Here is a 72089-nt window from a genome sequence, read left to right as displayed (position 1 = left end):
TCACTGTGATTCTTCACTCAAGATAAATATTGAGTATAATTACTTTGTGTTTACATTTTGGTTTAAGTACACAGTTGTTTAACCCGCATTGAGCCTCGGTCTTAGGAAGTAACTTGAACAAAATCAAGTTTGCAGAGAAGACCAGTGTTTTGGACCTTCCTCATATAAAGAACAAGTTCAAATCATTTTTTATCAGTACCAATATATAGAATATATAAACACGGTCTCATAAATATCAGAGTATTATTTTACTAATTAAAAGTTTGTGAGCAACTTCAATATACCTAAAATGATTCAGAAATTTTAACTTTACAGTATTGTGACCAAAAAAATACTAAAAACCTAACCAAACACCGTTATTTCTCTCATTAGTTCTCTTTAGATTAACACTTATCGAATTTGAAAAATAATCAAATATATCATTAACTTTAATATGAGAACATAGTTAACTAGAGATATATAGTATTTGCCGTGGCCGAGCTGGCAATGGACCAATCACAGGAAATATATAATGTGTACTAGTGCATTTAGAATTCCATAACTGCTATAAGTCTATGGAATTGATGTCTGTCACAACTAGATTGTCAATAGCAGTCGCAGCACCAACACCTCTATTCAACTTGAGATCACATCCTTCATGTAGTGATTAGAATGTACAACTGAAAATCATTTAGTCTTAAGAATTAATTAAGAAATACATTTTCCAATAGCTGTTGCTAAGGGACGCGTTTACTCGGATAGTCTTTTTACTAGATTTTTATATACAAGTAACAAATTAATTTATACGCTTAACTCGTATTAAAAGTCCCGCAGCATAACGAAAAAGTGTTAAATTCAAGAAAGTCCGGATGAAGGCTGCGGCACTGAATTTATCATTACATAAAGAGACCCATTATTAACGAAACTCGCTCCAAGTTTTGAATTATAAAAGTTTAGGAGAGGTAATTAAGCTTCGTCGCTCACGGTTACTCTCCGTCGCTGACGAGAATCCAATATTTTTACTTGCCAGATACTTTAAAAGTATATTATAGCCGATAGTTTCTTCGGATTACATGAATTTTCGGCACTGTTGACAAATACGTGGGTAACACTGAAAATGTTTAGAACTGGCCAGTTAGAAATATTGCTAATGAAAACTTGTTTGAATTTCAATTTTAAAACTCTTTGATAACCTAGTGTAGTATATTCATTTGTCATATGTTTTTGTGAATTGACGGCAAATCTAAAACTCTTGTTACACGTGAAAATGAATCTAACGCAAGAAAATTCGGTCAATGATTTATTATGACTTTCGTTGTTGGCTTACTCAACAACAAAGCTATGATAGGCTGCGATTAGCATTTCTTAATGAAGCTCCATCTCGTGCCACTATTTATAATTGGTTTAACGAGTTTAAGCGTGGACGTAGCAATCTCAATGATGATTCGCGTGAGGGACGTCCTTTAACAGCGACTACTGATGTTATCTTACATCAGTGCTGTGCGACGCATGATAGAGGAAGATAAAGAGTGACCTATCAACAGATACGGGTAAACTTGGGCATTGGTATGAGTCAAGTTCAAAAAAATATAACACGTATATTTAGGCGTCAGGAAGCTATGTACCAGATGGATTCCCCATACTTGAATCGACGATCAGAAACACTGTCGCCTGGACTGATGTCGCCAAATGTTAGATAAGTTCAACGGCGGTCACTCAAATGCTGTATTTGACATAGTCACAGGTTATGAAAGCTGCATATATTGCTACGAACCTGAAACCAAAACGACAATCAGTTCAGTGGGTGTTTCCTTACGAGTTTCGGCCAACTAAGATAAAGAAAGGAAGAAGTATGAATGAGTATGAAAAAATATTGCCTCATTCTTTGGTCCGAAAGGTCATTTCGCGACAGTTGCGATAGAAGATGGAAGGACAGTTACTGCAGACTGGAATGTCGATCGCTCTTTGCCTGTTGTCTTGTAAAAAATTCGACAACAGCGCCCTCGAAGCAGGATCCTTCTTCACCACGACAATGCGTCAGCACACTCACCCAAACAGACCGTTGAATATTTGACTAAGGCAGGCGTCGAGTTAATGAGTCATCCGCCATACAGTCCTGACCTGGCACCCTAAAGATTTTCAGTGTATACCGGATATAATCCGTCGAAATATTGAAATAGCTGTCATTAATAATAATGTATTCGTAAGTTTATAAGTCCAGTTACAATTCTAATTATTAAATATTAATATTAATATTATATTATTCTAAATATTAGGTCAATTTTATGGTTATACTGTAAATATAACCATAAAATGAAAAAGGACATATGGAGCATTGCAATGGCCTATGCCTTTCCACAATTAACGCCAGCATGCTGTAAAGGCGCCCACGCACGCGCTTTACCAGAGATACAGCTCGCTAGCGCATCGTGGCGTAAAAACAGTCCACACCTGCAAAATGTCCTACCGCACACTACCGCACAGCAATAGCGAGGGAGCCCCTCGAACTGAACATGAAGGGTCCAGACCATTAAAATCATTTAACAAGTGCTTTAGTTAAGTATTGATAACGATTCAGTAGCTCATAATTATAATCATCTATAATAATTATAGACAAGTCATGTCACGTCTTCTATTTATGGATCTAATTTATGCCAGGTTCTTCACAATGTTCATCTTCATACGGGAAAGCGTTACTTGCGCAAAAAGAAAAAATCATTTCACAACGATATCATAATGTTTAGAGTCACACGCTTAAACTAGTTCATATTTAGCAGTAACTAATAATTTTCAATGCCGTAAATTATGTTCTTTTTATAATCAAGCGTAAGGCACGCAAGACCCTGAGGCAGGTAAATAACAAATACAAAAGGTCTTTTGTTGTAGTTTTTGTGTGTTATATAAGCAAAATAGCGACTCCCGTCCTTAAGAAAAATTTCTTTAAATCTCGGCCTGATGATCATTTTTAAATCACACAAAATATACTCTAAGTATTAAGGAAATTGTTAAATTATAATTTTGAAATGAGAACAATGGCCAATGAACCCTTGACATGACGTCACAATTATGCTGCTTCGCTGGCCTCGAGAGGATCATTCGTTCTTTGTACCACTTCAAACAGTTTGAACAATTTCATGTGTGTGATTTTTAAGAATTAACTGGCTGAATAAATTGATGGCACGAATTAGTTAAACCTGTATTAAAATCTAATAAAAATCTTAGAAACATACGTATATATTTTGCTACAGACACATACATAAAAAATACAATAAAACAGTATTTCCTGAGATTGGCTCTTAACTTAACAAACTCTTTAGCCTTATAATAGCCGGAAAATGGTGTGTCAATGGACTAATCATAATCAATGACAGATGGCTATGACAGATTGTCATAGCCATTAAGAAGTTAATTAAAATTATTAAACGGACTTTCAATTAAAACGGATACATTTAAAGTATTTTATACAAGCAAACTATAAAAGGTATCAAACAGAAAGGTATCTCCATCTTCGAGTAAGCCACGTAAATCCATCATGATGATTAATGTCACTTACAGCGTAATGATCGATTTTCAATATATCTCCGAAGAGATTGCTTGCCCCAACTGATAATCCGAAATGTAATATCGTTAATGTAGGGCCTCGGTGGAAATCATTATATTTTTATATATTCAACGAAATATATTTTACGTAGTAGAATGAATTTTAGAATTAAATAATAAACTATGCGCTTTATGAGTATTTGCTTCAGATTACAGTTTCTTTGGTCAAACATTTTAGGACACAAACTTGACACAATGCTTGAAACAAGTTGATTTTGTTTAACTTCTCAACACTGAACCTAAGGGGTTGTTACTTCCATATGTCAAAAACGTATTAGATTTGACATACGGGAGTAAGTCATTTGCACTAGATCATATTTTCGTGTTACCTTAACTCATTCACTCATCGTGGTATCGAAAAGTATCAATATAAATTATGCTATATAAATAGCGTGTTGCTTAAATGGCTGGCAAATGTTTTTGATGTTCACGAACTAAGAAAGCCTACGTGAGCAGAATTGTGCGACCTTGGCTTATATGAATTTATATTCAAACTGAATACAAAGGCATTATAATCTTAGTAGTTCGAGTCTGCAGTTTGTTTTCAAAGAATTAGGGGAAATATTTACTTTTCTACGACTTCAGGTACGTCTCAGAAGAGAGCTTTTTTGGCTTTATCATAAGAAAACAATTATTTAGGATTCTTGCGAAACGGGTGCGTAATGTTTATAATTGGAGTGCGTAGACCCCTGGTTCTACGGGTTACAAGTAAGAATCACAAGTGTTGGATGTACCGCGCGCACACAATAACTTAGTTCACAAGAGTTGCTTGCTTGCTTTATTATTAGTGTAGGATGTAGTTATATATTTTTTTTATTAAATTTACATATAAAAATCGAAAAGATTTTTAGTTTATTTTCTCATATAAATCCAAAGTATTTATTCCAAAATATTTCTCATGAAATAATCTTTTAAAAGTGATTTATGTTACGAGATTATATAAATTAAGTTATAACCGTGACCTATGTGACCTATAAACCCTTTTCATATCGTGTAAAGCAATACATGAATTAATTATTCGATGCTTACGAATCCAACTTCTTAGGAAGTATGTTCCGAAACTTAAGCAACAGAGAGGCGTCTGATCAAAGAGTAAACATGTGACGCTCGCCGGCAGCAGCATAGTTGTTTAGGGAAATTATAATATCCTATAAACAAGTATAAATCGCATTTATTATTCCCTTTTTATCATAGAAGATAACCCTATAGTGACTTAACATTAATATTCAATGACCTGATCAGAATCGGGACCTGAGACTGCACATGGTATGAAATTTAAATACTTTATATAGAGAATTGAACTTGTAAATCTCAGGATCGAACTCGCAAACCTAACCACGGCTCATATCCCGTTATAACGATCAATTTATCCGAAAACTATAATTAGGTCACTTATTTATAAAGGTTCACTTCAAGGTCACTTAAAAAATTATTTAAAATAGTAAGCTTTTTGTTTATGGTCAAATTTACAACTGATTCATGTTTTACTAGTGTTTAGCATTATTAGAAACTGACTTAATTTGGTAATACTTATTATTTTTTGAGTCAATCCTATTATATGCAATTTTCTCTTCCAATTCCATGTATGTGTCACTCGTTTGGTGCAACTGCCATTAGTAAACACTATATCTTTCGAATTACACTAAACGATTCCTAAAAAATATTTTATGAAGTCAGCATTCAAAACACGCATCATCTTGCTTGGCCAAGGCTTAATAAGGATCGAAAGAAACTTTGCTAGGGGCCATTAATCAACGGCAGTGATTGATGGACCGACCATTTTTATACAACTCGTCAACTAATGAATACTGAATGCCATCTCTCCCGGGAGTGAGATGTCAAGAATTTTCAGGGATTGGACAAATATTTAAAGAAGTAATGTTTTTTTATTTTTTTGGTTACGGGGTAAATGAACCTGAGGGAAATCGCATAAAGGGTAGCCATTGCAGCCCATGGACACCTAATTTAGTGGGTGTTTTGCCAGCCTTTGAGGGAGGAGTATGCTTTCTTTTTAAACAATTGGAGGGCGTATCATCCAGAGTACACCTGAAAGTCTTTCATTGGGAGTCGATTTTCATTTCACGAGTTTCATAGTTCGCAAAAGAAAATGCCTATCGAAGCGGACAGTGGAAGACCAGCCATCAACGGGTTACTAGGGTACTTATATAATACACCTTTATCTATGATATAATGAATTCGTAATGCAAAAACTGCCTCGTTGGTCTAGAGGCTACTGCAGATCAGGAGGAAGCGGGTACGAAACCCTGAGGGCTCCCTGCATTCTTTCTAAGAAAAAAGTACTGGTTACCTGAATGACCACGTAAAGCTGTCAGCCCTGCGCCGATCGTGTGAGATATCCGTAATTTACTCAAAAACTATATAATAAAACAAATATATTATGATCAGTTCTCACTAAAAACATAATAATACTAGTACGTATATTATATTAATGATTCGATGTAATCTGAGCATCTAATCTGAAAACAGAAAATATATAATCCCTCATTTATATTCTGAATGAGGTTTTATTTAGCAAAAAAATATAATCGCATTACGAGATGTATCTATAATCGGTAGAGGGTCGCTGGACTCATGAATGTTCAGATCCCGATTGATCTTTAGGATTTGTTAGGAGTATTACAGTATCTAAAGGACACGTTAAGCCTCGCTGAAGGTTTTATGGTGACAAGTTACAGGCCGATAGCTCACCTTTAATCCGCACAATGCTAAATCAAATGATGAACTATGATTGGGGGTTGTTGTTGTTTACTAGAATTGGACTAATGATATGCAAAAAAAGTCCAGAGATAAAATACATAATATTATGTTAATAAAACTTCACAGGTTTTATATAGATAATTATGTTAATGTAACATATACTTTCATCTTAGTATGAACAATTTTTTTGTACAAAAACTTTATAAATAAAACTTGTTAAGTATTTCTATTGTTCTCGAGGGAAAGCTTTCAAAAGTCTAGTTAAGCGAGCCACTGCTAATAAAATAGGAAATATTGTAATATGACACTCGAATAGAAAAATCCGTAAATAAATAAGGTATAAAGAAATAGATGCTTTATATTATAATGGACATTGTTACTGTTTCTTTATCAAAACAACAAGAAAATGGCAGTTAGTCGGTATATATATATACTTTTTTTGACAATGAAATGTAAGTAAACTTATATATATATATATATATATATATATATCATGTATTTACAATATTAAATGAGATGTACGCATATACCGTAGATATTTGATCTAGTTTATAACAAGTTTATACAATTAAACCATATAAATCATTCTTATAGAAACCCAAGCCAATTAATGCCTAATTTTGGATTGCCATACATATATTTTATATGATTTATAGTAATATTTTATTACTGATGTAATTTTCCAAGCAATAGTAACGATCAAATCCACCATATTGCCTATACGATTTAAATTTTGTAAATGTTTATTACATTTTTAAGCAAATAACGTTTGCCACCTACTACAACTTTGCTCAAATAACTTCGACAGTTTTGCACTTATCGAAATGACTCTCATTGAGCGATATTTCCACTTATTTTCCTCAAAATCTATGAAAACGTTTTAGTTTTAGAGCTAAAATGAAATTCTCTCTCTCTTTATTCGAATGAAACTTCGCGAGATTTATCAGATTGAGATAAAAAAAATCATACATTTTGCCATTTTGCGTCTGTAATAGATATACTAGAGGTAACTTATTTTAGTATAAAAGCATTTTAGTATAAAACATAGGTATTTTAGTTGTGATGGTTACGTTACGTTTTATATCAATTTCATTAATTGAAAACATATGTGCATCCTTTTATTCTCCATAACTCACTGATATATATTACATCATACCTTGACACCGTTATTTAGGTAAATAAGATCCATATGAAAATTAACAATAATTACAAAAACAGACAATACATATCCAATTCCACTATTACATACGTGATGGTCCTCTGCATCATCCACAACAATAAAAGTAGGTACCGCGGGAGTAGTAACAGAGCAGAAGTTTGATAAACTTAAAATATTTGAATAAACGCTTAATCCTGCTATCATATAGTTTAACATTATTTTAAATCAACCAATAGGCATTAATTAACTATACACAAAATGCCACGTACCACAAAAAAATCGTTTTTCGAAATTAAAATTTAACAAAATACAATATCACTAATGGATCATCGTGCGGTCATGAAACGTGATGTCGCTTACATCGTTCATTGTAATACGTTTAATTAAATTAATTCTCTAGTTTTTTTTAAACGAATTTTATTTGTACATATTTGCGATGTAGTAAAATGCCGATATTTACTTTATGAATACTGATTTAAACACATTTGTTGTACATACAATGATTTTACTTCTGTGTTACCACGTTGTAAGTAATTAGTTTATGGTTATGTAAGTGTTTGTTTTCTGTTCAAAGCTCATATTAGGCTGTGGAGGTTGCTTTATTTCTTTTAAAAACACGATCGTATTGGGTGATATTAATTTATCAATGATCTCGGTATGTAGGTAGGTATCAATTTGAGAAACCAAAAATCGTTTGAACGCACGACCAGGGCTGAGAATCGCACGCGTCACTATTACGTTAAGAATTAAATTAAGAACCTTGTTTAACTTAAAAGTTGAACGTTTAACGTAGCGAGCGCTGTGGAAATACTTTGCATAACATTTTTATCCCTAAGCAGTCATAAACCAGTATACTTTTACAGATTATTATCTTCGGTATACAATTTTAACCATAAATTCTTATGCATTTAACTTATTGATTTTGAAAACATAATTATAAACGCGATAGTAAATTTTTATTACAACGTCATATATTTACGTGTTTTAAAAATAAAGTAGCAAAATGAATGACTAGCTGATTTTAAAACGAAAAAAGTTCATTTCCGGCCATTTGTGTGGGCGACGTGCTAGCTCGAAGGCAATTTCGCTTTTCGACAGCAACGAATTTAGGCCCAATAAATATTACGTCAATCAAATTGGTCTTTGCAACCTCCATTATTTCATGTTAAATCAACTGTTAGACGGATTTTTTAGGATTTAATTTAGGTTCAACGGCTTGACCTATTTCACTAAAAACAGTAGATAATTATGAGATGAAATACTAATAATGTGAGAATTTGTTAAATCGTGGTCATAGATTGATCAAACAAAAGCACTGGTTTGTGCCTCAAACCTACTTTTGACCGATTTAATAATAAACAAATTTATACGGCGTTGACATATCGAATGACGTTCCGTTTCGCGGTTATTTAGAAGGGAAGGCTAAAGGCTTTGCCAAGCACCACCGCTATGTGGAACCAGCTGCCCATTGAAGTATTTTCGAACTAATTCGACTAAGGATCCTTCAAGAAAAGAGCGTACAAGGAGACACTGTCAGAAGGATCGCGAGTGCGTTTCTGGCCTCTTAAGAATGGTAACTAACTCACTAACTCATTATTCACATAACCCTAAATAGGTAAAAAAATATCAACCCGGAATAAGACAAGAGAGCAAGTAAATGCGACAATGTGTATAATGCAGACGTATTGTGGTAAATGAAGCAAGCGGCCCGCTATCAGCCATTCTTGACAATATAAACTTCCCTCACCCAAGAAGTTGTGTTATGCCGATAAATTATCCTGGACGGAACCAAATTAGTTTAGAATTAATTACTGTGCCCGGCTAACGTAGCGTTAACTAACACTATCTAATAATTTAACTATTCAGTTATCTAGCTAGAAACGAAAAAACCACAGCATTACTTAATTTTCTGTAGTTCTTTCGTTAATATATTAATAATAAGTTAATTTCTGTGCTAATATTAACTTTATTTAAAACAATGCTAATTATAAGTTATTATTCGTATCCTAATCGCAACATACGAAAACTACGATTTATCATTCAAAACCGAACTTTGGTTTTCGTACAAGTGGTTCAGAGAAATTTGATATTTTCTTACTGATAAATGATTTCACAAACGCACGTCGAAATCGTACCCAACAGGCTTTCACTCTCAGGCCCATAAGTCACATCGACGCTGGAATAAATTGGCCTCCCACGAGGCTATCTGGGATATCGGCAGGATAGGCATTTTTCTTTGTATAATACAATCGGTTGAAACCACACGTATTTGGGTCATTTGATCCTTGTGTTCCTCCAAATATTTATAGAGTATAAAACAAACGCCGTTTCTACGATAAGGTTTTATTTTAAATTTATTACATATGAATTTCTCATTACATATTATGCTGGAAATTGTTAAACCGTTTACCTAAGCCAAATCTACAAGCATGAATATTGTTAAACTAAGCAATGAATTCTTATGCGCATTAAAAATAGTCGCTTCGAGATGTTTGGGGGTTTAAATTACTAGATTACGCCGTGAACGAAATATCGCGTGCAAACCCTGATTTGTAATTTTTGTTATATTAAAAAGTATATGTCGACGTTTTTCTTGCATATTCCAAACCAATAATAAGAAAAGACATATGTTAATAAAGTTTATTAATTGACTTAAATTTGTCATGACATTGCTGTAATAAAATGTGCGAAAAACTTATCCATTCATTTATTTGATGTTTAAAGAATTTTCTTAATAATATACATGTTTTCTAGCTTAAATAGTATTAACATTTTAGATCTCGTTAGTCTATGGGCTTAAAGTTGCTAGTATCAATATTGCATTAGTCTGTTTGCCGTAATTAGAGAGGCTAATGTATTCTAAGTTCTGACGGAGAGCAAGTTACTTCTTAGAATTCTTGTACTTTGCTAAATAATTAGTCTCTGTTGCTACATCTTGACGGAGATACATTTGAAAGTAAGCAGGAGCTACCGAGTTTGTCATATTAACAAAGAACGTACATTCAATTGAATAGTTTGATTTTATTGTTTAATTTTCAACTCCGCCATTTTTCTAAACTAATTAAAAATACTTCGCATAAAAATATCCTCAGCTAGCGGAGCGTCTCGGCTACGATAACTTGTCTTCAATGTAAATAAATCTTGAACTATTTATTGAAAATTTTACGTAGGATTAAACTGCTTACCATCGATGATACAGACATTATTTCGCCTAGTAAATTGTTCTATAATCTCCCCATGTCACATTTCTTTGAAATGTGTAACTATATACGTGACATCGTAAAAAGAAAGGAGTAGTAAGATCTATGCATGTAGAGACCATAAGTTGTGTTTATTGTATAACTTTCCTTTAAATCACTCTGGCTATTGTATAAATTTTTATTTTTTACATACTTTAAAAGGTAAATTGTACAGACGAGGAGATTCGATATTATCTAAAACGGACAAAACTTAACGGTTCTGCGTTTCATTTAATTGTGACTGGCAAACAGCATCTCCAACACATGTAGATCATCATAAAACATCTGTTTATTTGACATTCTTACCAACTTGAAAAACACCTAATTTTGTAAGTTTTGTACAGGTATCGAAACACTATTTAAAGCATAGCATCACCAACATTGATCGTGTGACGGGGTAAATCGATGGAGGTCGTCGTTATGCAAATGTCGCCACAGATTGAACCTATCTCTCTTATTAAATAAGCCGTTTACTCGCAAAATACCGCATTTTGTTACGATGTTACCGGGTTTTGTTCCAAAAATATTAGGGAGTATTACTATATCCCTGTCGTTCTATTTAATTAAATCCATAAGCTTGGTAAAGTAGCTTGATTAATCAGTACCGGGAATGTTCCTGCAAAATCTTATTTTCTATTTGTTCTAAGAAGAAATATTCAACATCACTTAAATTTAATGTTTATTTAAACTAACGTCAATTGCAAAATACAGATACCTGATATGGTTATTCTTGACTCATGATATCAGCGAAGTTATGGATATAATAAAGAGGAGCGAATTTGAAAAAAAATATTGATAATTTGAAAAAAGAAAGCCGTAAGGTCGTATTTGGACTTGTAGGTGATTAGTACGTGTCGTCATGAAACAATAATTTGTTCTGAAAAGAACAGTTAATTGCGTTACCGTTAGGACAACTTTTTGCCGCGCCTCGATTTTATTGTCTACGCACCCTTCGCATCTTGGTACCACATGTTACCACTAGTGGCCAGGTAGGATAATTTTTGTATATAAATCTACAGTTTTTAAAAATTAAACAAATTCCACATTCCATCTTCACCTCTTCTCAACGAATTATTAGGAAGTTTTAATTTAACCAAATAAGGACCAATCAACATAAACCAAAACAACCCTAAAGTGGTGACCCCGAGAAGAACACCAAAAAAATTGAAGATGTCGAACACAGAAATTTCCGGTGCAGAGCGTCAAGTTTCATCACATCCGTCGAGCCAAGAAGTCTCCGGTATCTCACTGTCACTCCGTGTGCCACCTCCAGAACAACAACCAACCATCGACACCCTCATCGGTGAAATAAGAAGGTTGTTTTTGGAAGTCGCTGAGATACGAGCACAACCTCGCGACAACTACCGCAACAGTCGTTCTCGCCACCATTCACATTCACAATCACGCTCGCGGAACGCATCAACAAATCGAAACGAAAACCGACGAGAGTCGCAGATGGAAGATCGAAGCCGGAAAAAATCCCCAATGCCGTACTGCTATTACCATCATCGCTACGGTATGGACGCGAAGAAATGCACACCACCATGCAGTTTCAAGCCCATAAATCAGTCGGAAAACTAAAAGTAACGCTGGCCGCGGCGGGAACCGGCGTTACCGAATCATCACACCGCCTTTTCGTTACCGACAGGGTAACGAAACTTACCTTTTTGGTCGACACAGGAGCCAATATCTCCGTGCTACCAAAGACAAAAGGCTCACGTGAAAAACCACTGCCATTTCAACTCTACGCCGCCAACAACACGGTCATTCCAACATACGGAGAGAAGTCACTCCAACTTGATCTTAACCTCCGAAGACCATATACATGGAAATTCGTCGTAGCAGATGTGTCTAAGGCAATCCTGGGAGCAGATTTCTTGCAGTACCACCACCTCATTGTCGACGTAAAAAACAGAAGACTGATCGACGGGAAAACAAAACTGGTAACAAACGCACAACTCAGTACTGCAGACATACCTACAGTTCGTAGTATTGACATTGAGCAAAATTACCACAGCATACTAGAAGATTTCCCAGGCACAACCAGAATCACTTCAATGAAGCTTAGTCCCAAACATTCCGTTGAACACTTCATTGAAACAAATGGACCGCCCCTTCACTGCAAGCCACGCCCCATTGCACCGCATCGTTACGAAATGGTCAGGAAGGAATTCCAAAACATGATCGATCAAGGGTTATGCAGACCAAGCAAAAGCCCTTGGGCATCACCTCTTCACGTCGTGCCAAAGAAGAATGGAGACCTACGCGTGTGTGGCGATTACCGAAGGCTCAACGCCATAACCAAGCCCGATCGGTATCCCATACCACGCATACGTGACTTCACATACCAACTCGCAGGGAAGAAAATTTTCTCCACACTTGACCTCAATCGCGCGTACCAACAACTGCCAGTCAGCGAGCAAGATGTGGAGAAAACCGCCATCATCACACCTTTTGGTCTTTTCGAGTTTCCGCGCATGTGTCCTGGTCTAAAGAACGCCGGACAGACTTTCCAACGCTTTATTCACGAAGTACTGCGCGAACTCGACTTCGTATTTCCTTTCGTTGATGATCTACTCATAGCATCAATCGACGAGGAAGAGCACCGAAAACATCTACGCATCGTATTACAGCGACTAGAAGAATACGGCATCCACCATCAACCCATCAAAATGTGTTTTCGGCCAGCGAACTGTGAAATTCCTCGGTCACCAAGTCACAGCGGAAGGAATACAGCCACCCCAAGAGAAGGTACAAGCTATTACAGACTTTCCAAAACCACAAACCGTAGAAGAACTACGACGTTTTCTCGGTATGATAAACTTTTACCGTGAAAATATCAAAGATGCCGCCACCATACAAGCGCCTTTAAATACCTACCTGCACAACGTCAAGAAGCGTGACAAAACTAAGATCGACTGGACCACTGAATCAACGCAAGCTTATGAAGCATGTAAAGAGAGCATAAAAAACGCCGCTTTACTTGCTCATCCGTCTCACCAGGCGACACTTGCTATATTCAGCGACGCTAGCGACAAAACAGCTGGTGCCGCACTCAACCAATTTATCAACAACTCATGGCAACCACTCGGCTATTTCTCGAAGAAATTCACCGACGCACAGACTCGCTACAGTACCTACGATCGAGAGCTACTCGCCATCTACATGGCTGTCAAACATTTCCGCAAAATGTTCGAGGGACGAGAAATAATAATATTCACCGACCACAAGCCGCTAACTTTCGCTTACACAAAAACAAATACAAACAGCGAATCACCGAGACGCACCCGACAGCTACTTTATATCAGCGAATTTACCACTGATATACGACACGTTAGTGGATCTCAAAATGCAGCCGTAGATGCATTATCACGTGTCGAAGCAATCACCTGTCCATCGCCGATCGACTACAATCTACTTGCTGAAGCTCAAGAACGCGATAGCGATACCATTAAAGCACTCAGTCTACAGAGCAACTTATGTTTCAAGAAAGTCAACCTGCCCGTCTCAAATATCAAATTACAATGCGAAACTTCAACCTCACAGTTACGTCCGTACCTACCAGAAGAATACCGACGTACCGCATTCAACGCAGTACATAACGTTAGCCACCCTGGAATCAAGACTACGAGAAAATTAATTACGCAACGTTACTTTTGGCCCTCAATGAACGCAGACGTCGGCAAGTGGGCAAAAGTATGCCTACAGTGTCAGCGCGCCAAGATACAACGCCACACATCAAGTCAATTATCAATTTTTTCACCAACCGAACGATTCGAACACGTTCACATCGATATCGTTGGTCCGCTACCTACCGCGGCCAGCGGTCATCGATACCTCGTGACAATGATCGACAGAGCAACAAGATGGCCCGAAGCATACCCATTATGCGAAATATCAGCTGAAGACGTCGCCAAAGCGGTATACGAAGGTTGGATTTCCCGTTTCGGTTGTCCTGTAACAATAACAACGGACCAAGGACGCCAATTTGAAAGCAGAGTATTTGCATCTCTTTCTCGCTTACTAGGAATCGAAAAAACGCGTACAACTTCATACCACGCACAGTGTAACGGTATCATCGAACGATGGCACCGTGTCCTTAAAGCCGCATTAAAAGCAAGACTACAGACCGCAAGAAGCTGGATCAACGAGCTACCAACCGTCCTACTCGGATTACGCGCCGCTATGCGAAGTGACACCGGCGTAAGCGCCGCTCAGCTTACCTACGGTTGCAACATACGCTTACCCGGTGATTTGTTATCAACGACCCGCAATGACGTCATCATGGACTCTGGCTACATCGATCAGCTGCGCGACGCAATACGTAACCTGCAACCAATGCCGAGTCAACCACACAGCAACACAAAACCCATATTCGTTCACCGCGACCTGCAATCATGTGAATACGTATTCGTACGCATAGACGCCGTAAAGAAGCCATTACAAGCACCTTACGACGGACCCTATCGCGTGCTGAAACGAGACAGTAAGATATTCACGCTGCAGTTACCTAAGCGTGAAATGAATATCTCTATCGACAGACTCAAACCTGCCTACACTATCGCCGAGCAAGATGTGCCTACTGATACAACAACGAGTACCTGCAACAAGCAAAACACATCAAGTGCGAGCGAACTACATGAACCATCAAATAGCCTGAAACATCAAAATGACAACAACCTGAAACAACAAGACACTGGGAACACCTCAATACCTACAAGAACAACTCGCCGAGGCCGCGTTATACGCCTGCCGGTACGCTTCGCTAGAGGGGGAATCCTGTAGGTGATTAGTACGTGTCGTCATGAAACAATAATTTGTTCTGAAAAGAACAGTTAATTGCGTTACCGTTAGGACAACTTTTTGCCGCGCCTCGATTTTATTGTCTACGCACCCTTCGCATCTTGGTACCACATGTTACCACTAGTGGCCAGGTAGGATAATTTTTGTATATAAATCTACAGTTTTTAAAAATTAAACACATTCCACATTCCATCTTCACCTCTTCTCAACGAATTATTAGGAAGTTTTATTTTAACCAAATAAGGACCAATCAACATAAACCAAAACTACCCTAAAGACTCACTATTATTAACCCAAACATTATTTACATCAAGAACCAATATTAAACGTAACGATACCAACGTTAGACCCAAAAAAATGTGGGGAACGTCTGTGTCTGACAGAAAGCATATCACCCTCTTGTTTGTAAAATAAAAATGATTTAACAAAATTAATAAAGTTTTACAATATTTGGTCTTTTGGGTGATACTTGGATGATATCTTTAAGAGCTGCTTAAAGTGCGGCGCTAATGATAACATGACTGCATACGAGTAGTGTCCGCGGTGTTTTCAGCCCCGTCATAATCTCTATTTTGTAGTGGTCTCCCTTGTGCTATCGAAAAAATAGTCTACAGTGGCGAGGTATGGAAAAGGACAAAATATTTCCATCTACCTTCCTATGTAGTGTATAATGCACCTTAGGTTTTCATCGTAACTGTTATGCCTTTGAGGCCGCGGTAGAATGCGAGAGCGACCCCGGAGCCTCTCTAAAGTTAGGAACTACCCTAGGTGGTTTTAGTGGGTATTGCCTACCCCCATTCTCTGAATAGGTTCTGGTGTGGTTCCCACATATCTCTGCTACTTCCAGAGGTAGGGAATACACTAATGGATTTCCAACTCTAATATTAAAAAAGGCTAAGACGCATAAAGGGTATTACACATACGTATTATTATCAATAAGTAGAATCATTAATAATAAATAGAAGCAGGAATAGTTTCTAATAAACTAGTTTCAAATCCCTTAAGCCTTATCGAGGGGAGAACGGTTTTACAATTCAAATTCAACACCTACTAAGTTTTTGTGATACAACCGGAATCTGCATGAAACATTGATGGTTAAAAACAAGGCTTAAAATACATTCAATCTTAATTTCACTATAAAACCATTCTTAGACGTTAACTTTTATGTCTTAAAACTACAAATTTCAATTGATTTGATTTGTTTCTTTGTTGATTGCTCAAGCTGAACGAAAAATCACCAGCTTACGTGGTGAAACTATTTTATTGAGACAGAGAACCAAAAGACTTAAATTTAAAAATTTCTTTTTTAATTAAACTTTAGGTCTTAGTATTTAGATTGTGTCTCAACAATAGTAGTCTGCGAGAGACTACTAAATCAATTTGACAGCTAACCATTGGATATTATTATTAGTTTATTGAAAAACTGCTATATTAACGCCATCTATCACGTAGTTTATCTTTACAAAATTCCGCTGGATGTTTATGTTATTTAACAAAAAACTGTTTACACACAGAGCTAAGCATTTCTCACCGTAACAAGGTAAGCTGGTAGATCTTACTCTTGAGCTACTAGTGACTAGTACTAGTATGCACACTGAGATATTCTGTGAAGTAGTTTGCATAAACGGCTGGTCAATAACCCTTGACGGCAGAAATGTGAAATCTCTCGGCTCTCCAGACGCCAATTACAAGTTCACTGCTACTGCATTGTTTATTGAGAAACCTATTGTCTTTGTTACGCAATTTTTATACGTATTGCTCGGTGATACGATCTATATTCAAATGAAGCTTTATTAGACAAAATTTGCATTAGGTAAGGGTGAGTACCTATTTGCGATTTTATGGTATCTCATGATTCCATTATTTGGTAGGGTCAAGATTCTGTACCTGATTTATGATTGCATAGAGGGTTGAGTTAATTGCGAAAGAATTTGTAAGAAGTCAATATATATTTGATTATATTTTACAACTGTCTTCTAGTAATTTAAAATCATTATTAATACTGGTAAATTTTTTCCTGGTATTTAATGATGGAGAATAGCATAAATTGCTAGTGTATAGAATACCCGAGAAAAAGTTTATCCAGTCATAATCAAAGTTGGTATAGTTTTCAGTTAGTTAAGCCAATTGAATTAGTAATAACTGATAACTGATCCAGGATCGGTGTATTTACTAAGTCGCGTTGGGAATGGGCATGAAGTTTGGTACAATAATAGATAGACCCAGGACAAATTCTACCTTTGAACCCAGACTAAGCAGTATTATTTAATTTTAATAATAAAAATACCAATGTCATTCGAAATATTATGTTCATATATATTTATAAAACATTCAAACACTAAAAGGTAACTTTATTAAACAAGAGGTTGAAGAAAAAAATAAACTGTTTTATTTTATTTTTGTAATTCATTATAGAGATTCGGGGTGAGAGTCGGAGGACATAACCGCTAATTATGACTCCTGATGTCAAAACCTTTTTAATTGTCATATCGTAAAAAATCTGGGACTTTATAGACGTTGATAAGTATTAATAAAACAGACTTGCGAGTCTTATGTCCCGTATGCCGATTACAAACATTAGTTCTGTAGCACTTTCTTGCATAAGATATTTTATGACAAATTACTTTACTGCTGACGTCAAATACAAGGCGATAAACTTCGTACAACAAACATACAAAGTTGAATCCTGTACACTCAAAGCAAGTAATCAAAACGCTACGTTGCACAAATAAATCTGTACATGCAACTTGTTCAGTTTTTGAGCTGACATTTCGCGATGTTTCCTGAAAATATATACGTTTATGTCGGGATAAATTTTATGTGTTTGAAAAAAGTCATTGATAAACTTCCTTTCCAATTTTCGTTGATTTCTTTATTACGTTTTAAATATTAATTTATCAGCGATTGATCAATTATATAGATAATTTGTGTTCTAGTGTAATTGCGTCATTAAAACCTAATTCTTAGTTACCTAGAAGTCATAAATTATGAAACGACTGGAAACGTTTTATAATATTATGCATGCTATGTGTAAACATATAAATTATTGTACAATCATTGTTCTTACATATTATTGTACGAATAATCATTATACAAACATTCAAATAACAGTGGCCTAAAAACACACTAATTTAAAATTGTTTAAAATAATTTCATGCGAATTCAACTACAAGAAAGCTTATGTGACAAATGTATTAAGCGAGACAGTGCACTATATTTTTTTTAACTTTGGGGTAACATATGAAAAAGATTGTTGACGTATTTGTTATCACTGTGTAATATTGTAGACAAACATATAGCCTTTTTTATACGTTAGTGTTCAATAATATTAAACTGTCACCGTAAACACATAAATGAGATCTGCTTATCGTTTTGCGCTGCGATTCATTCCCGCGAGATTTGGATTGACCCAGATCACTTGATTGATGCCCCGGCGTCTCCGCTATCTGAACAATCATTTATAACGCTCTGCTTGGAAAAGGGGTTCCTGGATTCCATCATTATCAAGGGATATAGCTATGGTATTTCTCTAATAGAGTTTAATATAGCGGTATAAGGATTAAGGATTTGTAAATACATATTTGATAATACTGATAGTTATTGAGTGAAATATATATACATATAACGAGCCTTTCAATATGTTCAGGCGAATCTAAATTGAACGGGATTAAAAAATGTCTACTAAATTATTGCAAATTAACAGCTTAAAATTGATGACAAATATGTGAATAATTGTTATTAATAATTAGGAAAAAATATTTAAAAGGTTAATGTTAATGCGGAAGCTTTAATACGTATTCCTTTTTAAACGGATTAATTGTTTTTATAAAAACAACTACAATATTTTTCACTGCTTTCTATCCACGTAAGTTATCATATACACGTATGTCATCAAGTATATGGTAAATAAAAAAATAGTTCTCATAAACCAATAAAAAAATATGTATAACGTTATAATAATATACCATACTACTACGAATTTGATAAGGCGCGGAAACCGGTAAGATTAATATATAATGCTACGTGTCTACGAGTGTGCTACGAAACTCTACGAAGTCTTCTTTCAACTATTTTTATTTATAAAAGGCGCTATTCATAAGTACTAACATTATTTTTAAGCTTATAATTAATATTAATAAATGTTATTATATTAATGAATCATATAATGCAACATATATACTGGTTAAGTGGCAATCAATAAGCAATACAAGTAGAGCTGGCCGTCTAAGCCCCTTTGTATATACAAACAATCCCCACTAACATAACTCTAATACACTCAGCTTACAATTGATTTGCGAGATTCTGAATCCTTGCTAGTTTCTGTAGTAATGAATATGGTCTTGCACCAATTACATTGGTTATAAAGAGCTATACACACTATTTAAATCAAAATATTAAAATAGTAAATTCTTATCGAAGTTTGTGACAAAATTACATTGTTTTCGTCTTAAATCATATAATTAATTCGTGATGATATTTAGTCGTTACAATGATTAAAGTATACTTTACAATTTAATAAAAGTACTATTGAGTTTTAAATTTGAAAATAATATTCTTTTTGTTTTTATAATTTACAATGAAAGAAAACCATTTATCCGTTTAAAAGAGAACACGTAATAACAATAACCTTTCAAATTAATATTCCTATAAGATGACACAAAATTATTATTAATAACAATTCCTTATTCACATATTTGTCATCAATTCTCAGTTGTCAATTTGGAATAATTTAGTAGACATTTTTCAATCCCGTTCAATTTAGATTCGCCTGAGCATGATGAAAGGCTCCATTGAAAACGAATTAACTTGTTACTAACGGTTCGTTCGAATGAAAGCGATTTTTGTTTGATCCCATCTAAGTGGTCTCTATGTGAACTATCCATCATGTAAAATTGCTAACCCGATTTTCAAATCTAGTCACACTGTAAAGTAATTCAGTTACCTCGCTTCATTTTTTGTTTTGAATTCTGAAACATGAATATTTTATGAGCAATTGCTTTATGTGACGTAATATTTTAATGACAAGACATTTACACATACTATATAAATGTGCCATTCCATATGCCCCGTACAAACTCGAACTACCTGTATAATTCGCCAATGTTTCGGGTTTTATCTAACTCTGACATCAACTATGAGGATATTGATATCCACCTCACCAAAGAAGATGTGAGGTAGTATTTGAAGAGGTGGGAGGACTCTGATTTTGTTTAAGCAGTAATTTAAAATATTAAGTTTAATTTATTATTTCAAATGTTAAATTATAGATTTAAAAAAATAGTTTTTATCTAAATCTCTATCTCTATCTAATATCTAAATATGTTTATCTAAGTAATCTGTTTTGGCTTTCTGTATTGTCTAAGTGTTTTGTTTTATAATATGTATATTAGCCGTAAGATTACTAATAATTAAATGAATGAATAAATAACTAAGTATATGCCTGCATGATAGTTGATCATATATTAAAAATGATAGCATTATAAATCCTTATTATCACTGTTAGCAAACTGGCCTGGTCCAATGACGGGTAACAAGCGATGTCGACATAATGTACAAAATAAGAAATACCAAAGAAAGCCTTAAAATTGTAATAAACTTTTCAAGCGAAAATTCAAGCTTTTTTGTTCAGCGAGTACACATCAGATCGTATTAGACGAATATCTGATTAACTAATGGTACCTTTGCCACACATTCAATTAAAACCAAAAATAGTACAATCATTATTTAATTTTGCTATTTTTATATTTTTTTGTACATACATATACCCACTCTCAAGTCCAATAAAAACTATTGTTGATCAAGACGAAATGTCAGCAATATTTTAGATATAACATGTTAACACATTTCACTATACAGCGCTTATGGAACTTATGTAAACAACGTTGTTTGTTTATACTAATGCTGTTTGCTAATCATGTCATAAATTCCCAATGTTTGTGTTTAGTAAATAGCACAAAAATTCCATGTCAATGTTTTGTTTTATAGGAAATTGATTGTATTGGTAAAATATGTTTCTAGAGTGAGGTGGTCAAATAAATACACGTATATTTTGTAAGGTATTGTTTGTTACGAAGATTCGTTTTTGATCAATGATTGTTTTTTGTAGGCAAGGATGATTTAATCATATTTGAAAATAATTTCTAACAAAAAATCTCAAACTTTAAAAACCAAACAATTTACGCTACGTATAAAACGTAACCTTATTATGCAAAAAGTAAAACAAGACTATTTTTCCAGTAAAATCGTCCACAACATTCGTAAAACAAAGGGCCGTCCAGTTCGAGCCACCCCAATTACAAGAGGTACATCAAATATAGAAGTGTAATAAAGTGTATGTGACATAGTGATGTACTGATTACTTAAAATTTTTATATTTAATTAATATGTTTGAGCACTTGTGTTGGAACACTATTATCGTAATTCTCCAAGTGTAAACAAGTTTTAGGCTTTACATTATACACATGTTATGTATGTGGTAGCTTATTCAAACAAAGATTTATATTAATATAATAATGTAAATAAATATATAATAAACTGGTTAAAAAACTATATCTGTTGCGTTAACAGTCAAGGCTTTCTTTATATTATGCTAGCTTACGATTAATGCTGGTTGTATTTTTCATATTTACAATATTTCAGTACTACCTTTTTTAAGTTGAGATAAGGAAACACATTGGTTTGTCGCGTTACCTCAAATCAGGGACGGTGATAAAATTATAACTATTAAGTTTTAAACACAGATTTTTTTATATAACAGCAGGGCAGGAAGCTCATCTGATGTGTTACCGCCACCTATAGACACTCATGTTGGCGGCCTTTTACGAATACGCTCTTTTCTTAAAGGACTTTGAAGTCGAATTGGTTCGGAAATACTTCAGTGGGCATCTGGTTCCACAAAGTGGTGGTGCGTGGCATAACTGCATTAAAAACCACTCGTTGTGGAACGACAGACGTCGAGGTGACACGGGTAAAACGGAGGAAATTGAATTTTGAAATTGTGAAACCATTATTCTTCGTTTTAACAAAAGTCAGCTTCTGATAAAAATATATACTCTGTGTGTGAACATCACTAGACAAGGATCATATTAAAATGTAGCATTTTTGTGACATTCATTGAACACAATGGGCCGGCCTCCACCAGCCTCTCGGCGTGCGCTGCGCCAAATTAGGGACGATCCATTAAAAGTTATGTGTCAATATTGTTGTCATGTTTTGGGGTTAAATTTTATTATATGACATTATTCTATTTACACACAAAAATAAACGGCCATTGTAATTTACATTTTACACGATCGGGAGACTTATTTCTTAATTGCACAAAATAAATTAAGAGTTGCATTTTATATAAACTCCAAACACAATTCCTATCTTTATCAATTTAAAAAATAAGTGTTATAATATCATTCCTTGCATATTTTACAGCTTAAAGGCCTGTAGTCACTTTTATAAGTGCGAGTGCAAGTGATTAGTAGTTTAATATGATTAGTGCAAGTAGTGTCCAATTCTTGTTTAGTGGCTCTGTTAAGTGAATTCAGTTGTCGATCAACAAGTTTGGACGAACATCGAGAAGCGCGCTTGCAATTGTGAGAAGTACTGAAAGAATTATTAAAAGTGATGCTAACTGAAACCGAAGAAATTTCGGAAGCTGAACTTGCAAGACCAAGAAAAGTATGATTAATAGAAGACCCATTCATGGCGCAAGCTACCAACTCTTTAAGGAATTGGCTGCTGAAGATAGGACGGGATATTACTTTGCTCTCGGGTTGACCGAAGAATTCTGTTGCCTTTCCAGACGTGTTTTGGCAGACACGCTGCGAGTGAGGAGGAAGGTAGTGCGCACGTGACGTGGTTACTCGCAAAAAAAATAGAACACGCTTCTAATCACGTTAATACGCAGCTAGCTAATCACCTGCACTAAACACTAATAAAAGTAAATACAGGGCTTAACACTAAGTCAAATATAATTTCAATTAAAATACTATTTTATACAAAATTAGAATTTCGGAACTCTAAGATAAATTGAAATTATACGTATAATATAGCATAATAAGGGTTATTGTGAAACCCCTGTAGTACACGTGTCTACTAACAGCTATTTTCGTGCTCTCACATGTCGGTAATGTATTTCATTTCATTGATACGGGAAAACCGCATACTTGACTGATTCTAACGACGAACCCTCTGAACATGAAGGATATAAAAATAGCGACGATTTGTATCCAACCAATAGAATATTTATTTAGAAAATGTCGTGATCCTTCTTCGTTCTTTATGGTCCATAAAGGTTACCAATTTACACGTTATATTAAAAGTTTATATAACAAAATAAAGCATGTAAGTGCGTGCTTTTTTGCCTTTTATGTTATTTCATATGTACGGAATTTATATAGCTCATATACTATTTTATATCGTTGTAGAATCATTATTTCTACTACAACTTTTAAATAAATACACAGAGACATTCAATTTAACTAATTTGGTTGCACCGTCTATTAATAGCTATACTACACAAAACGAAATAAAATAATACAAAGATGCAACACACTATAATATTTTAACATTATGAACCCAATTTAGGTTAGTTTCTAATTCTACTAACTCATAAATAACGAAACACAAGTAATCCATTTTATATTTTAAAGTAAATAAAAGGTTTATTATTAAATATATAGGACAAGGATATTGGCGAGAGAACCAACCAGTAGGTATATCTAAAACCCAAAAATCGACGACGTGCTATAAAGACAGAACGTTTTATCACTTTGCCTATAATGTAAAAAAATTGAGGCTCTCACCAAGGTTTGAGTTTATATTTAACAATTAAATAGTTTGGTTTATTTATTTCAATAATCTAATATTTGGGTAAAGTGTCGCACTGTGTATGAAACAGTACCGCTAGGTTTAATTTAACAAGTATACCAAATCAGTAAGACTAAGTTTTGACCTTTATAGATGTCTGTGGTTAAGATAGCTTTGTTAAAATTATTTTCTTTATGGAATTGTTTGCTATAGGCAGAATGAAATAATTCAAATGAAATTCGTTTATTTCAATCCTTTCTTATCTTACTGAAACCATGCATGCAAAAGAATCCGAAACATCAGGTCAATTTTCTTTATAGTAAGTATATTATTGTAAAATTCAATATAAACGCAATCAAATTATGAAAATTTTAATAAATTACTTTAATCTCAAACGTTGCCTCTTGAAGAAGCAAAATGTGCTTCAATCGGTGAAAACAACCTCTCACGTTGTAGTCTTATATCATTGCACCATTCTGTCTGTTGATTTAACTTTAAAAATATCGTGGGAATGTCAACAGAGTGCCGTATATATATATGTAATCCAACAAAGACACTTGACGTCTTTTGTCTGAGGAGGGGCGTTGTACAAAGAGATCAGACCAATAACAAACACTACACTGGGAACACAACACTGGAACAACACTGAGTTCAAGTGTGTAGGTTTTTGATGGCCTTGTTCATGTTTACAGATAATTTGGAAAAAAACATCTTATACTCTACTTATATCGTTCATGGTGAGCGCTGTAAATTTTTAACTGTTAATTACATTAAAATAGACTCACCTATGTCTGTAAAATTACTTTTTGTGTGTATTTAAAATAAGAATATGCAGTAAATATTTAATTTCTTAACCTGAATTCAATTTTCTAATAATTACGACGCCCCACGGACAAAAAAACTCATACAACACTCATGAGTCATGATAGAAAAGAGTCATCTCTTACCCTGTTATACAAACATCAAAATGATTGCGCCCATTTAAGTGCTTACTCACCTTTCTCTTTCTTTACAATGAAACACAATTTCGCAGAAAGTGACAAATGATACATTTTGAGGCTTTCAAACAGCTATTAAATGTTTGGTACATTTTATTTCCATATGAAAAGACTTTTGAAAAGTATTTTGAGTTATATAAAACATCTATACAAACAACGCATTATAGTGCGTTTCTTTATCATAGGACCTTATATAAGATTTTTATATCATTTTACACCTTCTTTGACTTTGAAATTGACTTCTCAGTTTTAACAATTCATTCAGTTTTTGTTAACTTATAATATTGTTACTACGACAGGTTCTTTAATATTGTCTGCTTATGGTTTCATTGATAAGCAGGTTACGGGTACAAATAACATATGCAATTTGTTTTAAATGTAAATATTTCGTAAAATTATCGTTACGTGTTGCTAGCTATATTACTATCAAGCCTATATTTTAATAAATTATAAGTATTGTCAAAGTCTGCAAAGTTGTGTAGAAGTTCCAATGTTTTACACATATGCAAATTAGATGAGACCTAACTTTATAAAAGATTAAACCTTAAACAAAAATTATACTTCATCAGTGCTAAAATTATTTGGTATAAAGTAAATATTAGAAGCTACTCTTTGAAAAATTAATTAAGCCTGTCTTACTTGGGCTCAGACAATGATATCATGAAATTCAATAAAGGGATGAACTTTGCTTTATAAACTTTACACGCACTTTAATTACATTTTGAACTCAATAAAAGTACTTTATAACTATATCTGAGTCAAAATCAAATTAGTGTTACTTGTATAAATATAACCTTAAGATTTATTATCTTATGTTCGAGACTTTGGGAAAATTATTACTTATACTGTAATGTAGTAAAAAGTTTTAAATTCACATAATATCCTATATAATAGTTTTCTTATACCACCAACACTGGTTTTCTTTTTATGCTAGAAGTATTAAGGCTTTAAATACCACTTCATGTTAGTAGATATTATTATACCTAGGTAAAGGTAACACTGAAAATATTTAGAAAAGGAAAAACGGCTTAATGTAAAGCTGCCAATACTTTTATTGTTTTTCTCTGTTCCTCTCTACACATCGTCGCATTCGATGGAACCACTGAGAAAAGCAGTGAGCCCATGGTTCCTTAGGGGTCTCTTCTATGGCATTTTCATACGCTTTCGCCGCATCATCAGGGCTCGTAAAGTGAAATGAATACCTCGAATTTTAGTTCTTGGGTATAAATGAAAGTTACATGGCGCCAGATCAGGACTGTATAGCGGATGACTCATGCCAATGCCTAGACTTGCCCGTATCTGCTGATAGGTTTTCTTTTATCTTCGTCTATCATGCGTCGCAAAGTACTGATGTTATGTTGTTACGTCCCTCGCGGATCTTCATTGAGATTGCTTCGTTCAAGCTTAAATTCGTTAAACCAAATGTAAATAGTAGGACGAGGTGGGGTTTCATTAAAAAATGTTAATCGCAGCCTATCATAGCTTTGTTGTTGTGTAAGCCCACAACTAAAGTTGTAATAAATCAATGACCGAATTTTCTAGCGTTAGGTTCGTTTTTTTACACAAACAAGAGTTTGAGATTTGCCGCCAATTCACATAAACAAGTGACCAATGAATGCAATATACTAACATTAGGTTACCAAAGAGTTCTAAAATTGATATTCAAAAAGGTTTCATTAGCAATGTTTCAAATTGGCCCGTTCTAAATATTTTCAGTGCTACCCACGTATGATGGACTTGATGTTGAGTAGTTCACGCAAAGAATTAGAGAGAAAATAAGAATGAAGAACTTATCGCTATTTTAATAAGCAGGAAGCATTTGTGTTTCATAAAAGATTTAACATCTCAAAACAATTCATTTCTACTTTATACTGTGCCAAAGTTAAATTCCTGGATTCTTTTGAGATGTCATAAAGTAATTACTATTGACATGATACCCAAAACCAAAAGTTGAAAATGAAATATAATTTGATCGGCGCATAAACTTAATCAGTATCAGTAATAAATTGAATTGGATTTTAACGAAACTTCTGAATTTAAAGTAACGAATGTAATGAATAGTCAATATTGGAGTTTCGCCAAATTGTCCCGTGAAACGTTCCCCTTATAACGATAACAAGGATAATTATGGAAATTGCGCCGGTTTTACTCGTATTTATAATGAGCGCCATTCGAGCTGATTGCCGTCCGTTCATCATAACAGTTCGTGTTTAATTTCTTTATTTATTTGTATATTAATTAAATCTCGCAATGACAATATTACAAGGATTATGAATTCATAAAATATCTTCTTGTTCTCGAGAGCACTCAATTTTATTTAAATCGTAATATGTCGTTAGAATACACTTGTAACCTAGGTGCATCTTAATATGAATAAGATTTAAACGTTATTATTACAATAAAAATATTCAAGTAATTTTGTTTATATTAACAACATACAATATTAAATAAACAGTTTTTAAACGGATTGAAGCTATGTATTATTATTATAATTATTTACATAATTTTAAATATCAATTTTTCCGACGTTTCGCGTGCTTTACAGCGTGCGCAACACGCACGTGAATTTTTCAGAATTCAAATTTCAATGTCAAATTCAATCCGTTTAAAAAGTGTTTTCTTAATGTTTAAAAACTATGTTAACAAAAGACAATACTAACATACAATTTCTCAGGATCAAAACCGAGGAGGAAGAGCAACTCAGTTTACGATAGCAATAAGGTCATTAGGAAGGTGAAACTTTGAAATACAACGACAGACTGTGATTCATCAAATGTATAGTATAACGCGACACGCGTTCCTTTGATTGGCCTGGACCTAACCAATCACCGTCAAACGCAATATTTCACTATCTTTTTTGTTTTATCACTTAACGCACCATTACCTTTACTTAATAGGAATTCAAAATAACAAGCTTTTCGAGTCAGCTATTTACTGAAGCAATATGGAAACTTGGAGCTTCTTAAAACTTGTACCACGCGTGGTATCAACTATTTTACGCTAAACCTTGAAATATTGTTAAACTTGCGAGATAAACAAGTTTGCTATAACTCCTTACTGGATATTAGTTAATTTACAACACCTAACATTGTTAACGACTGTTTTCGAGTTTATAAGTGTGCGTTTTCGATTTATGTTTCACAAGTTAGGGTTATCAAAATCTGTTAAATTTAAACTTAGGTTGTACAATGTATTTTTGAAGTATATCAACAACAAAAAAATACTGATATTTATTATATACTATATATACAAATGATGTTTACCGCGCATTGACTGCTTTGTAGAAGACAAAAAAGGTATCGTTTGTGTGTTAAACAACAACATTAACATTTTAAGTTTCGTCTGTATAACTAGTTAATATCCAAATAACTCTGTTTTCATATACACTATTGATTGAATCTGTAATAAATCTACTCAATTTAATATACGTAAATCGGAACAGACGTAGCATAGATCAAAACCTCAGAATAAACACGCACAGCTATTAGACTTTCGGTAAACTTTAGCAGGCTATTTATCACGCTAGAGTAAAAGCTAATAGTGTAATCTAATACTTTTAGACGTCTCGATATCTTAACATATAAGTGCAGCGCTGTTTTAGCTCGATTAATTAATGTTTATGGTCATGAACTAAATTTATATATTTTATTGCTTATCTAAATCGTACTTAGAATCATGAACCGCCGAATAAATTATGTATGCAATGTTATGTATGCAAATCGGTTATGTTGAAATGCACAGTTCCTACGTGTATTGTAATTGTTTGTACATTACATTATAATGAAATAACCTAAACGTATTCCGTTATTCTGGAATTAGTCAGTCCAGCAACCATTCATCACATATGGGTGAAATAAGGACACTGATATCCGCACACGTCACGTCTAGCCAAATATCTGCGCTAAATTACTTATTACTATACAATTTTAGACCGATTTTATTTAAGTTCAGTAATAGCTTAGACATAATTAAAATCAGTTTATGTCGTTAAATTTATCTAGTTTTTTGTAAATTTTCATATTGTTACACAAGGGTGGCTATCGCGTCATGGGAGGACACAAAGTTAAAGTTTATTTCTTTTATAATTAAGACTGTATTCACAACTAGTGTGTTAAGTATACAATAGCTGATTTGGTTTATTTGTATATTGAATCTGTAAATATCCACTTATTAATAATTTGATAATACCAGTCAAAATATGTGACACAGTGAGACCCTGTCTAGCCCACAGAGGAGATCATGTCCGCCATAAACTTTCCCCTGATTCCACCCTTAATTAATACCATCCAATTGATTGACACCATAATCAGCTCAATGACCAGTCGTTGACTAATCACGCATACGTACATACACGTACATACATAAACGTTCCCTTTTCTGGCCAGTGTAAAAACAAGGGAGTCTGTAATATTCGTGTCGATCATAACTATTTCCCTAAATTTACTTCACTACTAAAGTATTTACTGTAACTATCAAAGGACTGAAATGAAAGCTTTGGGACGAAGATTTTCAATGTTCGTTGATTTCAGTAGAGCTAAGAAAACTGCGACTAACATATATTAGTAACATGTGTTCAATAATATAAATATATACCTCCACATATCTAGACTTTACAACTAATATTACGTACCCTACAATATGTATTGTGACAAATTTCTTTTTTAATTACGCGAGTACAACACATTTTAGTAATATTTCGTAAATGTATTCTGTACTTATAATGTCAAGTACCCCTATTGTAAAAAATAAGCGATACTGTAATAAAATAAGCGATATTGTTAAAGATTTATTCTAAACCCGATTACTTAAAAAATGCTGCGATCTAGCCATTTATTCTTCCGACTTGGGCATACAGTGTCATATTATCCTGCTGTACGGGTAGTACAGTCACCTACTTGTTTTAGTAAGCATGCTTAACTGATGTTCTTAACAGTTCTTCTCAGATTTGCTTTTGTGAACAAACGTATATTGACGCTTAAGTCACATACACAAGTGATCATAAATTTATGAAGAAATTATGACTTTAACTAGCAATTATTATCAGGGATCTTTACATCATTCGTGGCCCCATCCTAAACAGGTACACCGTCGTTCGACACAAAGTGACGTTTATGGGCCATCGCTCTGGCATAACGACCTGAATACAGCGAGCGGAGACGGGTTATTGATGTTTTATTTTTACTGAACATTCTACAGCCGATTTTAATGGATTCTTGACTCTGCGCGCCGACTGAGCTTTAGTAATAGCTTCCTTTACCAAATGAGGTAGCTTTATTATTTCCTTACCAATATACGGTATATTTTATGTAGAAATTTAATTTTGTATTTCAATATACATATTTCCATGTATTGACCATTTAAGAAATTTAATTTGATTGTAAATAGATGAACATTATGGACAATTATTGTGAAGAATCTTTTCTCTATAAAATACATGTAGAAAATTACCGACACATTTTTCGATTACGCCACTTGACTGTTTTTCTATTGCACACTTATTTACTTCTAACAACCTATAGTGACGTTACTAATGATAATATATATATATATATATATCATTATTATTATTATTATAAATCATATATATATATAATATAATATATATATATATATGTGTGTGTGTGTGTATTAAAGAGATCAGCAAAATTAAAGGGTTTATTTTAATTATAATACTTGGGTGTGATCGTGGTATTTCTTTTACTAAGTTATTTAAAGTTAAGGTCAGTTTAATTTCTGTAAAGTTGCATAGTAGATCATTTTTCGACAAATAAGGTCATACAGAAGTTTCACTTCTCAGGTGTGTACACTAGTACACGCATACATTATTTTAATTTGAAATGTTACAATAATTGGTTCAGTTGTATTAATTATATATGAATGAATAAACAAACACAATATTTTTAACAGAAGTATTTAAATCGCATAACTTTTACCTTTAATTATACAGTTTATTGACTGTCTATAGACTAGTCATGAATTTTGAGAAAGTCGTTACTAAAATTTAATAATGATTTTAAAACAGACAATAAAAAATAGTGTATTAAAGATTCTTAATACAAAGTACAATAAATCCTTAGAGACTCTATCTTTTTACAGACTTAAAAAATTGCTTAAATGACATAAGGGCGACAACATCTTGTCTTTGAACAACCTTGACGAGTGTTTTTGTATAAAATCAAACAGTTTGTGGTTTTGTTATGTTAAATTAACTGCTCAGAAAAAGCTGATTAAAATCACTTCTGCTTTCAATTTAATTATTTCATAGCATCATCATTTCAGTATATTTCTTTATTTATTTTCTCACAATAACCTAGTACATAAAAAGTTACAGTTATTTATTATTATAAATAAGTAATTGTCTTTCCTCTATTGTGGTAAATGCTTGTTTGTGTGAGAGTAATGCCTGCTAAAGGTAAGAGTAGGTAACTGTGTTACAACCACTTCGGATCGACAGGTCTTAAAAAGTAGAGTTAAATTTAGAGAGAATAAACAATTATTATCACAATAGGATGCTAAGTTAACAAAAAAAACATCAATTAAAGGTCATTACATCAACTTATCTAGTTACATAACACAAATGTGTTATAAATAATTCATTCATTTGTAAGGTCTACTTTGAAATCATTAATTTAAATAACAAAAAATATTTTATTAAACAACCAAATTTAATATTATATGTTAAATAAATTATGTAAACGCCGTCATTTTTACTGGTTTCTTGTGGTGGCAATGATTTTAAATATTTATCGACATTGAAAAGCATTGTCTTACTCAAGAGAGTAAGAAAAGTAATGCCTAATACAAGAATATTAGGTACTTTCAACATGACATGTTATATATTAACACAGCTACGATAATTGGTTGGGTTAGTAATCCCTAAACTAATTAGAGAAGTTGATAACTTTCATGCCCTCAATAGGGTTGCGTTTCATAGTACCGGCGTCTACAAAACAGACCATTTCATACAAAATAAAGTATATGCCAAACATATATAAATACTTCTAATGTCAAACCTCAACAAAAATTTAATAAAATGATTCAGTACGTTATTATTCAAACTGTAACTGTGTACAGTTGTAGACAGAATTATGTTATGAAATGAAAATAATATGCTAAGGAGAGTGCTCGACGTCTACGTATTACTCCCGAGTTTTAACTCCAATAATTTTAACGGCTTTTTGCTTATAAAACTAAAGAAAATTGTATAATACGGCTTGTATATATAGTATGACCAAATTATTTTGATAATATTTATTAATTATAGATAAAGAAATTGAATACGACCCTACACTTCGAAAGATAATGGAATTCATATTGAAAAATGTATTTTCTTTGAATGAAGTAACTTTTATTTATAACTTCTTGAAGGCACGAACTCAATGACCCTCGAGCCAAGTCAGCGACTGTTTGAACAATGTGATATTTATTTGTATGCTTGATAGAAATGGAATCTAGAAATTAATATTTATATTAGGACTTCTTTATTTGTTATTTTTTTCTTTTAGTAAGTTTTGAGTCATTTATTTATTCTAACCCAGTTGACATAACCGATACAATATTCTATCTTGTCAATGACTTTAAAAATACTTGTTTGAGCTCATTTTTTAAATAAGTGCAGTTAGTCACTCACTGAGTCTGAGTCTGAGTCCGTCACTGACAGAGCATGAACTCTTTATCAACAATGTCAATAATTATGTATTATTAATTATAAAACAATTTTAATAATTTTAACTTCGCTTTTGTTGTGCAAACCCGACATAATAATAATAATGTAAATGAAAATAAAAAAATATTAACATCTTCAATTGTTGATTTTCTATATAAAGTATTCTATTTCCACAATTGATGAGTTTTTAAAGATATCTTAGAATGCTATTACTCCGATACATGAAACTCGTCTAATCTAAAATCGCATCTAAAGAAATTGAAAGGAAATATAGAATTTTCGCAATATCAGCCTCGTACGTCCACCTGCTTGCCTGCAATCTTGATCCCCAGAACGGATTATAATCGGCTGAATGCTCTCCTTTGAAGCCCTAGTTTATTTGAGGCCCCAAATAATAAATATAATATCCAACGTACTTTATTGTATACATAAACTAAATTTTTATCGTATAAAAATAAACCACCAATATATATGTTTAATTAATCGAGTTTTAGGTTATATATCTGCAGATAAATATAATAACTAGTATTGCTGCCATATCAAAGTCTAGATAAGCTATAAATACATAGCGAAACATTTTTACTGGGATATACAGATCTTGTTAAACAAAATATAAACCTGTGGCCCCTAGTCCATGCCTGTATTTAGAGGCCAATTTTGAACTGCAAAATTTTTACAAGTTCTCCCCGCATGTTACTGAATACTATATTTATTTATCGAGAAAGGTAAAATATTCGTTTGCAATTTGTTTGTGAACTTATTGAAGATTGCTATCGAGAGGCTGAACGATTTTGAGTTTATTCAGTTTTGTATCGCTATTTAAAAAAGTAAATTAAATTCAAAGATTCTGTGTGGGCCTGGGTATCCGGAAGCTATATCCATGATCCTCCCTTCCCTCGGTGAAATAATATGCGCTGGTTCGGCTGTCGCGTGTCAGTATAATAAAAAAAGGAATCCAAAGGTCGATAAAACTAAAACTAGCACTTACCGTCAACGGTGGCGTATCTCACTCCAAACACTGATAAACAATGATAAATCAAAAAAAAGTCATTGCTATACGGTATGCGGTACATATTTAGTGCGCACGCGACAGCGGTTTAAATTTTACTTCCTTGCGCCATTGCGCCATTACGCCGGCACCACCTACCATCTCCGGTTCGTGTGTCAAAGTCAAATCAACAATTGTCATCCTTCTTTGATTGACACCGATTTAGCGCGAACAGATTCTTTAGAGTGAAGAAGCGGTGCAGAAATAAATATTTTTTTAATATTATTCAAACTGTAAAAACAATTGTCAGAAATTGATTTAAATGCTCTTGACTAGACTAAATCGAGTTTCACGGGGAACACTTTTATTTAAGGTACACGTTTTAAAAGTGAATTGCTGTTTGTTTGTCTCGCCTAAATTCGAGAACGGGTGGACCGATTTGGCTAATTTTGATCTTAAAATATTTGCGGTAGTAGACGTTGTCCTGTCTTAACTATGAATATTTCGAATTGGTATAATTAACTAAAAATGCTTTACGGTATACAACATTATTTGTTTGTTTTTCTGGCGCTTATATAAATATTTTGTTGGTATTCCGACACTATATGAACAGATGACATATAATTGGCTATGTGAAAATCATGGATTTCAAGATTAATGTCACAAACAATTAGCGACTGTATGTATTTTACTTTTATATATAATTTATCAATCTCCGATGGAAGCATTTGTTTTAAACGATAATAATTCTATGACAATATTTGCAGCACGCATTCAGTCAATGTTATGTCAAACGCCATAAGGTTGTAAAAGCGCTATGCACTAAAAAAATGATTGCTATCGGATCAAAAGTCAGAATTACTTTAATATGGTGGTTAAGTATTCTTAAATTTTCTAATTTTCCGCGCATTTTCTTAATATTTTCTTTTATAAGAACCTTCACCTGACAATAACAAACACACCAAAAAACTAATTATCGAAATCGGTCTAGGCGTTCACGCGTGATGCCGTGTCCAAGGGAAATAGAGATTCATTTTTATATATATTAGATAGGAGATTAAATTGTAAATGTCGTTTGTATTGACTGTAATTGTAACTAATTTTACATTTGTAAAGTACGAAACCGACTTAGATGAAGTTTTGTGTGTTTGTTAAAGTGAATTCGTTTAGATGCTTATTATATTTTTTTTATTTAAGATAACGTGTGTCAGATGTGTGTAAATAAATAAAATATGTACATTATTTCCATAACTAATGATATTATATCTATATGATAATAACCATGACTAATGATTGCGTTTTTTTATTTATTCCATAAAGATGTAAGTGTATACAAAATGATATCACAAGTGGGTAAAGGCTAATAGCAGCTTTAGTAGTAGCAGATTTAATAACTCAGAGCTATAGCTCTGAGTTATTATTCTGAGTTATAATATATTATATATATTAAATCCGGGACGCGCAAGTCAATTATATAATTAAGAGATCATCTGAAACAGTTACCTCTTGAATTAAATTGTACAAACAAAGTCGCGGGCTAGAGTTAGTAATAAATAGAAATGGAGTGCGGTTTGAGGCCGCAACTCGACACTAGACTGAATTAATTTCACTAAGACGCTTACAGCAGGAGATTGACAACGGGCCCTAATAGTTCCAAGTACTGTGCTCGTACTCTACTAACTAAATAATACACATCACAAACACAAATAACAAATTTTATACCCAAGAATCTCTTGCGTATATAATTTGTGAGTCTACAAAACTGTAATATATTTATACGTAATACTACAAAAGTATACTATTATAAACAAGTTCATTATCACACAATGAATATTTATTTGATGGACATTAGGTTTATTAAAAACTACTACGCGGCGTGTATAACGTTAAAGGTCACTATCTCAGTATGCTCTAATTCACGTATTGCAACTTTAATATAGATTTTCAATGGTTTGAAAAATAAAACCTAAAATAAACAGATTTACTGTTATAAATTTTTATAAAAAGCAAAGTAACGAAAATTAGAATGAAGAATCTACATTATTTCGCGCGCTAACAGAGTTTCCAGGCAGTTCCAAGATTTTAAATGAGAATCATTTTTAAAAAATAATACAGATGTTTAAATGTGCAATTCACGGCATAATATAAGTAATCGTATTCTTGTTTATATGAAATATGAGACAAATGGACAGGAGACTCACTTGATGTTTAGTGATAACGCCGCCCATGGACACTAACATTGCCTGAAGGCTCGCAAGTGCGTTGCCGGCTTTTTCAGAATAAACTTGTAATCAGTGCAAAAATGTACTTTCAGACTTTGGGATACTACGTCATTTTATTCTACTGATAATTTTTTTTTCAGTCATGCCATAAGTATATACGTAAAAATGTTCATTACTTACAGACCGATCAATTAACACCGTGTAATTGAATACATGTTAAACGTTTCTTATGGTTTTATACAAATTATAACATGCTAATAAAAACTAGTGTTCATGCCAACAGGGTGCGCCAGCAAACGTAGTTCGTGAAAATCGACTGCGATAGATAAAAAGTAAGTGTTCCGTTACTTATTTGGCAAACTGCTTAAACTTTAAAATAAGATGTACTTATTTGTTACAAGATACAAGAACCACTAAAGTACGCACACATTGTTAGTTCCTCTGCTAATTGTATCTAAATTTGTTCTATCTCGCCAATCGAAAAACCAGCGACTGTACGCAGCATGTGTGCTTTTAATACCATTCAGTGCCTAATTCAAGTATTTTAAAAATGGAATGTATACTTACATGTTTATAAAAAAAATGATTTTCCGTAAATTACTTATCTGTCTCTCTTCTTCGCATTGTCAACACAATTTGATTGAAGAAGACAAAAAAGTTCTTCAGTTAAATGAGTGCAATTGAAATAATAAAGCTTTAGTGTATGTTAAGGGTGAATATAGTATTGTCTTTTGTTAACATAGCTTTTACACATTGAAAGAAAACACTTTTTTACCGGATTGAAGCTATGTATAAACTTATAATTATTTTACATAATTTTCCGACGTTTCGCGTGCTTTAAAGCGTGCGTGGTCACGGTGACTGAAGACAAAAGGTGTTGAATGTCAAAAAGTATCACAGCTGTAGAGAAAGTTGTATTCTATATATCTGTATTTATAATATATATAATATCAACACTGAATATATATATATATATAATATAGTAGGTTTTAGGTCCGAGTTTAGGAAGCAAGCTAAAAGACGTTTTCCTCGTTTTAAGGTGCTATAATTTCCAAATCATATCAAATGCTTATATCATAGTAACTGCAAATAATGTCAAGGCAATGGTGTTCCTGTCCAAGTCAATGGTGGTTACATTAACAAAGTCAAAATTAAATCAGTTCAAAACCGTTAATACGGGTAGTTTATTTGAATCGATCTAAAGTTTCCTTAATTTATAGACATAAAAATAATGGCAGCTGACAGCAAAACCATTACTCTGACATAAATAATAATGAAAAACTAATATATCCTTACTTAGTTCTAAAAAATATATAAGACATTCGCTTGCGTTCTTTTAATTAATATTTCACGCAATGACCTTAACATTATATATTTAAAATTAACACAAAGAGCACCGTAAAGGAAATGCCGACGCGGGTCTATATTTGAGGTCGGGGTCGGCCATAAAAAGGGAAAAAATAAACGAGCAAAGAGCCAGGATTAACAATTAAGATTAGAGCGGTGCCTAATGAAAGCTAAACAATGCCATAGTGAAGAGAAAATTGAATGGGGAAGTGTTTCATTGTTTCTTTTTACTAATATACCACCGTATTTAGAAATTGAATTATATAAAAGTACAAGAATTTTTTTTAAAAGGGCGTATTTTAAAGTACCAGACATGAGATTTAAAAACGCCGAAGACTTATTCATATATTTATATATTTATTTGCTGGAATGGTCCAGCTTGTAGCATATCACATATTAAAGCATAAACAACAATGTCTTGAAAAACATAGAAATAGGAAATACAAAAAAAAAAACTTGATTAGAAATAGACAAAAATAGAATGGCCAGAAGTAGATTGACGTCACAAAGAATTCAAAAATTATTTACGCAGACTAGACTTCACAGACAGCAATTATTCTCGTAACAGTAACAGTAACGTAACAGTTCCCATAAAACCCTTGAAAATATGAAATAAACAAAGTATGATAGAATTTTACGAGCCGATAATAATTAATGGGACAGCAAATTAATGGTAATGTCTATCTGTTTATGAACGCGGTCCCACAAAGCGATTATTGTTAACTTTAATGAACCGTCAAAATTTTAACAGAGATTTTATTAAATTTATATTTTCATCTATTGTTCCTTACCAAACAATTTCGGCAAATTCAATCTCATTATATTATGTATGTAGCAATTGCTATGTCGATCAACTAGGTCGAACACCGGAAAAATCCAGTGAAGCTCAGCCAGTGATCAAACCTATAACCGGGAGAGATGAGAGTCTTAGGCTGAAACCACCAACCCACACTTCTCTAACTGATTAAAAGAACAGTTACCAAATGTATGCGATATTGGATTAATCAAACTTGTTAAGAATTAAAATAAATTAGGCCGAGTATACCTTGTCCTTTATTTATTTTAAGCCAATGAAAAGAATATTCTTCTGTATTTACAATTTTTTAAGCGAATATACACTCTTGATCTGGCAGGGCACTAATATATTTTTGCGTTGACTTTTTAAATATTGTGTTTTAAAGTCATCAGCTTTCTAGGCTATAGCGGCATTCACTCTGAATTAAACTTAATATTTAATAAATTTGTTTCATCCGGAACATTTTAACTAAATTAGACTAGATGTAGTCTTATGTAGTCACTCGGTTGGACATTTTTTACTTTAAAATAATCTGGTGGATAGTGTCTGAAAACACTACGACAAATAAGGGGTAAAAGTGTAATTCTCTGTGCATGCGCTTGTGCGCTGTAATATATCCTTTGTACAATCTCAATTGAAATGACACCACCGCCATGGCCTGGCCCGAAGCATAATATTAAATATTATATATTAGCTCAACTAGCACAAATATTTTATTAAATAGATCTAGTATTTTTACTACTCTATATTATATGAGTAGTATGATTCCCATAAATATATGCTTACGTGACAATCATCCTCATAGATGGTAAAAGCATTATACTGCTTTGGTTGATCTTAATTCGTCTGATTAAATCAGCTTGGCAAATCTTGATCTGGGAATTAATTTATCTGTGCGTAACCCTGATACATAGATACAATTATATGATAATTTGCATTAATGTCTCATTTCCAGAAAATTGTTCAGACAATTCGAGTTAATCGAAGCCCAATTATTCAACAGATATTTTAAATTACGCCGTATTTGAGTTTCATCAACTATTAATTCTCCATTTCATTTTGATAAATTTCACAAGTGTTTTAAACTGAGATAATTAAAGGAAATTTAAGTAAAATAATTTTATATATGTGGACTAAAAGCTTACTTAATGATAATGTTTTTCTTTCCATGCGAACGCGATTTTGGTTTGTTGTGTGATAACAAATGTCTGAAAATGTATTCATGATTTAAAACGACTCTGTATTTATACCATAAGTTCATAGTTCGGTTGCTACGTGACTTTATTTTTTATTCATTTATAATTCATTATCATATTATACAGTATGTAATGACAACTAGATCATCATCCATCTGTCAAATTAATTTACGCCGAAAATATTCGAAATTTCTAGAAAAACACTATTTGTTTAACACTGCGTATGGGAGCAAATGTTTAGATTACGGAATTCACTCAAGAGAGACATAATAGCATAAGGTTTACACCTTGTGAAATACTTCCACCATACCTGTACATATATTTCAACGTTTAAGGTAGACGATCCAATCCAATACCAATCTGTGGTGAAAATAAAAGTTAGTTCCTTACCAAACACGGTTAGACTTATTGTGGAAAGGAAAATAAACTTTCGCATTTATAATAGACACACCATATGGCTTTTAAAGGCAATAAATACGGAGAGAGAGAAGATTTATTGTAATTTTAATGAACATTTACGTCTTTGGTTTACAATAAGTACTAGCCAAGTAGCGGATATATCATATACATAAAAGTTATGTGTGCACTGTGTGAGGAACTTTTTTTATGGGACAGAATGGAAAAGACTTGGACGGTCACGAAATAAAGTGATAAACGCCACCCATAGAACTTTCTTTCTTGCTTCTTAATTTTTTGGATATACCTCTACTGGTAGCTGTTTCATAAAGAGGTGGTGCGGCAGAAAGTGTCTTTACAAGCGCTGTGTTTTGGGGCTAGGCGACGTAATGGAACGCATGGGTTTTGATCGTGTTTAATAACTAATTTCGGGATATGTGTTTAATAATGATCAATTTTACCTCAATAAAATGGTTTATCACATCAAACTCAAAGTATAAAAATATTTCAGAATATTGTGTATGTAAAGTCCAAGAAATAATCGTTATATATATATTTATCACATTTTCATTGATAACAGAATTAGTTCACAATTAAACTTATAATCGAATTTACATAGTGTGTGGACTTTTTACTGTGATAAATTCACATATTAAGATGAAACTGTGGAGTTACGGAGTTACGTGACTTAGTGAATAAAAAAGTTGTTTACAGAGCCAAATATATTCTAAAATGTTTGGGTTTCACAAACTCTTGCCAACGCTCGGCACACTCATTGGTACATAAAAGAAGAAAACGTTCTAATGTGGCAAGCGCTTACAGACAAATATAAGGTTTACGAAAAAGAAGTAGTATACAAAGTAGTAAAAATGATAAAAACCAAATATTTCATTGTTATAGGCGAGCAATTGCGTATGAACTTAACCTAACCTAACTCATTAATCAGAAAATGCATACATAATCAAATAAATTTGAAAATATCAGCGCGTGTTGGCTATAAACCGTTCTTCTGAAAGGAGGGCCAAATGGGATAACATTTTTTAGCACTAAAAATCACCAGCTCTTATCCTACGAATAATATTTTAATTATACCCATCCTCCGCTTGCTCGTGTGAGTAGGAAACAGGGTGTGAGTAGGAGCCCTCTGAGTCTCATAGTGAGGTAATTGGGCTCTTAAGAAATAAAATTAAATTTATCGGAATTTATATAATAACGGTTTAGAAATAACGCTCGAAAATGGTTCACGTCATTCGCAGAACTCATTACGATTCCTCTTCAATAATTCGACTTTTATGAAATTTAATCATATTTGAAACCAGAACTTAATGCGTAGGTTTTTCATTAATTGGCTTAAGTACGAAATATGACGAATAGGAATTTTTTATTCATCTAAATTAATTTACGAACCACTATTAGATAGAAATAGCCCCTATGCATTGTAAATATAGTTTATCAAAAAATTATTACAACCAATTTGCATCACAGATGCAACCTAAGCCTTAAATGTTTCCATTACGCCAGGTACAACTACACTTTATTAGTTTAGATTAAATAAAATTGGTACCAACTGCTTACCTTGCGCTAGTCCTCGTCCATAAAAGGGTTTGTTTATCTAAAAGACACCTGAGTCCACATAAAACCACAGTTTAAGTGTAGGTAGAAATCGCTGACAGACTACATAAATAAGAAAAACGCGACGGTACGGGCAGGTAACCTTATTTCAATTCCTCTGACCCTTGGCACACCTTACCCTTGCGGTACCGCACTTTATTTCATCCTAAAACCTCTATTTTTGGTATAAGTCATAGACTGTAGAAAGTTTAACTTTAAGTTTAGTATTTAACTAACAATACATGCCCCAAAAAATATTAATTCAGTCTATATGACATGAAAATAAAATTAGCGAGATTCACAATTGGTATTAAGTATTTTACTAGTATAAAAAAAACCAATGGCGCTACAACCTTTTAGGCCTGGGCCTCAGATATCTGTATCTCTTTCATGATCGTTTGTGAATTGAATAGGCAAGTAGGTGATCAGCCTTCTGTGCCTGACACACACCGTCGACACAGCCGGGGATCGAACCAACGACCTCAGGGATGAGAGTCGCACGCTGAAGCCACTAGGCCAACACTTCTCTAGTATAAAGGATAAAATATTTAGTGTTTAAATAAAAGAGATTTAAAACTAACAAAAAGAATGACAAAGTCATAATATGTCTTTCTCGTAATATCGTATTCTTCAATGCTGAAGGTCGCGTCACTGTAAGGTGCCTGCTGCCCCACTAGTGATATCTCTCCACTTTTGTTGCGTAAAGATGTGGGATCTCTCTGCATCTCCTACCGCATTTACCATGGAAAGTGTTTAGAGGAGTTGTTTGGACTGAGCTAAGTTTCATCGTCGGACGTCAAGGCAGAATACAAATTACCATTCGTATCACCTAGACGGCTGTCTTTCCACAACTGAACGTTTCTTAAGGCAACTTCTGCCGCGCACCAGCACTGTGTGGTGCCACCTAACCATTAGCCGTATACCACCTACTGAAATATTTCCGGACCAATTTGAATAAGGGCGCTTCAAGAAAAGAGCGGACCAACTCTTAAAAGACCGGCTGGCGCGCTTACGAGCTGTCTGGCAGTACGAGTGTCCATGGGCGGCGGTATCACTTAACGTCAGGTAAGCCTTCTGCCCCATTGCCTCCTGTAACATAGAAAAAAAACTTTTTTAGGTCTATAGCTTCCCTTAGCGTAGATAAAGGTATATATTAGATATATCAGGTATTTTCTTATCCCTTACGCCTCATAATAAGTGTGAAATAAGAATTTATTATAGGATTCGTAAAGTCCTCGGATCTGTAACCTCTCTTATTGGTTTACCGCCAAAAAGTGTTCTAGTCTCTACAGCTAAATGTTTGTCTCATTTTGGCGCCAAAATGATCCCATGACACACTCTATTTGATTTATAGCGCTTCTTAATAGAGGTGTGATATGAAAAGATATGGCCGTGTTTTTCTCAAAGGAAATGGGAAATTATTTCTTTTTACTTTGATTAAGTTGAAGCTGAGTCATACAAGTTCCATATTTACTTCAAGTCTTATACATACGGATCTATGTCACAAACTTTTTCTTAGGAATTTCCAATAAAAGGCCGTAACAATTCTTAAAAGGCCGGCAATGTACTAGTAAGCTCTATGGCTTTGACAATTTAACATTAGATTCATCAACCCTACCCGTCCGCCCCGCCCCCTGTTTCATAAAAAAAACTTTTTACTACTGATAGTTTAAACACTTCGGATATATGGCAACGAAATATTAATTTTCATAATGTTTGAATATACGATTTACGTTACGTTAATATATAAAATAGTATCAATAACATTGCGCGATTATTAAACTTTAACCTCAAAAAACGTTTTATTGGAGTATTATTAATATATAATTGTACGTCTATATTACCAGCTAAGAGTAAATTTCTCTTACATAGCCAAGACGTCAAATCGTGCACGCTGTGAATTTCTAGTACATTAAATTCAAATTTGCTTATGCATAAACAATAAACGATCGTCTAGACTATGACGGCCGCGGTGTCTTATACAAACCAAATGATGCGATAAATGCATGTTTTCAGTGGGAATCCATTTATAATGCTTCAATGTTTACCTTCAAGATGCAGTTGAATGCGCCCCGTCGCTCGGTAATCTGAAAAGTATTTGATTTAGTGATGTACAAAATGTACTAGGTCCGATTTTATCACTGCTATCCGCTGTTTTTTCTGTTACAGGAACATCAATCCTTCGGTGAATATTTACTAATACAAGAAATCGTATTGTTTTTCCCATATTTGATCTGCACAAAGCTGAATCCACTGAGACATGAATCTGAGTGCCTCGTGCCGTGCCTTTCATCAGATTTAGAATACAACTGTTATTGTTACTTTTATCTGTGACAATATCTGTGATTTACTATAGACTACATCTCTATAGTATGGTCTGAAAACTTTGCCGACTGCCAGATGAATCGAGCGTAGAACGTTACTGTTCAGAGTACTATTGACATTTACTAAACTTTTGCGTTAAGATTGCTTCCTTTATGCCAGATATTGCACGAACACAAATATCATTCCACTTTAAGAATTTCTGAAGCGTAATAATATTTTATTATGGAATTTAAGTTTTATACATTTTTTTATATTTATTGGACACAAAATTCAAGCAGTAAAATTTTGTATATGGAACTAAATTCTTCCTAAAAGCATCTTTAGAAGAATATAATCAATGAAGCTCATGTAACTGTCTTCTATATAAAAGGGATTTGTCATCAACTTTGCGCCAGAGAATTGCACATTTTGCATTACGACGTCCTACTTTAGCTCGATTGTGGGTGCCTTTTCATTACAGTGCTTATAAAAATTATTTTCAACGTATGAAGTTCTATATAAAACTTTATATTTTATTCAATATTATAAAAGTATACAAGAAATATTTAATCTAAATATTAAACGTTCGCTTTACATTTATTTCTGCGATTCTGAGCTATATATTAGCTAAGGTTACCTGAAAGAGATCGCTTATAAGGAAGGCTTTCTATTCAGGGGTGGAGCTACGTAAGGGCTTCTTGGGCTGCAGTCCAGGTCCCAGTCCTCACTGAAAAGAATAGGCGATATTTTTAATTTTAAAAAAATCGGATCTGCCTATTGCGTCTATTACGGATGACTTCCCTGTAATAGCTGAGAGCCCCACAAATTCACGATCCGCCCGTGCTTCTCTTGCACCCACCCTTAAGATGTTTTATTGTTACTCTGTGTTTTAAGAAGCGCAAATATAAATAAAAGACGAAGATCACGATCCCATATGATCCCGCTTGTCCCTTACTGTTGCCTTATCGCTATAAACTTTACTAATATTTTTTATGGGAGGCGATCAAGCAAGGGCGTCACTTAGAAACAAGTTCTGCACATGGAAACCTGCTAAGCCAAAAGGCTTAGAGGTGTGTAGCTATATAGTCCTTGAAATAAATAGACCGATACAGTCTGCAACGTTATTGGCAACCCTAGCAAACTAAAGTGTATATAAACAAATTAAGCAATAAACACATTAGCTAATAGTATTACAGGCTCGTTGTGAGGGCCGATAAATCCGTTACGTACTGGATTATAGCCTAATTTTGACGTTATTGGGTTTTCCAAGCATCAAACAATGCACAACTTCGTGCTTTATTCATAATAGCGTATTGAGCTTATATTATGAGTAAATTCACAATATTTCAAAAAAACAACATTAATTTTTTTAAACCTACCTTATTTAGTTACCTCGTGAATACGAATGCTTTTGGGCAGTCATGGTCATCTAAAGACTATAAACGGCAAAATAAGTTGACAAATACTGAAGCTTAAATCTAGATAATCTACTTAAATAATAAATAATAACTGCATCCTTAAAGGAGATTATATTATTATATTATCGCTTTTTTGCGAACTACGAAACTAACAAAAATTAAATCATAATGATATAGGACTCAGATTGTCTATATTCAAATCGGATTCTAAAAAGCAACTATACATAAAAATCCGACAATGACCTGCAATATTGAATTTTGTAAAACGAATACAGGCAAAGTCATAAATAAAATAGGGTTGAAGCACAAACAATGCTTGTGACATGACAAGTTCCGGGGGAGCGTTTCGGGCCGACATGAGTAAGCTATACTTATATTTTGCAGTAGTACCGAGGGGTTGCACCCAAAGGCGTAATATATGAGTTGCAGGGTACGAGACAGACTAAAAAATCACTGCAATGAATCATCCTGCCGAGCCCTACGGCTAAATTGAATTGTAAGATTTTAGAACTTCTCTGCTCTTCGTCTACGTGAATATAATGTTTACGTTATAGACAAGGCTTATGTACATAATAAAAATACTAAAATATGTTAGGGTCTTGAAAAGCACGAACAACGTCTAAGTCCTTTTGGTACATTCCTTCCTTATATTTATAGCCGTTGTAAGAAAAAACATAGGTATTTTGCCAAATAAGTTGTATTCTTTTTTATTTGGAATTCGCATAATTTTGTAACATTATGTTAATGATAAGGTTAATTTTGTAACTAAAAGGCAGTTAAGTTCTTTGTCAATATCGAAGAGGTTTAAATAATGATAAAAGCTGTAATTTTTACTAAAATATATTGCAGGTAGTAATAAAGGTACGCGGTGCGCCTTAAATTAAAAAATCTTAATAAAATTCCTAAACAATGATAATTTATTTAATTTATATAAAGAAAAAACACCAAAATCCGGCTCGAAGGACCAAAATTTACGGTTCCAGGTCATCGGGCTGCTGTAAGTAATAGAGGAATTTTGTTTTACTCTATATTGACGACTCACGTATAACAATAGAATATGAGCGAAATAATGGAGTTCTAATTGCTATGTTATTCCCATGATTTAGGAAATCGTCACGCTTATAAGTGATGAAAATGTACGGCCATGTCACGTACATAGGAAATCATCACGCTTATAAAACTAAGAAAGTCTGAGTGAGCAAAATATACAGACTTAACTTGTACAAGTAATGAGCACAAGCTCTTAAGTAAATGTACGTTACTACATATAATGCATCATTGATGCTCGGTTTACTTCCAAAACTTTAATACAATACCATTTTGTACAAGCAAATGTAAGCCGAATTGTTCTAGTTACGTCTAGAACACAAAAGCTGCACATATCAGAGGGTCAATTAGATTAGAAAAGCTGAAATATTTATCAAAGCTGATTATTCAAATCAGGACGATTTTGTATTCCCCCGCGGCAGCATGTAGTGTGATGTATGAATGAACAAATGGTCCAAGTTACAAGTTAAAATTGAACTTCCTTCTTCATACTTGTTTGCTGAAAAATGACTTTCGCTCTCGTAATTTAATGTCTACCATCGAATCTTTGAATTCCACTCATCATTTTCCGGATTCCATCAAATCGCTGCTGCATCTGACATTTGTGTCTGATCCTAGGTTTAATAAGCATGGCTAAATTCCTACAGGTGACTTTTTTTACACGATCTTATCTCCCTATCCTACAAATTATGTTGACTGAAAGTGAAACTAGAAATCTTTATACTACGAAATTTAAGTAATATAGATACAGAGCGGTTATCTAGACATACTACTAGGTTAGATTTGTAATCGGTTTACTATGACAGATATGATTACATGAAATATGTACCTTTTAACCCATTGTTAGCACGAAGCTGTATGTGGTTCATACTCCATGAGGTCTTAGTTAGTAGTCAAACACTTACCTTCTCTGTTGAACGGATACCATCAAGGTAATCATAGAAACTTTGTTCTTGGTCTCATCCACAGTCCACAGCTGGCGTACCACAGTGAGGTGGCCTTACTCTTCTTCTCTTTTCTCTATTTTTTAATTATATTACTTCTCAATTTTCTTTCATTTCTTATCTATATGGTGATACCCATCAAATCAAGGGACAGTCATCTTTTAATGAATTACTAGATAGGTATTTCTTTTTTATTTTTCCATACTTTTACGGTTGCCTGGAAGAAATCGCTTGTTATCATAAGGCCACCCGTTGCCTTAAAACTTTTGTAACCTATTGTTTTTAGGTAACGAAGTGTAAACAAACAAATAAAATAAATAATATACTGTCTATCCCTAATATGCTAGATTTGGATATTGTATATTGTCAATTATTTGTAGTTTTGCCCTTCTTGTACTTTTCGATATTCATTTATCCTTACTTTGGTTGCCGGAAAGATTCGCTTGTAATCGTAAAAAATTAAGTTTTATGACTGTGTTTTAAATTTATTTATTTTATTTATCAACACTTCATTACATTACAATATAAAAATTTAACATAATTAAATGAAAAGGAGGGCAACTGGCAGCCTTATCGCTTTCGAGCGATCTCTTCCAGGGAAACACTGTGAGTAAAGAAAAAAATGTATTTAATTACATAAGGAGGGCAAGAAGTCCAAAATACATATAACATATAATTAGTTATAAAGAAGAAACTAAACAGGAACAAAAAATTAACTAAACTGATACGGGATACATGAAAAACAATAAGTAAAAAGTGCACATGAATCACAATAATCCAATTCAAGATTAATATTTATGAAACAAAATTATTTTGATTTACCCTAAAGTTTATCTCATATAAATTTGTGGCTAAAACCTATAAAGTTGGTAAGTAACTTTTATAATAATAATTAGGTCAACCGTCAACCTGTAACCCATAAATTATTTTTATAAATCACAATAGACAAGCTGTCAAACAGACTTATTAAATATGCGTGTGGTGGACAACTATCGACTATTACCGACTACGAAAATTCTAAGAAGTTCTTATATATTTTAAACATGTAAAATACAAAGGTTTTGTAAATATCAGTGCGTTTATTTATAATGCAAATACTTCTCAGAGCCATAATATCCTATTTTCATATGCTTTTGCATCAAACATTGTACTGTAATATACGCAATTCCGCTTATAAATTGCACAGGATATGTATAAGGGATGTGAGCGGTGATTTGTGGTTGCGAAAAACGAATAGAATAGAAAATGAGATCACTCACTCTTACCCAATGCAACTCCCCAGGCAATGCCATAACAGTATATGATGTTGTTTATTTAATATTTTTATAAATAATAACAAATTACGTTCAATAAAAAAAATTCATACAAAATATGGTTGTGAGAAAATTTAATTGACACCACGCTAGGGTAACTAGATTACAGATATTCCTGAAGTTGTTTATTTAATATTTTTATAAATAATAACAAATTACGTTCAATAAAAAAAAATACAAAATATGGTTGTGAGAAAATTTAATTGACACCACGCTAGGGTAACTAGATTACAGCTCTTCCAGGGTACATAGTACATTTTTAACACAAAAGGAATATAACTTAGAATTAAAATGGTTTTTAAGAAAGAGTAGTCTTAATGTTAATTCTAATTAGATAACATACGATTTTTAGGTTAATACAACATATTAAATATGCGTGAGCGTAGTATGTGAATGGGTGTGTGTGTTTGAGTGTATATAAGACATGTCGATATGATATAAATATCTTATTCAGGTCATTTATCAAGTAATAACCCACTTATATAAAAACGCATATAATGAAACAGCTTTTGGATGCTGTCCTAATGACTAGTGTTATTTAGTAAAAATGAAGGTTATTTATATTATGGAAATCACGGATTTACAAGAAGAGACGTCAATCTTGGTAATAAAAAAATTGATCACCATTGACCATATAGATCTGCTTCGTTCCGATCAGATATAGCTTTAAGACAAAATGGTACACGTGTGTTACTTAAATTCCTCACAAATAGGATAAGCAACATTTATGCAACTTTATTATTGAATATAAAAAAAATATAGTGATGGTTATGGTTTTACTATGTAAAAGTGTCTCATTTACAGGATTATTAGGTTGAAATACAGAAAAGTTGAAGCTGAATTCCCACAGCCATGAACTGACAAAGTAAACCCACAACGGGATCGAAACAATGCAAACTTCGCGTATCGCCTACTATCGAACGTGCTCACTAACGACAAACGACTAACGAGTCGAATGTCGTTACGCTTCAGTGATATTCTGATTGTTGTTTCAAAAGATTTTTAAGGGAAAATTAATAAAATATTGCTCAAAATCTATTGTATAATTTATTAGAGTAAGCCTTTGTGACTTTTATATGTACTAAGTAATTACATAAAAATCGTAAAAAAAAATTAATTGTTATCAACGCAAGGCGTTGAGTTATTATTTTATGATTTTTTTTATGTCACTCATGCATCAATAGAACTTCATTTTTTTATCTTTACATTTGTTTTTCTATCTCTTTTAGTTAGTTGATCAAAAATAATTGTGGAGAAATACAAAACTTCTTTTATAAAAAGGAACAAAAAAAGTTTGTTTGTTAATATTAAAATTTAACTGCGCTTCTCCACAATTTTTTTTGAAGTGAACCTTCTTTATCGGCGTTGTAAAAATATTTACCGTCATATTTTTCGGTTACGCGCCATCTTTTTTATCCCTACGGTTGATTTGAAGATATTCGAAGCCAATAATAACAAAAATATATAATAACGATAACAATGATAGTTTATTACTATACAATTAATGAAATTCTGTAATAATCTTAGTAGCTAATAAGGTAAAATGAAATAATTGTATTATTTGTATTCATGTCTATTATAATAAAAGCCTTTTGTTATACTTTATCTAATTTAACTATATTTAATCAATTTGTGTAAAGTTGCATAAAGTAGATAATTTTTCGAAAAATAAGGTCATAAAGAATTTTCACTTCTTACGTGTGTACACTAGTACACGCACATATTTGTTCTTTAAAATAAGGATTGTCTGGAAAAGATCGCTTAGTAGCGATTAGCCTGGCCGACGCACGAGTTTTTAAATTTATTGTTAAGATTATCATTTAATCCTTGAACAAGAAAATGTAAACATATAAGAAAAACATTATACAAATTAGTTACATTACAAAATTAACAAAAGTGTCTATAAAGCTTCATTATAATGACTTATAATGTAGCAATGTGCTCCTTAACACTACATTCCAAATCTACCAATTCTAAATCTTCAGTTTAGAAATCTGTTTGCGCAAACCGGCTCCTTCTTACATTTATATTTATTACAGCGCATAAAATGTAAATATCCGTTGCAATACATTCTGACGTCTAGATGCAGAATCTCAGCACCCTGATTAGATTCCGCGCAGACTCGGTATAAAATATGTAGCTCATACATTTTGATTGCAGTCTCTCGCGTAATTAAGCCACCTCGCTGATGTGGGTCAAGCTTTTGATCTCGAGGATATCTTGTTCATCTAGCCTTAACTAGACTTACCCTTATATAATCTTTAGTATATTGACATGGTAGGTGGATTTTCTAAGAATAATTTATAGTACATAACTTTAAATTATGCTTTCGCATAACTATATTTGATGATTTATGTTACGTAAGACATTTGAGTGTACGTAGAGTACAAAATTTATTTTATTAGTAGCTGACTCATCATGTAAAAAAGCTTACATTAAATATGAAAACGACCATGATTTTTGCAATTCAACTTAAAAAATACAATCAACAAGACTAATCCTTTCAGTCATTTATTACAAGAAGTCATCATAATATAGTTTATTACAAAATTGTTTTGACTATTCAGAAAGATAATGAACGTAAATTATTTTTGTATTTGATACAAAGTATCTTAAATTAACCGTAGATAATTTGTTGGTTTCTGATAATGTATCATTATTACCATTTTTTATACGAACAGACAAACTAATTCTAATAATATTTATTCTTAAAAACATTTTCTATAAAACTTACGTGCGAGCGACCTACAATACAATTTGACCGAAATTAAATAACCAAACTATATCGTTCAAAAGCCTGCTGGATGCCAATAAAGATAATTTATCAATAATATTAATGATATTGCAAGTTGTTTAACAACTCTGAACAAGATAAATTGTCGTCGCATTCATGTTACATGTTTCATGTGTGTGTATCCAAATGGCGTTCCGTCACACATACAATAAATAAGACTACATTTTCACTTTCGGCAAACCTATAATAAACACTATTTAATTTCTTTATTCCAATCAAAATTGAAGAAGTAAGATTTATTTTCACAGAAATACACTTTAGTTAGTGGTCTTTCTAATTTACGATGTCAGAAAAGTTAACTACAAAGAAAATTTAATTTCCATACATCATGAAAATATCAAACCAAGATTTGTATTGCATAAAGCCATATTACTATGAATTATACTTGTACGTGTAACGGCGCTCTAATAAATTTTAATAGGGCGTATAGTTCAAGCGATACATAGAGTGAAAACAAAGCAGTATAATATGAGTAGACGAATACATCTCCTTGGCCCCAATCCTAGGCGGGCGAAACTTCAGCGGAGATGGAGCCCATTATACCGGCTCATGACTCGTTTCCCCTCATTTCTCGTTTCAAACTTGCCATACAAAATAAACAATACAATTTTATATAGCTCAGATTTATACAAGCCTCAACCTCTCAATTGAACTACGAACTATATTATGGTGGTAATCAAAAATGGAATCCCATGACTAAATTATAACTTTTGTGATCACATGACTTGGTATGTAAAAAGTGTACAAAAGATGGTCAATCTTGTTTCGTTTGTAGGCAATTCTGACAGTGTGAAAGACATCTTATTTTATTTATCATAGAACATACTTATATATGTAGTCAAAGGATATAGTCCGTTAAAATGTGGTTTTAACAGTAAAATCATTATGGTTTAATTAATAAATTAGAAATTTACTCCGTACAACCCAAGTACGAAATATTACTTTATTATAATTTACTGAAATAGTTTTAAATTATATTCGTTGGGTTATTTGTAATATTTTTACATTGAATCGTGAGTGACAGTGCAAATGAAAACGTATTTGAGTATCAGTTACATCGAGGAAAAAGAACTCATTATATAACTGATAACTAACTGTAATTACAATTAGTGTTATTTAATGTATGCCCATGTTCTATAATTTATATTTACAAATTAAAATTCGTGGCTCATTATTATATTATAAGTTTTACCCGTCCCAACCCAGTGATTTGTCACAATTGGCTTTTATATTCATTCATTAAATTATTAAAAAATCTATAATTTGTATACAAGAAACCTTTACATGTACAAAAGTAAATTTTAAAACTTTTGCGTGTTGCTTTTTACACAAAAGATTTCTGCTTTATTATGTGATCATTTACAAAGTCTCTTTAAACAAAACTCAATGTTATCGAATGTATACAACGAATTTCAATGTTAGTTTAGGGATAAGCTTTATTCAATTGTAAGTAGATTTAGGCTTTCTAACCAGACTTCTGTTTGTGACGCAACCGCCGTAATTAATTAGGAATCCACAGACTATTTAAAGTTCTAAATAGGTATAAATAAGAGACTTCGTATGTTGACTTTTGAATTGTTATAGTGGAAGATAAGTTTAAATAGGAAAGTCCATACACTGTTGTCATATTTGTATAAACTTTAATGTTTCGTTGGCTACGTTATAAAATACACTGCTTTATTAAAATCTATCAATTATATAGTACACTATTATTCACAATCAGTTAGACGTAAACCCAAAAGAAACTAACATACGATTTGTTACAACAGTTTTCGTTTTTATAAAGTTACGTAATTAATCACTTTTAAAAAGGTATAAAATTGTATCGGATTTAAAAGTATATAATCGTAGATAGTTTAACAAATCGTTTAACACGTAAACATATACCTCATTGAAGCTGTATGTTCATTAAATTGGCATATTAATATTACAAGAAGCAAGTAAACACAAGTTAACGTGTACCGAATAATGTTACTCGAGCAAGCTCGGTCGTCCCCAGGGTACTTATTTATTCAAACTTGGAGACATAAGCAGCTCTCATTAGGAACTTGCTACTACACGGATATGGTGTAATGTATGCTAAGTAATTACAGACTAGCTTTTCAGGTGGTCTTATGTTTGAATTTTTAGGATCATTTGGAACGTTGCAAGAGCTTAGGCTATGAATACTATAATGACTGTATATTTATACCTGCCTACCAGAATACTTATCCCTGGCTACCTATCTAGGATGCCAGTTAGCTTAAGGAAGTCGTATTTTATTTTATAATTTATGTTTTAATTGCGATATCTGTTTTTTATAATCTAAATTTAGTAGTTTTGATAAAAACAAAATAATATTGTATCAGATAGAATTTAATCAACATTATAGGGATATAATTATTGCGATTACATTTGCAAACATCAAATTGTATTTCTTATCTATACGATCATTATAACTTTGAGTCGTTAAGAACTTATATAATATAACACGTGTAATCATGGTAAGTAACAATTGAGTACAGTATACGGTAAGAGTACAGACGTTATAAGTGCGCTTGTATCTGAAGATGTATCATCCCCGCGGAGCCGCCAAGTTGCCTGATTCACGAACTAAACGCAACTATTAGGGCTGGCCATCGAAATACATTATGTCAATAAAATAACGTAATGATTATTTATGAAGATTATCTTTTCTAAATGCTTTTATGATATTGGGTAGATTCTTATTCATCACTCAATATCATGCTAAGCTCAATTTGCAATATATCAATGCTAAATTGCTCGGCTCTAAATTATGTTATACACATTTTACTATAGGAAGATGAATTCTCATAAAAATTATGATTCCTTTAATATATGTTTGATAAATGTTAATATAACGTACACCAAATTCCGTTACTGATCCTATTTCTATAAAATAAAGTATTACTGAAGGCTTAGGAAAGGGAAATAAAGTTGTCCTTGGTTTAGTTGAAACAGAATCATTTCAATTAAAACAAACTCGAGTTTATTATCTGTAAAGAAGTTTTTTTAAATGAGCTTAAGTAATCAGAGGAAGACACATCCCTAGCGAACGACTTACGGTGTCGGATATTAGCGTCGTTCGCAAGTAGATCACGTATTATTTGAGAGTTTGACTGTAACTTTGTTGCGCCGGCGAGGCCGAATTATCGCACGTGACGACGCCAACCAACGTATACCAATACGATGCCTTAGAAAACCTTTTTTTATATGGTTTGTAAAAATAGGTGAAACAGAAAAGTATTTCGATTGACTTTAAAGCTGGGTTTTGTTTAGCGAATTGCAAAAACCACATGATATTAGCTGCCCTACTTGAATATATGAAACATATACGAAAGCGAGATCGTCACTTTGTTTAATAATTTATAAATGACATAATACAACTTTTCATATACAGCTAGTAGTAGACGTCATGTTGATTCTGTTAGAATACGTAATTAACGCTCAACCTTTCAATAGGGTATATCATAGGTTAGAAGATAACCCAGATCTTTTGAGATCTAAGCAAATTCAGATTCGTTAATTTAAATGTATTAAATAGTATAATCTCTTAGTCCGCAAACTTCAAGAGATATTTTAATATTAAAACCAATACTTACTTGTCTTTCTTTCACAACAAACTTACTGTCAATTTACCTGTTATGATGGAATATTAAGCAATAAAAAAATTGTTGTCGGCTATTTTACGATTTTGATTTGTCTCAAAGCTGACTAAATCAGCAACATTTCAATATTTAAACGACTACTTCTTATTGTGTCATGTATTGTGTAGGCGACAGTCCGTTTCTACAGTCCACTGCAAATCTGGAATTTAGGAAATTGCTAGGCAACGTTCACTATTGTTCTAGCCAAATAATTCATTAATAGAAATGAAATTAGGATTGGAACTTTCCAGGCATTTTCATTCCATATTGACGTTACTTCTTACAATTATAAAAACTAGTAGCGGTACCTGACACACGAAGTTGACTTTTGGGTCCCAGGCAAGCCGGTTTCCTCACAGCTGGGTCGAACCTACGACCTCAAGGATGAGAGTTGCACGCTAAAGCCAAGAGGCCAAAATACTCTCCTTCTTTCATTTGCTAAACTTAAAAACATCAAAAACACTTTCACTAGTATTGTGTACACTGCGCCTACGTTAAATTAAAATAATTAAAGGTATTATGTTTCCTATATAAAAATTCGAGAATACCTGGATTTTAGAAGGCTAACGTTAACAGTCCAACTCAGAGTATTTGACTAGTTATGAATAAACCTTTAGCAAGCGAATGTCAGGGCGTACATAAGGCAGTAACCAGGGTCGTTACGAGTCGCCGACTGCAACGAGTGTTATGTCTGGTTATAATTAAACCCTTGTGGTTTACATTTTCAATTTCATTTTGCAAATTTATGAGCAAGCTTTCGCGCAATTAAGTGTTAAGTTATGGATCATTTGTTCATATGTGGTATTGAGAATATATTAGTAAATCTAATTTGTGAAAAGGAAATAATTATTTGCTTTTAAATTCTTAGAACTAGGTAAAAATACAAATTTACTTTCAATCTTTTTACATTTTCTTTTTGGTTTTTAGAGGCCGGTGAGTAATTCAGAAAGCTATTGTTTAGTTTTCAGTTATGTTCTTTCGTTTTGCCTTGTATCTTTAAAATCTTATAAGCTCGGATGCCTTGTTGTGTAAGGATTACAAAGCAAATATGTATGGTTGTAACAAATACAATTTCTCACATACCTGTTATAATGTTTCTGTGTTAAGTTAATATATACAGAAACATTATTACAAGTATGTGAGGGAAAAAATACAGAATATAATTAAGAACACAACTGAGAACACTCATACTGACAACTTTAAAACATATTTATTGCGAAATTAAACGATAAATTGTACAATAATAATCAATTTCCTCAAATGCTACTTTGCTTTTTAATGATTTTAAAAAATATGTATCTCAAAAGAAGAGTTATTTATTATTTGTTTAATTGTTTTACTTTAGGTCCAATGTCCTCCAGGTGGGGCAGAGCTTTTTTAACTTCATTCCAGGTCATAATTTGTTTATTTGACATATGGATAAAATAATGCATATTTCAGATACGATGTTGACAAAACCGCGCCTATCGGACGGAAAACATGTTTTACGCAACATTTTGTTTATTTTGTTTGAAATGCTTTACAGTTATTTCTCGCGGGATAGTCAAACGCTATTTCAAACAATGCATTTGTGTAACAAATCACAGATCTGACGTATTTCACTTTTTGTGGTGGGAGATATTTTGCTTTTTGGACAAAACTTTTGCTATCAAAAAATATTAATGAAATAAAATAAAATAATTAATAATCATATAAAAAAATATTATTTCCCTGATGATGACGTTATTAGGTTCCAAATAATAGATTTTGGTATTAAAGCTGTTTCTGTAAATTATCATCTAGATTACCTTTTCATATACCAATTATTTAACGTATTTTTACCGTATGAGTTTATGTACATTCTTCAAATAACAAAGAGGAAACTACGATTCTAATAACTCAGCACTGAGATCGCGCCTTCGTATCCTGAATGTACACTAATTTATATTTTTCTATGTACACTACAAAGTCTTGCTCATACAGCGCAGGAACGCGGTATGTCTTAAACGTGTCTCAGAAACAAAAGACTACCTAAGACTCACATAGAAATTTCATTTTAAATTACCGCGCCCTTGTTATGTAAAAAAAAACAATGGCGCTACAACCTTTTTAGGTCTGAGCCTCAGATTTCTGTATCTCTTTCATGATCATTTGTTAATCGAATAGGCAAGCAGGTGAGCCTTCTGTATCTGGAGCACGCTTCGACTTTTCGGGTCTGAGGCATGCTGGTTTCCTCACGATGTTTTTCTTCACCGTACGAGCTAATGTTAAATGCGCACAAGAAAATCCATTGGTGCACAGCCGGGGATCGAACCCACGACCTCAGGGATGAGAGTCGCACGCTGCTCATGCCTTATGTATATATATTATAAATATAAGTGTTACTACTAATATATTTTCTACAAACTTCCGCATGAATCCCTACCTCTGTTATAATTTATCTGTAAACCCGTCACGTAGCATTAAATGCAGTGTCGGTGACCCACAACACTGAAAGCGCGTAATGAAGAATACTGCCGCGTGCCGGGATCACGGGATCCAGAACTCAGTACCTTTTAAACTAATTATGATTTTGTGCATAGATTATTTGGTCATAAAATTTCATGAATATGTATATTTATGAATTAATGATTTATCGTGATCATGAGTACGTATAATATCGGGTATACATCCTCAAAGAGACATTTTTATATAAAATATACGAAATCTAAAAAAAAAGAAAGATTTTCAATATTTATTGTTATAGAAAGTGCTCTATGTGACCTCATTTTTTGTACATAATTTATTATTTTATCTAGAAGATTTATGAATGTTACAATAATAACAATAATTAACTAATAAGTTTAAACATTGTAGATAAAAATTGGGTACTTCACTTATTGTGTAAAATTTATATTATAACTTACTTAGAGTAGTTGTTGTAAAAAAAATATAAAAGTTAAAATATATATAGGCTGTAATTAATCATTTCATTGAATAATCTAAGCGAAGAAAAAAGCTTTTATATAATAAGTGGAATGAGGAGTTCAAATAAACATATTATAATTAATACAATAAAATAAAAGTGACACACTATATTCCTTTAATCAACATTGCCATTAATAGTTTTGTCTCACAATAAAAACGTTCCAGTGAATTTCAATAAACGATATCGATATCGAATAACGAGTATTCTCGAAAATCTATTTATTGTTTATTGACTTGTACTTAGAATTCTTTAGGAATAAAAAGAATATAATATTTTATTAGTATAAAATTATTTGTGATTCCCGTAACTGTAACCAAAATAAATATTTAATAGAAAATTATTTATCCGCATGTTATTACAAAGTATATTAACTGAACAAGCATTTAACGAAAACTTGATATTTTATAAGAGAGTAAAATATGTCCAAATACAATACTATTTTATAAATTAATATACTTATTAGTTTCAGCATAGCTATTTAACTAAAGGTGTGTATTAATCTTAAACCCACAGACAGCATCATAATACTTGGCAGACAGAATACATATCGAACGACTTTCAGTTTCGCGGTCATTTGGAGGGGAAGACTCATTAGGCCTTCAAAAAGCTTGGTATGCTCAGCAAGGCAAGACGGTATTTCACTCCAGGTCACCGCTTGCAACTGTATAAACCGTAAATTTGGCCCCATATGGAGTATTATTCTTACTTCTAGGTGGAACTTCCCCAGTACCAGCTCCTTCCACTTGACCGTATACAACGAAGAGCGGTTCCTATTGTCGACAACCAATCCCTCTCCGGGCAGCTTGATCTCTTGGCGTTGTATAGAGAAATAAGGTCACTCTGACAAGATCCACATCTGAGATTTTCAGGCAGTTTTTGCCATGCACTATGTGGAACCAGCTACCCAATGAAGTATTTTTGAACCAATTCGTCTTTCAAGAAAAGAGTGTTCCAATTCATATAAGGTTGGCACTCACAAGCCCTCTGGCATTGAGAGTGTCCATGGGCGACGGATTATATCACATTAAGTTTACCCCCTGTTCTATTAAAAAAAAATAAGACCGCTAAAGCTTCTGAATAAATTTTGTTATTTGTACTAGATTCGTAAAACACTTATTTTTATTTCAACGAAAAGCTCACGTGTTAAATAAAAGCTCAAAAGCTTGTAATCTCCACATACAAGTCATACAATTTACTTGTCACCTCAATTAAGCTCCGCCCGCTAATCTAGGTCAAGGTTATCATTATTATTACAGCTGAGAGCTAAATCCTCAACTTCGTGAATAGTTGGTTAACTATACAGCTCTCGTGTCGACATTTGTTTAGAAAAATGCCATTATTCTGCATTGCTTACTTAAGTAGGTGTCCTAGTTAGACGTAACAAAGGGTATTTACGTTTTTATTTTTGCTTTTTATTAACTTTATTTAAATTTCTTAGTTTCGATGCTTGAGCGTGCGATACTCAACTTATCTAACGGTCCATTCTAGTCGCGGCTGTGCACCCATACATTTTTACTCATTGCTCTTATCGCCTAAGTGAATTGTGAGGAAACTGGTATATCTTGGAACCGAAAATCGACGGCATATCAAGCTTACTTATTTAAAAAAGAACAAAAAAAGACAGAAAAATCGGCAGCAGAAATGCCACTCCCTTTTTCATTTACTGGCTGATGAAAGAATAGATAAATTTAATGATCTCATAATAATGGAGTCCCAGCTGAAAACCAGTACAGTAAGTTCTCCTATTTAAGAGTAGTCTCAACTTAAACTTTCAATGGCGATAGTATTCTTTAGTTTTCTATACAGTATCTAATAAGATATCAAAAATGATAATATCTTGAGCGATGCACGTATATTCGAACAAACATAAATAAGCAGTATCATTTCAAAAGCTTCAGTGGTAAAAAGTATTTAATATTCTGAGCATATATCCTAAGTTGGCAAAACTTAGGATATTTGTGTGAATATCAAGTTAAATAGAAACTAGCCGAAAACTGCGTATTCGTAGCCAAACCACAGGAAATGTGGATTAACTTTGCCTAATTTGAATTTAGTTTCACGTTGTCTAACTATGATAAGTGTACTACACAAACTTTGTTTTGTGTATACCTTTTACAATACTTTTTTAAGTTTTAACATTTATTAATTAATTTTACAATGCACTTGACGCTATTATGTAGAAGACTTTTAAAGGCATTACAAAGGTAGCTTATCGTATAGGATCGATATAACAATCGTATAATAGGTATTACAATTATCTCATATTTTGATAACACTGGCTTTTGCTTGAAATCAAATGATTTATTATATAAGTTATCCTTTGAGGACGGCCACTTCATTAATCCTTGAAATACTTTGCAAACTTAAGAAAACTTTGACGTTGCTCTTTCTTTAAGAAGTTACAAATTAAATATCTTCCTTTTAGGTTGTGATAATTTATTCCCTATCCATAGTGTACAGTGGTCTTCAGTTTGTCTCCAGATGTAAAAGTATTTGGTTTTGGTTGGTAAACCTACGTGTAACTATAAAGTACTAGCAATGCCTTTGTGCCCTTAAGAATACTGATCTCGTGATAGTGGAAAGTCTACTAAGTTGAACTATATATACATATTTTTGCTATCATTAAACTTTTATTGTACTTAGTTTTATTAGGTTTTTAATTACGTCATTTCAGAATATTTGATATACATATACATTCATAATCAAATCAATATACAAGTTTTACTTTACAACGAATATATATATCTAATATATTTTTAAATTTATAACATGAATTACGTGGAATGTCCGACATTAATAAATTTTAAACTTCTTGATAATAAATTGGTAGTGAATGAATTTCCATATATACAACATTTGACGTAGTTATGTTATGTGGCAGCAAAATAGTTTCATTTTTTGGAGTACCAACTCGGCTTTTTGTTGATATTGATACGTTCTATAATACTATACTATATAATTCTTTTAATCTATATGGATATTTATTATTAATTTATTTTATAGGTGTCTTTACTAAGACATCATGGAACATTACGATCTAGCCCAACGTAAGACTAAAAAAATATTTAAGTCTTATCTAATTTACTAAATAGAATTTTGGACATAAGGAAGTGTCCAATAACACTACATACAGTCTCTATTAAAATGGTTTTGTCCTTTTCAATCTTCTCACTAGGCCCGTGGTGTCAAGGAGTTAAATGGCCTCCACAGGTGTCGATGGATGTCGTAATGGCGTATGTCCCAGGGACTCTTGACTATTCCTCTGAGCACTTCGTTTTGGAATCGTTAGATTACTCGGATCTGGCTATTACTGATACAGCCAGCCACAAAAAACCGACACCCAGAAATAATAAGAAATAATAAATTGTCAACACTTTAAAATAAAAAATGTACATTTCTTTAATTATATAGAAATATTTCTTTTTGATATTTAAATAAACTTTATTTAACTAGATAATGCATTATTATAAAACTTTCAATGTGTTAAATACCTTCTTTCTATTTTTACGTTTTTTCTACAAACGTAGAATGAGGCGAAAGTTAAAATATTAAAAAGATTTTTATCTTGTCACGCGAAATGAGTGTAACCGCTAACGCGTGTACATAAGTAAACACATGTTTTTTTTCTTTTGCAAGTTTTATGCAATCTTTGTGTATTTATACCACTATTTTCCACAAATAGTTATAAGTATATGATCACATTACTTTGGCTTTTCTTTTGGCGTAGTATTTTATGTAAAATAATAACTATTTTAAATATATTTCTGACGTATTGAAACTAACCATAGCGGTTTTCTCGTCCGTGAAAATGTAAAATAAAAAAGTAAAAATATAAATATAGGCGCATGTATGGGCTAATATTCGAACCACACTCGCTAGATGCATGGTGTTCTTAACAAATTGTTACAAGTGCTAATCACCGTATTAAATGATCGGCGAATTAATTTTATATTACACAATTACAATTTATGCAAAATATTGTTTAGGTTTTATTTTAAACTACTTGAAAGCACAAGGCACTTTTAAAGTCACGTCACTGTACTATTTCAGGTTTTGGCAACAATTATTCTGATATTCAGAATAATAATTGATTATATCAGGACCACAGCCAAACGAGAAATATCCAACGTGGTTTGGCCGGTAGCACATTGTTCGATCACGACTAACTGTATCTATCACTATATTCATTGATCACAATTTATGACGTAAAACAGTTCCCATGTTTTAAACTTTTTTATGCACTTATTAATATTAATAAATATACAGAGGTGATGTTAACTGTGCCGCTGTACCCGAAAAATCTCATTATTAATAGTAAAATAAAATGTTAGATATTTTTAATGGGATCTCGCTGCTGGCCTGAAGGGCCTTAGGAAGAAAAATCTCTAAAAAATAGTTTCTTTAGTCTGCAATAAATATTATGTGCTCATTGTTTGAGTAGCGAATTGGTATTTGACTTTTAAAAACTCAAAAAGAGAAAGCCTTGGCCCGAAAACTACATTTAGAAAAACAATTGAAAAAGTATATATACCTTGAGATATAAAGCTGCATAAAAAGGTGGAGTTAGTTTTTAAGTCCTTTTATTGAAACACGCTCAGAATCGCAGGAATTCCTGCCCAAATGCGTCGAGTTGAACTCGCTCTTTTTTATCATTTGGCTACATCGGTATCCGACGCTGTGTTTACGCCACTTAATCTCTTTTAGAAATGTTTTAATTTACTTACAAAGGATTTTATAGAACTTTTTGAAAACGAACTCCAGCGCATTTCCAAATTGTATGGCCTCGTTTCCCTGTATTATGTTTATAATATTATTACCGTTGGGAACATCAAAAATGATCTGGAATGGACAGTGTTAAAGCAATTTTCTATTAAACAAATGAAATTCATACCTAACTAAAGTATGACATTCCTTCCATAATGCAAAGTCGAGTATAATGTTAATTGTTGTTATAAGATTAGTATCAAAGTCAAAAATAATTTATTTTTTTATATTTTATAGGTAACATAATGTACACTTATGAACGTCAATAAAAAGAAATATACATTACATGCTTCTAATTTTACATTTACTGCGAGTTCTCAAATCAAGGGCGTAGAACGGATAGAAGTACTGGCAATAAACTCTCCGCCACTCTTTTTAATCGCCAAGTTATTTTTATATTACACAACGTTTGAAAGGAGCTGCAACCATAACACCACGTTCCACATGACATCAGCAGGAGGCATGGTGAAATAGGAGCACGCACTTACATTCTCGTGGGAACGGAATTTGTTGATAGATATAAAAATTGCAGTGAAAAAATTATACTTTTTCATCGTATATAATCGAATCAATACCAAAGTATTAATGAAGTAGCGTGGCTGGTGCTTCCTTGTACAACGCGTCTTCACAAGGGAACTATTGATTTTTCTATTTATAGAGACAGTTTGATTTACAATGCAAAAGTAAAATGATTCGTGTCGAATGAAAAACTTAAACTAATAAATTTAAGATTTCAACCGAGAGAATTTGTTATCATCATATGATTGTACACAGATAATTTATTAGTAACGCTTGATTTATCCCTTCTGGTTGGCGGTAATACTGAAATTAATAACGTACATATTTTTAAAAAAGTATTAATTTTATTTCGAAGTACATACTTGAACCCATAAGTATTAAGCCTTCAATAGTTAAGTATTAAAATGGCTGTCGTTAAATCCACCCGTTAAAGTAGAATGCAGTACTTATTGAGTTATAGTTCCAGTTTAAATTAATGCAAATAACTCTAATCCAATTAAAATCTAAGAGTATTGAAACGTTGAATTCATTAAAGCAACTTACTTCGTAATAAAGAAGTTGTAAATATCGGTCCGTAGTACAAGAAAAGTTTAAATATAAAAAAAACTGTTGTGTTTTGTGAACTGATCGACAAAGTATTTGTTATTACAAAGCATTTATTATTCTGACATATCTAAAGTAAGGTTCTAATGTCAGCTATTTTGTTTTTGTAACTTACACGCTCGACTCATTCTTTTGGACTTCTTTCTACCTATATAGGTAAGATATTTCACCGATTTATTAGATTATAGATTACTAGACAGTTTTTTGCATGCCCTTTTGTATTATCTGTAGTACTATGCAGGGTAAAAGCAGCTGAGTTCTCTCGGAAGGTTGGGCTATGTGTGATCAATTAAGGATGACCGTGCACCTTCATTTGATTTTAGATTGAAAAAAAATAAGCTATCCAAACAATATTAGCCCAATTACCTGTTCCTTTCATGCCACAATTAAAAAGTGTTGCCGATTAAACATATTGAAGGATTCGCTGCGTATGAATACCATTACGAAATCCAACACGAAAATCGTGGATTGACAGTGACAATATGCCTCTATAGGTCAATTTGACATTGGATAGTAGACGAGCACACCTTGGCTATAATCAAAGACAAATTTAATTGTCTTTGCTATAATCGAATATCGACCGTTCAGCTTAGAATGAATATCGCCACTTTATAGTCGCCATCTGCCGTTGTGTTGTGAAACTAAAACAAAAGCTAGATGGCGCTAACACTGCTAGTCATTCCAATTTCTCAAGTAAGTAAGATAATGCGGATACTTTATTATTAGCCGGTTAATAAAAGTGTTTGTTCAAAGCCCGCCCCACTCGGGTGACGTGGATTACTTATCCAGGCCACTATTAGTTCAGGGATAAGGATATACACACATGGTTACGGAAAATTATAGTTTTAAGGGTAAATAAAAATAACTGTTAAAAATTAACAATGGTCGTCTATGGAAGATTATCAATCTTATCTCATTGAAGATTATTAATTATAAATTTCATAATACCGGGCAAGTCGGCTACAGATTTTTGAAAATATAAATACTGAGTGAAGGAATCATAAAGCCGTAAAATATATTTTTGGCTTTAATATTTACTAAGTGGCTTAAAAAACCGTTACGCTTTCAAAATCACTGAGCGAGCCGAGAGCGGATGTAAATCCTTAACTTCATATTTTACTTTTACTTTATTTTTGTTTATGTGTCTTAAGCTTCATAAATAAAAGACTATAGAGAAAAGAAAAGGGGAAGAGGTTGGCGTAATGTTAAGCTACATCCGCCGCCTACAGTTACTCGCCACGTCAAGGCTCGCCAGCACGTTGCCTTTTAGTAAAATCATTGATATATTGTTAAACACTATAGAGCAGTGGTGGTCTTGTAGTTAGACGTGCGACTTTCAAACCAGAGGTCGTTAATTCAAATTCCAGGTGTGGACGTTACTAAATTCGCTTAATTAATATTGACGACATATTAGAAATCATTTTATTACTTTCCCATACAGGTAAGGTCGCAAGCTGGTAATTCTCCATATACAATTTAAATATACTAATTATCCAGCTGTGAAATTAACTGTACACATTTATCCAAATTCGAAATATTCGGTTGCAGTGTTATGACATGAATTTAAAACACGTTTCATTATCGATTGGTGTGATGGTTCGCTGCCTTCAGCTACTGTAAAGTTCGCGATTGAATCCATTAAAGGAGTTTTATTCAAATGCAATGGTTACTTTAAGATGTACATTTGAAATAAATTTTGGTTGTTTTAAATTAAATTAAGGTTTAAATTAAATAAATCTCTAAGCTCCCCGCTACGCTTTCTTGAGTGCATACCCGTATTTATAACATAACTTAGAAAAATTATTTGCTACGAAGCGTAGCATCCTTACTCTCTATGGGCTCTACGATACAACGATACTACGACATTTACTTAATTACAAACAATATATAATATTAATTTCTCTAGCTTAGTATTTTATTTATATATTTTTCATTGTTACCAAACCATACAATTATGCTTCTACATAGTATAAAATATTTCCATTACGCTTAGATCTTCTAAAATACCTTTCTTCTAATGATATATTAACTATAATATTAGCTCCTTCCACACGTAAGTAACCAAATATACTAAATTCATTCCATATTACACATAACAATTAAGATACGTATAGCAAAAACCTACTCTGGTAAACATTTTACCAACACAAATATGCTCAAACGAATGTATTGCTTGAATTATTAGCCATAAATATGTATGATCAGAAAATATGGAAGACTTAATGAATGCAACATGGAAACAATCTGGCTGATATATAAATCACGTATCTCCATACCAAGTAGGCAATCTGACAGACGCTCAACCTTTTCTAGCAATAAAAAAACGCCACAAGCTCTGTTTTAATTATTATACTCGAGCGATAAACAATTTCCTTTAAGAATATTATGCTTCTTTTGTGGTGTGTTTTTTAAAGAAAGAGACATTTATTAAAAGAAAATGATTACTTAAAATTATTTATGAAACGAGCCGTCGTAGAGGGTACTTTCGTGGTACAAGGGGGCAAAAGTTTACGATAGTAAACGACACGTAATTCTCTAGTTTTTCTTGTTAAATGGTTAAAACTGGAATTATATCCAAGAGATTTTCTTTTAAACTGTACGCCGTATATTTTGCAAGCTTATTGCACTATTGGTACAAGAATCTTTTAGCTGACACTTTGAGTTAAACTTGTTTTATTTTAATATGTTGGTGTCATGAAATAAATATGGAGTGAAAAATCCGCCCATTAAATGTATGTATTCTCCTATTAATAATACACGTATACACGTGCGTACTGTTATACCCATAAGATGTAAACCTTAATGCTAACACAATACTAAAGACAGTCATGTCATCATAAGTAAAAGGAGATAGATACGATTAGTTTGGTAGCAGTTAGTCTGCTTAGAGATCTTATCCAGAACGGTTGTTTTATTCAATCCTAATTACGAGTTTTAAATATTGTATTTGTATTAATCATTTCAAGTTATTAAATATAGATAATTAAAATAAGTTTTTTTTCAAAAACTTGAATCCACAAACTCGTATAACAGTACGTTTAGTGCCTGAAAGTATATTTTGTATAAATTGTTATATTTTGTATTATGCATAAGGGAAGCTTACATTAAGCCTTTGTGATCAGCTGTCAAAAATACATAAAAGAGGGGAAACTAAATAAATAAGAAAAAGACAGCCGGACATTAAACGTGTCCACAAAAAGGAAATTGTAGTAAACATTCTCCCAATCACATTTCATTTCACATAACAGGAACAAACATTTCAAGAACAAAGAAAACCTATCAGAATATTTCTTACGTATTTTTAATAAAGGAATCTTCTGCTCCATTTAAATATAGCTTCGGGCATTACAGATAAATAATGCGATACAATGTTTTTCATTATTTCAAGGCAGATAATATGCACATTTTATTGTACTACTTGTTTGCCTCAATTGTCAATATTCAAGTGAAATTCATTCGGATTCATCTAGTGAATATCAGAAATCTCCAAGTAATAATGAAAAATAGGTTGAGTTACTCATTGCATATCATTATGGAATACGAACAGTAACGATTTGCGAACCGTAAAATGTTCATGGCGAGTATAAGAAGCGCAAGAAAAGTATCGTAAATTTATCACATAATAAACACCGCAAAAAGGACTCAATGTTGTATGTAACGGGTGTAAGCGATATTTTCCAGCTAACCCGAGCTAATACAAATCCCGTAATAATATATAATAATTAAAGAATCTTAAACAAAAAAATGTGTATAATCTATAATTTAAATAAATCATAAATATTAGAACTGTAAGTTTATAAGTCAAGTGCTCTCGTACAACTTTTTCAGCGCAAATTTAATTAAAATTAAAACTGATATTTTTGTTTGACATAATGAACTGTTACAACTCGTATTTTTCCACCTTAATTTATATTTTAATACTAATATATGACTTCGTAAATATTTTATTTACGTAATACTATGTTGTTGTAAATTGTATATAAATAGATACTTTCTTAGGTGATTCGATTTATAAGGACACGGTGCTTCGGTGATCCAAGTAGCTTCTTAAGTAAGTTTTGATATACTTACATATTGTTACGACCGAATTATCTAGGTGTGGGACAAGGACGGAATAATACGCGAGAGAGAGGGAAAATCGGAACCTTCTCAAGGCTAGAAGAGATAATGAGCACGAACAGTAGCAATCCCGCCTAGAGAGTTCTCGAATATTGTTCAAGATTATTCCCGGGGATATACGTGGGTAACACTGAAAATGTTTAGAACGGGCCAGTTGGAAACATTGCTTATGAACCTTTATTTTTAAATTTCAATTTTGCAAAAGCTAATGTAGTATATAGGATTCATTTGTCATTTGTTTTTGTAAATTGGCGGCAAATCTAAAACTCTTGTTACACGTGAAAATGGACCTACCGAGTGAAAATTTTCGGTCAATGACTTATTATGATTTCCGTTGTGGGCTAACCCAACAACAAAGCTATGATAGGCTGCGATTTTCATTTCTTAATGTAGCCCCACCTCGTGCTACTATTTATAATCGGTTTAACGAGTTTAAACGTAGGCGAAGCAATCTCAACGATGATCCGCGTGAGGGAAGTCCTTTAACAGCGACTACTGAAAATAACATAAGTTCTGTGCGACGCATGATAGAGGAATATAAGAGAATGACCTATCAGCAGATATAGGCAAGTCTAGGCATCGGTATAAGTCAAGTTCAAAAAATATTACACAATGGATTCACCATATTTTAACCGACGTCCAGAAACATCTTCGCATGGACTCGTGAATATTTGACTATGGCAAGTGTCAAGATAATGAGTCCACCGCCATACAGTCCTGACCTGGCGCCCTGTGACTTTCATTTAAGAACTAAAGTTAAAATTCGAGGTATTCGCTTTACGAGTCCTGAAGATGCGGTGAAACCGTACGAAAATGCCATAGAAGAGACCCCTAAGGAAGAATGGGCCCAATGCTTTTCTCAGTGATTCCATCGAACGCGAAGATGTGTAGAGAGGAACGGAGATAACTTCGAAAACCAATAAAAGTATTGGCAACTTTCTACATTAAGCCGTTTTTCATTTTCTAAACATTTTCAGTGTTACCTAGGTATAAGCGAGCCGAAACGCGACCAGTTAGTTCAGTTTCGAATGCAAAATCCAGAGATAAACATTGAAACGATAAAGTGCGAATAAAGTGAAGACAAGTGATAAAGTACTGTGAAGTATGCATAATCAATTGGTGACTGATTTTGTGTGTAATAAGTGCATTTTACCTAATAATTTGTGCTTATAAATTCCTCATTGATTTAACAAGAAATAAACCCTTGAAGAAAACTATTTTTTATCCGATCCCCTTGCACGTAACAATTTAACATATAATAACATTAATTTAATTGTTTTAATAACATTAATGTCGAAAAATAAACATTTTTTTCATAAGGAAGTCCTTTTGTTTAAGAAGAAACAGTGACACGTATTAGGTATCTATGACAAAGCTATTAATGAAAATAAAACAAACTCTATTCTCAAAACAAATATAGTAGGGTCACTGAATTATTATGATAATCTACGACATTCTACGATATTCAATAATAATATATTATTATTGAATTTAAACGGTCGTACGTGAAAAGCAAATAACTAAATTTTATTTTTAAGTATTATATACTTCGGGGCAGTCCGTGGTTAAGATTGATTCGAGGATTTTCCATTAGGTTTGATGTTGGTCGGATTAGTGGATTCCGCCTGCGATTCCTATCCCTATAAAATGGCACGCATTATACCGAAATAGTCGGCGGGTGTCTCAGGCAATTGCCTATTTGTCAATTAGAAAAACAAATAATACAGAAATCTGAGGCAAATAGTCTAAGCCTCGAACGATATAAGTTATAAGGCAAGTATAGTCAGATTTCTATGAAAACCATTTTGAATCGTTTCAATGGAAGTTTGTAATACTAGTACAGTACCATACTCTAAAACTCTGTGGATAAGTGATTTGTATAGGGTTTGAACAATTTTTAGAAGGCTTTTGTAATTTCATGTTCTCATGGTCATCTAATGCGTAAAGGGTATGTCACAGTATATGTTATTTTTATTAAATATTGTAGGTGTAAAAGGAGGACGAACTTGTAATTACATAAAGGGATGACAGAAACGTTGGTGTAAAGACTGCATGATTGAACAGTCCCCGAATTAGCCCCAAATAACTGCTACGTGGACATGGCGTCCTAATAAATATACAATAAAGACACAACAGACGGGCAGCGTTTAAATACTGATATCTCCGTCCAAGTCTAGTGCATAATTATATGACTTAAATAGGAAACTTTGAATCGTTCCATTAGCTTAAATGAAATGTCTTCCCGCTATGTGGAACCAGCTTCTTGTCGGGATAGTGCGTTCTTTAAGTTAAGGTCGTACCAATTCTTAACCGGCATTCTTGGCAACCACTGCCATTGAGAGTGTCATATCACTTTTCATCAAGTAAGTGCTTTATAAAGAACTTTTCTGACAAAAAACAACAAAACCCAAAAGACAATTGGGTTGGGGTGGTTGGGTAATGCCTAAAATAGTACATATCACCATAGTGTATATTTAATAGTTGGCCTTTATGATATAACGACAATAACTTTATAAACAAAATACTCAATTAAATTAATTTAACTAATTAAAAAAGAGCGGTTTGTCTGTGGTTATTATGTAGTCATTCTATGCCCAGCGGGCATCCTGCCATTTGTAAATTGTCGAAACGTGAACAATTTTATGTGTTTCTCGCATTTTTACCGATTATCGGATAATGGAATATTCTGGACCAAACATTTTGTGATAAAGATAAAACACACAAAAAGGAATTAATTTAAACTTTTCGTAATTCAGATTTTATTCTTGACATTGTATTTTTTTACAATACCTTCCAAATGAGACAAAGATTACACCTGTAATCTTTGTATACTATATACCTATATAGTATGATCGACCTGAGTCCCTTACTATATTTTCTATTGTTTGTAGAAGAAAAGTACTGTAAAAGAGAACTCTCATCCCTGAGCTCGAACCTCGCCTGTGCATTAAAGGACTTTTAGTCTATGTGCACATTTATGAGTAACACATTCTCGTACACAGAAAGAAAACTTCGCGAGCAAATCGCGCGGCCTCGTCCCAAATATTGTACAGTGTGTGTCAGGCAGAGGGTGCTGAACACCTAGTTGCCTATTAGAAAGCAAATGATTACGAAACAGATACAGAAGCCGGAGGCCTAGCTGGTTTTTATTTTGTTTAAAAAAAATGAAATATGTATAATGACTTTCGAATATAGTATTCCTGAAGTGTGTCAACTTTACATCTCAATGCTATGAGCGAAAAATATCCAATATAAGAGTATTGTTTCGCTTTGGTAAGGAGGTACGAAACAAAATTATTTGAAAAAATACAAAGAACGTGCCCAAGCTGTACCGGGCTAATCAAATGAGTTGGATACGTGGATGTTCGAACATAGAAAATAACTTAAAAAACGTTTTTACACGTTTTAAAAAACCTAAAACGTAACATACACTTCTGTACATTTATATTATTAAACCGCTTTTGACAAATCGTATAAAAAGGATGAATCACGACCCGGACAACTTTTTAAATTAATCTGCCGAACCCGCCGCTTGTTTAGTGAAAATATTAAATCACGCTCCACATTGCATGGCGCTTCAGTAACCAAAAATAAAATCTACTAACTTATAATTAAAGTTTAACACTCAATCGCCAACTGTGGAATTGGGAATATGCATTGTTTGTAGTTCTGAACTTTCTCTGGGACATTCCGTCGTACTAGACTTTTCGAAATAATTACTAACTGTACACTGTCACTCCAAATACAATTTATTTGGACAACTTTAGATTTTATACTCATTGTAATAAGAGTTAGAATCCGATAAACGTATCTCAAAAATACAAAGTTGTTAATGGTAACGTCACGTTTGGACACACGAAGTGAATTTCACAAATTAATTAACTAGAGACTGGATTTGTTGTACGGTTAAGATTTAATAATCAGAATTTCCATGAACGTACCGACCAAAAATTAAAGTGAATGTTATTATAAAGAATATATATTAATCTGTTTGTTGGAATCATTGCTTCCGTTGTTATGTCAATCATTTTTGTTGCTACGACGTTAGATGTAAATAGTATAAATATAAATACATAGTCTGTACATATAAATATTCTATGCGTGTGTACGTATGTACCGATTTTTATAAATATTTTGTGTGTGTTCAAGTGGA

This window comes from Pieris brassicae, chromosome 2 (assembly GCF_905147105.1).
Source record: "Pieris brassicae chromosome 2, ilPieBrab1.1, whole genome shotgun sequence".
Taxonomy (NCBI): Eukaryota; Metazoa; Arthropoda; class Insecta; order Lepidoptera; family Pieridae; genus Pieris; species Pieris brassicae.
This window is presented reverse-complemented; position numbering follows the sequence as displayed.